Raw genomic sequence first — 70,894 nt, 5'->3', positions numbered from 1 at the left:
AACACGGTGGGTAGAAGCTCACCCTGTAGCACGAGCTACAGCACAGATGGTGATAAAAATTTTGTTAGAACACTTGATACCTCGATATGGAATAATCCAGTACATCAATTCTGATCAGGGCACACACTTCACTTCTGAAATAATAAAACTGTTATGTCAATTGTTAGGTATTCAATGGGAGTACCACACTCCGTGGCATCCACAAAGTTCGGGAAAGGTGGAAAGGATGAATCAAACAATAAAACAACAATTGGCTAAATTAATGATTGAAACTCAAATGCCTTGGACAAAGTGCTTACCTTTGGCACTTTTAAATATAAGAACAAAACCACACAGTGAAACTGGATTATCACCATATGAAATGTTATATGGTATGCCTTATTCCCGAGGAGTGCCCTTGGGAAATCATGTAATTGAAGATCATAATATTCAAAAATATATAATCACTATTGGAAAAAGATTAAAAGAGCTAAGAGAAATGGGAATGATAGCTCAAACACCACCTTTAGGGTTTGCAATTCACCAAATAAAACCGGGAGATAAAGTTTTGATAAAAACGTGGAAGGAAGAAACCTTATCTCCCCTCGGGGAAGGACCTTTTCTTGTTTTGTCAACCACAGAGACGGCTGTGAGAACTGCTGAAAAAGGATGGACGTATGCGTCGCGAGTGAAAGGTCCAGTGAAGGAGTGGAAAATAACATCAGAACCAGGAGAAACTAAGCTTACCTTCAGAAGAATTTAAAGGGACCTCCACCGAAGGAATATAAGCTAAGTTACTGTGGGAATTTCGTAACAGTAACTCCAATAAAGCTTAGCAGGAGGTCATATTTCTATAAGCCTATGGAGAGGAGGTGGCACTCCTGCCTGTTCATTGTTTAAATGACGTTGTTTGTTAGGGTTAAGTGTTCAGCGTGTTCAAAGTATATTAACATAATAGTTCAAGTTTTTTGGTGTGTTGTATAATATACCAATTAAAAATGAGCTAACCTTGTAACCCTGCAGGTGCTCAGAAAAAGACCACCCCTTCGAGATTAAGGAAGAGGGCAAGACCGGATAGGGAATCAGTGGTGCGGCTTAGAAGGTCTGCCAAGGGCTGCAACCCCTTCGGGCTGTGACTGTCGACCACTATGGCCCTTACCGGACCTCTTCTGATCCTATATGGGGTGAGTTTCTTGACTCAGGCTGCAGCAAACAATTGCAGTCAATGTGTGGTCACTACCAGAAGGGGACGGGTAAGCTCCCAAACCTTGGTATGTCATACTGTTTATGATTGCAAAACTCAGAAAATAGGAAGCTGCATTTATAACCTAACTCAATATGATTTATAAATCCAAAACAATGGGAAGACCAGGACGTAAAAATTGGACTGTTAATTTATGGACCTGGGGAAGATCCGGGAGTTGTTTTATACACAATAATTAAAGAAAAGACAAGGGAATCAATACAGCACAGATTACTATTCAACTCATTCTATCACGAAATGGAGACAGGAGTAAAATATGAAATTCCCACAATAGCTAAAAATCTATTTGTAAATCTTGCCGAGAATATTGCTAAATCATTAAATGTAACTAATTGTTATGTTTGCGGTGGGACAAATCAAGGTGAACGATGGCCATGGGGGGCCATGGAAAGCAACATAAGTAATTCCCAAATATGGACAACAGTGGAAAAGGGAAATAGGAAACAACAATGGGTACTTCAAACAAGTATAATTGGGAGGAGTTGCTGGCAAAATCTGAAGGATAACGGAAAACAAGTAGGTAACCTGGAGTGTGAGGGAGGTTACCTATGGAATAAAACTCAGAATAATTGGGATAAGTTGGGAAACCCACTGGAAATGAACGAATATACCAAATGGGTGGCCAGTTCCTGAAGGACATTATTGGATTTGTGGCAAATTAGCTTATACATTTTTGCCAAGGAATTGGGCAGGGTCCTGTGTATTAGGAACTATAAGAGCCATTTTTTTCCTGCTACCCATAAATTGGGGAGAACGGTTAGGAGTTCAGGTATATGCAGAAGCCAGTGAGTTAAGAAAAAGACACTATCAGCGGAGCTTGCAAATTGTAAATTGGAAAGATAATGAATGGCCACCTGAGAGAATCATTGCTTATTATGATCCAGCTACATGGGCAGAAGATGGATCCTGGGGCTACAGAACCCCAATATATATGCTTAATAGAATAATAAGATTACAAGCCGTAGTGGAAATAGTGGTAAATTAAACTGGAGATGCACTTGGATTAATTGCAAAACAAAATACTAAGATGATAACTGCTTTGTATCAAAATCGCTTAGCTCTAGATTATTTACTGGCATGAGAAGGAGGTGTTTGTGGAAAGTTTAACCTTAGTAATTGTCGTTTAGAGATCGACGACGAAGGAAACGCTGTAATTGAACTTGTAAAAGAAATGAAGAAAATTGCACATGTCCCAGTTCAAACTTGGAATGGAATCAATCTAGGACGGTTATGGGAAAACTTTATGGGTGGTAATTGGTTTTCTAAGATTGGGATAGTTATACTGGGGATATGTGGAGGATTATTAATAATTCCCTGCTTAATACCTTGTTTTACTAGACTAATACATTCAGTTGTACAAGGAATGCGGATATCCATAGTACCTGCTGATCCAGAACCGGGAAAGCAGAAGACCCATTCCTTGATGGTAATAAAAAAAAAAGAAGATCCAAAATTAATACCAATTCAGCAAGTGCTGACCCGAATGGAAACAGAAACACGAATCAATACCGTAAAAAAGAAGATGGGGAATTGTGATATATGTACATTTGATTCGTGTCAATATGGAGCAATGCTGGGGCAGCACAGTGAAGTGTGATCTTCTCTGTGCACGTGACCTTTAACCATTTTTTCCTCTCTCCTTGCATAGCCACAGGTTTTGGGGAAGCAGGACGGCACGTGTGTGCGTGGTTCCCATCTCTTAAAGGGGCCACCTGGTATTCTGGTGTGCTAGCCGCATGGTGCCGAGCAGGCAGAAGCCTGTAAAGTGCATGCGGGAATGTTGTTGCGAACCGTCTAGTTCTGAGCAGGAGAGGTCCGGTAGAGCGCATGTGTAGAGTTTTGGGGTCACCCTCAGGACGAGCCGAGGAAGACTACTGACTTCATCCCACGACCACCCAACCGAACTCGGGAAGACCCCAAGAAACAAAGGGAGCATGCGCAGGAGGGGATGTGCCTCATTTGCATGGACCTACCCCTTCATTAATATGTAATAGTCAGGAAATAAAAACCTGGGACCAGAAGTGCACAGGTGTGCGTGCGGGGGGGTGGTAATTGTGTGCGTATGGCACCCAGCGCTGTTTTGTTTTACCTTTTATTCTTTTAAGTTTGCAAAGTGCTGTTTGCTCGCCCTTATTCGTTTAATAAATTATAAAGTTTGGTTGAAATCCTGTTTTGGGACTCAATCATTCATAACACCACCCTCTGCAGGCACTGTGCTCCAGAAGAGCCTGGTGGGCAGCCCCTGGTGACCCAAGGGAGGTGGGCACCCTCCCTGCAGTGTGCTCTCTCTGCATGGCACTGGGGTGGGGACCGTCCACTCAAGAGTGGACAACCCCTTCCCTCCAGGGTGAGGAACAGCCCCACTCTTTGCTTTGCCCATACCAGACCTGGAAGATATCTTGCAGCTCCTCGCTCACTCTGGAGGCAGCAAGGCTGAGCACCACCCCCTCCAGCATGCAGTCCATGGCTAGCACAGTCTGCAAGGAAGACAAAGATTTGTAGCAGGGTTTCCCACTGTCCCTCTCACCCCAAGGAGACCGATGAGAAATCCCAGAGCCAAGAGAGGACTCTTGTGGTGCCTGGGAGAGAGCCAAGGGCCGACAATCTGCTGTGGTGCAGGCCTGTTGGACGGGGATGAAGGCAGGAGGTGGGAAAGCGAAGCCAAGCCCCTGTCCTGCCTTGGCTCTCTGGCCATATGGCAGCACGGGGTGGCCAGGGAGCAGCCCAGAGGGGCTGGGGGCTCCTGGAGCTCCCCCAGCCATTACTGCACTGTAGGGGACAACGCGGAAACGCAAAACGCTGTCTTCTGGAGGAAGCCAAAAGACCCTCCTGAAGCAGGCGTGTAAGAGGCTTTTCTCTTTGCCCTCCAGCACATTCTCCACTGAGCTGCAAAGAGAGAGAGGGGCCAGTGGGACACTGGTGCTGGGAGCAGTGCCTCGACGCTTCATGCAAGTGGACTAAGACCTCTGGGGGAGGGGTCACAGGAGGGGTGGGCAAGTACCTCAGTTCGCTGATGGCCCTCATGGCTTGCTCCAGCAGTACTGTGCGCCGTGTCTCCTTGGCCTCCTCTTCTATCAGCACCTGCAGAGCACAGCCGGGATGGCACCTGGCAGCTGCCAGCACCCAGGGCCACCAGACCCTCGCCCTGCCCACACGCTGTCCTCACAGGGAGCCGGTGCCGGGAGGCCTTGCCCCCTTCCCCAGAGCCTCCATGTGTCCCCTCACCTCCATATTCTCAGCCAGCTCGTATTCCTGGCAGAAGACATCCAAGCCCTGGGACAAGCCATGGTGCCTGGCGTTTTCGCACAGGATGCAGATTCTGTTAAGGAACGGTAACTTCTGGCCCTCCTCCTGGCAGCCGGCAGACAGAGACAAACAGGGAGCGTGAGAGGGAGAACATGCGGCCAGTGGGACCGGAGCACTGGAGGTGCCGGGCCGTGCGGGAGCCCTGGCAGAAGCAGCTCTGCCCAGGCAGCACCCCCAGCAGCAGAGCCTGTCAGCGGGCGCTGGCACCGCGCGGCTGAAATGGCGGCAATTACCCTTTGTGGGCTGCTGACAAAGGCCTGGATGAATTCCACGGTTTCCTGTTCCCTCTCGTACACTGGCAGCCACCAGGTACCGAAGAAAGCAGGAGCGCCGGGACGGCTCTAGAGACGGTCCAGTGGCAGGAGAGCAGAGGAAGGAGCTCTGCCCTCCACCCAGCCCCACACCCGCTCCCCCAGCTCCTTCTTCCCGCGTGCGTCAGGGCCGGAGGGTGCTCAGCAAGTGGCTGCAATGCTGGAGCCCGGTGCAGTGGGGAATTCCCTTGCAGACGGGCAGGAAAGGTGCCCATCCCACGGCACCACCGCCTCCTGCCAGCCCAGTTGCCTCTCGCTACCTGGCACCGGGGCACTCCCCGGGTGCCCCCAGGGCCACTTTGCCCTCGTGTCCCCATTGCTCTCGCCTATTTCCCAGAGCCTGTTTGACTGTTTTGAACAGCAGTGAAGCTGCTCCTTTTGTGCCCTTCAGCAATCCCTAGGGATTTCTAGGGCAGGCAGCAGAGGAGGGATGCTTTTCTGGTGCTTGCTGCCTTACTGCGCGCAGAAGCTCTCACTCGAGGTTTCACACTGTGCGACCGACTCTGGAGGGCGCGGAGGAGGAGGAGGACGCCTGCCCGAGGAGACAGCCGGCTGTGCTGCTGCAGCTGCGTGGAGAGCTGATCCTGGGGCGCTCTGCTGTTGGGGTTAGGGGTGGGGTTAGGGTTAGGATTAAGATTAGACTGTGCTGGCCCTGGTCCCTGAAGAAGCAGCCAAACACCGGGCAGGGCAGCGAGAGGAAGGAACACTTTGGATGGTGGCCCAGGAAGGAAACGGACATCCCGCCGGCTGGAAGCAGAGGCCACGGCACAGTGGGCCTGCCTGTGTCTCTTGGCCATTGATTAAAGACTGTGGAACTTCACGTGCTGTTTGAGCTCTTCTTCCCCATCCCGCCTCGCCCTGCTGTCCCCCGGCCTCCAAAGACCCCTGGCATGGCTGCACGTGCCCGCTGGAGCCGTGCTGTTTCCCAGGCTGTGGAGTGGCCGTGCGGCACTCGGGGAGCTCGGGAGGTCGGCAGCTCTTGACTTGTAACTGCTTGGGCACAGTTGTACCTGGGTGTGGGGGCCCTTCACATCACTTGCTTTCATTTCTCTTTTCTGTGGTTTTTCTGTGGCTTTTCTGTTTCTCTCATCTTCCACTTCTGCTGTGCTTATGAAAGCATTTTCATGTTGACTCACCAGCTCGCTCGCCTCTACTCCCCGTTTCCTCTTCCCCAGGGTTAATGCTCAGCACCGTGGCATCCCACCGTCTTTCCGTCAGTCGCTCTCGGTGATGGGCTCCGCTCCCCTCTCCCATTCCATGTCCTGACTCTGGGACAGTCTTGTAAAGAACAACAACGGCGGAGGGAAAACCATGGCTGGGTTCCATACTGGGGGACGCCTCCCACTGGATCAGGGCGCTCAAAGCCTCGTCCAGCCCTCGAGCACTGCCACGGCTGGGGCAGCCACAGCTGCTCCGAGGAGCTGCCGACTGGCTGAGGCAGAACGGAGCAAGACGCCCAGCTAGAAGAGACACTTCCAGGAAAGTCAAACTCTGTCGTGCCCAAAAGGAACGGCCCCTTCCCTCTCCACAAAACGTCCTTCTTCCTTCACGTTACTCGGGAGAGAATTGAACTTTATTCTCAGAAATGTAGGTCCTTCAAGGAAAGACGTAATCTCTCTTGGAGGATTCCAGAGGAGAGACAGTTTACAGAAATAAGAGGCTCCCCCGGTCTCTTACTGGTTTTGCTTCCCTGCAGCTTTAAGCTGAGACATCTGGTAGGCAGAAAGGTGAAAGGCCTTGTTAGCAAAACTGCTGGAGCCGGGAAAAAAATCCATCTACAAAAGGAGAAGAACAGGCACTTCTTCATGGCAGCACGGGGGGTGGCTCCGTCCATATGTGTCCCCCTCAGCATCAAAATCCATAGCTTTTTAGACACTCATTTTGTTGAATCATCATTACCAAAGTTCTTTTACATAACATAGCATATTATTTTTGCTCTTAAATTTGACCTTTATAGATAAGCTTATCAAAACTCTTACCCTGTAACAGTCATTGGTTAATTTTCCTTCACTCCACTGATTGGCACTCTTGGTATTTTAATCAAGATGGGAAGGAGTAAGGGGGTTTCCAAGCAGCATAGCTGGTATCCATGACAGTTCCCTTAGTTTCTGAAAACAAAACATAGAAAGATGCAGTAGCTGAGTGATGAGATATCCATGGTTTAAAAAAATACAGAGGAAAAACGCCAGACCCCTCTGACAGCCCCCAGACCCATCGTAAATATCCCCAGATCTTTTCAGACCCATTATACACCACCCCAGCCCTGTCCTAGAGCTCCCATATCCCCAGACCCATTCTACACCCCCCCCGGCCTATCCTAGAGCCTCCAGACCCCTCCTACAACCCTCAGACCCATCCTAGATACCCCCAGATCCCCCCACACCCATTCTACACTCCCCGGGCTTATCCTAGAGCCCTCAGACCCCTCTTACAGACTCCAGACCCACCCTAGAGACCCCAGATCCCCCCAGACCCATTCTCTACCCCGCCAGGCCTATCCTACAGCCCCCAGATTGCCCCAGACCAATTCTACACCAGATCAGCCATTGTCACTCAACAATGAAGAGGTTAAAACTTTTGTGTAGGAATTTCATGAGGGGTTTAGTAGGCTGTAGGTGATTTACACATACCTAAAGAAACTAACGAGATGAGCATCCTTGAAACTGTCGGGAGGGATTAGAAGGGAGACTCTTTATCCAGAACTGTCTGCCCTTGGAGGGAATATCCCAGAGAGCGGATAAACTTTGTTCTCATGTTTTTCTGAGCTGTGAACATGCACAGCAGTGATGTGGGGAAAAGGGAATTCCGGCTGAGTGAGATGGTGACCACCAACTCAGGGACCGCCTGCCCTAAACATACCCCAGACCCAAAAGAAAGGGGTGGAGGAAGAGAACTGAGCATGGGAAGGAATTTCCATGTAAAGCGAGAAAAAATGAACCAATTGTTGAAGAGAATAACAATGACTACGTAAACACGTTACGAACACGCGTGATGGCAGTGTGTAACTAAGTCTCTGTCCAGAAGCCAGGTGTGCGTGCCAGCAACAGGGATCTCCCGTGCACCCGGCACTGCAATAAAGAACGCCGCTTTCTACAACTCAAAAATGTCTGGGAAAGTTTGATTTCAATTGCATCGACTTTTCAGGTATCAGGCCCCCAGCCCGAACCCCCCGCCAGCCGCCGGGTGCACCCACCGGCGCCCGCACTCGCAGCGCCCCCGCCGCGCTCCCCCTCCCCTGCTCGCCATCTCGCTCGCAGCAAGCCCGCCCCCCCCCCCCGCCCGCGGACGGACGGCGGGAGCGACTTTAGGACCCGGCGGCACCCTGCCAGCTGCTTCCCGGGCCGGAGCGGGCGGTCCCGGCGCCGCGCTGCCCAGCCCTGGTGCCGAGTCGCTGCCCCGCCGCGCCCGGAGCCCCGCCCCGCTCTTCTCACTCACTCGCTCTCCCGCCCCACCGCGGCTGAGAAGCGAACGGACACGGGGGGGGCAGAGGCCGTGCATGGCGGGACAAGAGGGAAAATCCCACCAGCCCCAAACCCGAACCTTCTCCCACAGACCCCCGCCCCCCGCCTACCTCCGCGCCGGCCACTCCTCGCCGCCCGTCCCCGGGCCACCCGCCCTGCCCCGCTGCTGAGCGCGGGGCCGCCATGACGAGACCCGCCACCCGCTCCCCGCGGGAGGGGCTCTGGCGGCGGCGGGGGGCGCGCGCCTGCGCAGTGCGCGCGGCTGACAGACACCGCCCCCCCCGGGCCGGTGAGCGGGGTCGGACCCGCCGGCGCTGCGCGTGCGCGACGGCGGGCGGAGGGGGGCGGGTGCGTGTGTTTGAGCGCGCGTGTCGCGGAGCGGTGGGTGTGCGGCGGCGTCTGCGCCATCGCAGGTACCGACCGTGATGTGTTTATTTAAAACAAAAAGTCACATAAAATAGAGAGATGGCAAGGGGGAACGAAAAAGAGACAGGCACCGCCCCCAAACTCGACACCCCCCGCACCCGCCCGCCCCGCAGAACCGAAACCAAACGCCGGTGAGCGCCGGGACCCGGCCCGGGAATCTCCTGGCGGAGGGAAACCCGCGCCGGGCCCGCCGGTCGGAGCCGGGGGGTGTTGGGGGCGGGGGGGCAGGCGGGGCGCAGGGGCTGCCGGGGCTGTCACGCTGTTTGCATTGAAATGTTGTAAAGAAACGGAAATTTCATGAAAAATTAAAGATCGGTGGGGAAAAAATTTTCCTGTGCCTGAAATCCCCCAGCGCCACCCTCCTGTGCTCGGTCTCCTCTCTGCCGTGGCCCCCAGATCTCCTCACAGAATCTCAAACTCCCTCAAAGCTCCTCGTGGTGCTGCAATAGACGTTCAGAGACATCCCAAACCTCTCAGGGACCCCTAAAACCCCAAAGAAAACTTATAAAATCCCTCAGGGTGCGCCCAACACCCCTCGTAAGTCACCATTCTGCTGCAACAGACATTCAGACCCCCAAAATCTCTCAGGGGTCCCCCAAAACACCTCATAACTCCTTATTATGCTAATTAGATGTTCATGGACCAGCAAAACCCCTCAGGGAGCCCCCAGAAACCCTTCACAGGCTCTCAGACTCCCTCAAAACGCCTCATGATGCTACAATAGACATTGACAGACCCCCCCATACCCTTCAGGGAGCCCCCTAAACTCTTCACAGAGTCTGAAACTATCTCATAACACCTCAATATGCTTGAAGGGATGTTAATAGACCTGAAAAACCTCAAACTCCCTCACAGACTCTCAAACTCCCTGATAACTCCTCAGGATGCTGCAATAGATATTCAGACCCCCAAAACCTCTCAGGGAGCCCCCTAAACCTATAGGACAGATCTTAAAATCCCTCAGGCAGCCTCCAACACCTCCTATAGACTCTCAGACTCCCTCAAAACACCTCACAATGCTGCAATAGATGTTCAGAGACTCCCAAAACAGGCGACCAAGACGGGTCCCATCCCGAACTAATGATCCCAAAACAGATGATTCCAACACCACAATCCCAGCTGAGTGAGAGGCCCGAGAAAAGAGAGAGAGAGAAAGAGCACTCCGAGACTCCAAGAGTGAGAGCCTCAGAAGGGCAAAAACTTGTGGAATCATACACACAGTTACCGTTGGGGCCCAGCCTTGATGATTTAAGCCTGTGTTATTGAAGAAGCTGGAAAACACCGATAAAGAGGATAGAAAAGAAAAGGGAGTGTGAACAGCTGGTGCAGGGAGTGTGAGAAGCTGACATGGGGAGTATGGGAAGATGATATAGAGTGTGTGAGAAAATGATGTTTAGTTTAGCAGGTGGAAAATAGCTCCTTTTTAGGCATAGCAAATAGTAAAGTTAAAATAGGTGCGTGCGCTGTTGTTTGTAACCAATCACAGCTGGGTGAGGGGCGCGTGGACACATTGTGGCCAGAGTAATAATCTATAAAAGCTGCCTGTAAAATAATAATAAAGGTCACTCTGCTCTCACATCTATGAAGTCCGTGCATTTAGCCGCCACAAAAACTCTTCTTTCTGGTTAACCCTCCTCTTTATATTGGACATGATGATGCATGTTATGAAATACTTCATTGGCCAGTTTGGCCCTCAATCCAAAGTCTAAGTTCAGATCACAAGGGGAGTTGTGGGCCCCCTATCCTGGCCATGCTCCCCCTCATCCTGTTGTGCTCCTGCACACTGGCAAGAACACGGCAGCTGAAAAGTCCTTGAGACCTCAGCGCCAACCACAAACCAGTGCGCTGCCAGCGTTCTTCTCAGAGCAAGTCCCAGACTAAAACCAAACCACAGAGCTCTTCTGGCTGCTGAAAAGAAGAGCTGACTCTGTCCCAGCTGGAACCAGGGCACAGATGACACAGGCTGGATGGAAAACACAGGCGCATCTACCTGAGAACATCCAGACTAGGACCACCACCACTCTGCCTGTGTTGGTACACCCTCTGTGATCTTGCTTGACTCTCCTTTTGGATAGACTGAACAGACAGAGGCCTCCAGGACATCAGCCTACCCTGGTTATTTTTGCCCCCTGGCTCCCAGGTTTGTCAAGCCTGAGAAGAGACTGGGGGGGTTCAGGTGTTGCTGGCTGGGTCACCTGGGACTTCCCTGGCATTACTGATGTGGTTTCCTGGGCACTGCTGTCCCTGCCAGATCCCCCTCCCCAAAATGACCCCAACTCTTTCTTCAACCATCTGTGAAGAGTGACCACTTCTCGCATCAATGCCTCAGTCGGATCTGGCTGTTCCTTATGGCACTGTAACTTCTACCAGCTTCTCACTCTCTTTCCCATGCTCAGGCATTTCTCTCGTCGTGCTCAGTAGTTTCCTATGGTCTGTTCCATGAGCTCATCTGTACACCAGGCCTTCATCATCAGCTCATCTGCCTTAGTGAGTACCCCCATGTCTGCATGTCACATCATTTTTCCCATCCTCGTCCTGTCCTCCATGTGCCAGTCTGCCCCATCCCACGGTGGCTCTGAGCACCCTTCTCTCTGACCAGGCACTTTCAGCCCTTCAGAGTGACTCTTCCCCTTTGTGCCCCACCTGCAGCCTCATCCTGCAGGTGCCGGCCGTGGCAGTCCTTGCCTCACCCAGGAGACTGCACTCGACAGAAGTGTCGTTTGCTGTGAAAAGTGGCAACTTCATTTGAAGAACAAAGTCCTCTTCAGCATTTGTGTGCCCTCAGAGGAGAGTGGGCAGGACAGAGCAGCCCTTTGCCACTGAGGCTGCCTTTGGATCAGCAGGCATTGCCCAGAACAAGTGGTTGTGGTCGCCTGCAGCCTGCCGTGGATCCTCTTCATCCTGCTGCTCAAGCCTTTTTTCCCCTTAGGAACTGCAGGAGCTCCTGCAGCAGGTTAAAGAATTGCAGCAGCTTCTGACGTGGGAACGGACAGGGCCTAAACCTGCCCGATTGCGTTGGGATTGGCCGTGGCCTCTGCACGGCGGTTGTCGTGGGTCAGGCCGCTCTGGCAACCAAATCCTACACAGTCGCTCACTCAACCTCCCCCAGCCCCAGCGACGAGGGAGAGAATTAAAGGAGAAACGGGAAATCTGTGGCTGCTTTTCTGGCTGCTTTAGCGTTCCCGCAAAGGGTTGTCGTAACATACCCTCAGGGGTCTTTTCTGGACTGGTCTGCGGTTGTTGCAGCGTTCCCGCAAAGGGCTTGCCTGGACCATAAGACATCTGTGCACGCTTTCTCTTTCTGCTATTTCCCGGCCGGCCATTTGATTTGCAGTTTTTGGCGAGATGACCTATTCTCCCACAAATATAACATCTTTGTTTAGTTAGAGCAGTGGCTAATGTGGTCATCTCGTTTTCTACGGGCCCGACTTTGGCACATGCGATAACCATTTCTTCTAGAGAGGGGTCCCCCGGCAATACTTCAATAACTCTCCGGCAATCAGGGTTGGCATTATCCTTTGCCAGCTGTTTTGTCAACAGTGCCCATAGTTTATTGTCATATATTTGTTTTTCTATTGCCCCTTGTAATCTCTCTACAAATTGTAGAAAAGGCTCCTTAACCCCTTGTTTGATCGTGGAGTACTTCACCTTGGGCTCCGCCATTTCTGTTGTGTGCATGAGGGCCTGCATCCCTATTTGTTTGACCTGCTCAAGAATCTGGGGATGCCACTGCGCCTGGATTGCCGGGTTACTAAAGACGTGACCTGTCCCCATTAATACGTCTGTGCCTACAGCGTAGCACGGGTCACCCTGGGGCAATTGGATGTTCTCTAATGCCTGATGGTCGGCCAGCTGTCTCCAGACATTCATGAAAACGGAGCGCTGTACTGGCTGGAACATCACCTGAGCCAGATGTTGGAAGTCATACGGCACTAGTACTTCTAAGTTCAGTAGCCGTAATAACTGTGTTACTGCTGGAGAATTCGCTCTGTACTGTGCTACCGCTTTTTGCATATCTTGAATTACTTTCCAGGACCAGCCCAAGTGTTGGTTGGAACCCGGGAGGGCCAGTTCTATGGGGAATGCACCTGGCCCTCCTCCCATTTCTGTTGTAGTCAAATCTTTATTATTAACTGGTACCCCTAGAGCTTGGACCAGATCCCAGTCTCCACCCTCTACTGCTTCTATCCGAACCTCGTCCCAGAAACAAACTGAGTCACGAGACTGAACTGTTGCTGTAGGGGCTCCCAGGGGATCTGGTTCAACTAAACAGGCGGGTTTTGGTGACTTTTTCCTCGGTCGAGAAACTGGCGAGGGGAGCGGTAGCTCCCCAGCTGAGCTGTTACTCACCTCAGAGGTTTCTTTTATAATTTCTTTTACTGCAAGGGGGGTCATGGCCTGTTGCAGTATCTCCACTACAGTGGCTAACTGCTGGGATACGTCTCGCAGCATTGTCACGGCCTGGCGTACTAATAACGGCTGCATTGCTCGTAACTGTGCCATATATGTTGCTGGATATGAAGTTGCCGGGGGTGGGGCCATTAGATCAAGCGGCAGAGCCATAGGCGTGACACATCCTGAGGAGGAAGGGGGGGCTGCTGGGGCAAAGGGTGGGGGACGCTCCAATATCTCCTGCACGGTGGGGCAGAGTCCCTGCATGGTCCCCGCAACTTTGTTGATCTCCGTGAACAGCGAGGATACATCTAATTCGCTGTCCACACTGTCTGGGGCCAGTCCTCCCTCAGACAGTTCGTTGTTTCCTTCAAACCCTTCGCTCGCTGATGCATAATCTGTTAATTCATCTTCCTCCTCTTCTGCCAACCCCTTTTGAATTATATTATCCAGGGCCCCCCATGTACGCAGCAGGTCGATATCGGTTAAGTCCTTTTTCCCAAGGACTACTTCACAAAGTAGCTTATCCCCCAGCCTTTTCCAAAGTTCTAGGTTAAAGGTGAAGGTAAGGCCAACTAGGTCTTCGTGTCCCGCTGCCCAGTTAAGTAAATAATATAAGTCTTCATTACTTATAGTGGCCCCCGCAGCCATTCCCGCAGATTTAAGGAAAGTGAAGATCTGATTCTCCTTGACAAAATTCTGGCCCATTTTAACTCCCAACAGCTCACCTTGTTCCAGGTGTCTAGGTCGGTCTGCAGCTTCTGCCACTTCTCAAGCTTCGCTGGGCTCTGTATCTTGTGTTTACCGCACTTCACCCTGCGGTCCAGGCAGTTCACGTTTCAACAAATCACGTCGGGGTCACCAATTGTCGCAGGTTGCTGGTTGTCGCAGACCGCTGGTCTCACGTTCTTCAGGAATCACAACCCAGAAGGTTGTTGTGATTCCCCTCATATATCAGAAGGTCTTGTTTCACTCCAAAGGTCTATATCGCAATCAAAGGCTTCTAACAGAGAGCTTCAAGACTCCACTCTCCAGGGGCTCCTACCACTCCAGTCTCCAGGAGGGAACTGCCCCCCTCCCTGAGGGGAGTGCCCCACCTTTAACCATCCATGGGTCACGTGGTCTCCGACTGACCAACGTGACTCATAGCACCTGTCTTGATGAGGCACAGGTGCTTTCTATTTAGCCCATGTAGCAGCCAGAAATTCCCCCGACAGGAGCGTGGCCAGCAGGTCGAGGGAAGTGATTCTGCCCCTCTACTCAGCTCTCATGAGACCCCACCTGGAATACTGTGTTCAGCTCTGGAGTCCCCAACATAAGAAGGACATGGAGCTACTGGAACGAGTCCAGAGGAGGGCCAGGAAGAAGATCCGAGGGCTGGAGCACCTCTGCTATGAAGACAGGCTGAGAGAGTTGGGGCTGTTCAGCCTGCAGAAGAGAAGGCTCCGGGGTGATCTTATAGCAGCTTTCCAGTACCTAAACGGGGCCTACAGGAAAGCTGGAGAGGAACTTTTTACAAGGGTGTGTAGTGATAGGACAAGGGGCAATGGATTTAAACTGAAAGAGGGCAGATTTAGGTTAGATTTAAGAAAGAAATTCTTTACATTGAGGGTGGTGAGGTACTGGCACAGGTTGCCCAGAGAAGTTGTGGATGCCCCATCCCTGGAGGTGTTCATGGCCAGGTTGGATGAGGCTTTGGGCAATCTGGTGTAGTGGAGGATTTCCCTGCCCATGGCAGGGGGGTTGGAACTGGATGATCTTTGAGGTCCCTTCCAACACTAACGATTCTATGATTCTATGATTCTATATTGTAGTGGGAATCTGCTACAGACCACCCTATCAGGAGGGTGAGGCTGACAAACTATTTTTTAAACAACTGGGGGAAGTCTCGCACTCACTACCCCTTGTCCTTGTGGGTGACTTTAATCTACCGGATGTCTGCGGGAAGTATAACACGGCAGTTAGAAAACAGTCTAGGCGATTTCTGGAGTGTGTGGACACAACTTCCTATTGCAACTGGTCAGTGAACCGACTAGAGAAGGTGCTCCCCTAGACCTGCTGTTTGCGAACAGAGAAGGTCTCGTGGGAGATGTGATGGTTGGAGGACGCCTGGGGCATAGTGACCATGACATAATAGAATTCTCAATTCTAGGGGAAGTTAGGAGGGGGAGCACTAAAACAGCCAAGCTGGACTTTAGGAGAGCTGACTTTGGACTGTTTAGAAGTCTGGTCAGTAAAGTACGTGGGAGACAGCTCTCAAGGGTAAGGGGGCGCAGGAGGGCTGGTTACGCCTCAAAAAGGAAATTCTGGAGGCACAGGAGCGAGCTGTCCCTGTGTGCCAGAAATCGAGTCACCAGGGTAGAAAACTGGCTTGGATGACCAAGGAGATTTGGAAACACCTCAAAAGAAAAAGGGAAGTCTATAAGTCTTTGTCTTCCAAGGGCAGGCGTCCAGGGAGGACTACAGGGAGGAAGTTAGGACATATAGGTAGATAATCAGAGGGGCAAAAGCCCAACTGGAACTTAGACTAGCCTGCTCCGTAAAGGACAACAAAAAGTACTTCTATAAATACATTAATAACAAAAGGAGGGCTAAAGATCACCTCCAGCCCCTACTGGACACAGGGGCTACATTAGTCACTAGGGATGAGGACAAGGCTGAGGTCCTTAATGCCTTCTTTGCCTCAGTCTTTAATAATAAGGTTAGTAGTTGCCAGGTGAGCTGGCCTATGGTGTCTGAGGGCAGGGAGCAGATCGAAGCTCCTGTGATCCAAGAGGAACGGGTCAAGGATCTGCTTCACCAGCTGGATGCCCACAAGTCTATGGGGCCTGATGGTATCCACCCGAGAGTCCTGAGAGAGCTGGCGGATGTCATTGCCAAACCCCTGTCCATTATCTTTGGGCAGTCTTGACTCACTGGGGAAGTTCCGCTGGACTAGAGGCTGGTGGATGTTACCCCCATTTACAAAAAGGGGTGGAAGGAGGATCTGGGGAACTACAGGCCTGTCAGTCTGACCTTGGTGATGGGCAAAGTCATGGAACACGTTATCTTGAGTGCTATTAATGAACACATACAGGTTAACCAGGTGATCAGGCCCAGTCAACATGGGTTTATGAAAGACAGGTCTTGCCAATCAAACCTGATCACCTTCTATGATGGGGTGACGCGCCTGGTTGACGAGGGAAGGGCTGTGGATGTAGTTTTCCTTGACCTCAGAAAAGCCTTTGATACAGTCTCTCATAGTGTTCTGGTTGTAAAACTGGTAACTACTGGCCTGCATAGGCACACCCTCATTTGGGTTAAAAACTGACTGGATGGCCGGGCCCAAAGAGTGGTGGTAAATGGGGCTAAATCCGGCTGGAGGCCGGTCACCAGTGGGGTTCCCCAGGGCTCAGTGCTGGGTCCGGTTTTGTTTGACATCTTTATCAGTGGCCTGGATGAGGGGATTGAATGTACCCTCAGTAAGTTTGCGGACGACACCAAGTTGGGAGGCTATGTCGATCTGCTCGAGGGTAGGGAGGCCCTTCAGAGGGATTTGAACAGACTGGATCGTTGGGCTGAGGTCAATGGCATGAGCTTTAATAAGGCCAAGTGCAGAGTCCTTCACTTGGGGTGTAAAAACCCCAAGCATCGCTACAGGCTCGGGGAAGAGTGGCTGGAGAGCTGCCTGGCGGAGAAGGACCTGGGGGTGTTGGTTGACTACCGGCTTGATATGAGCGAGCAGTGTGCCCAGGTGGCCAAAAAGGCCAATGGGATATTGGTGTGTATCAAGAATAGAGTGACCAGCAGGAGCAGGGAAGTGATCCTGCCCCTGTACTCGGCACTGGTGAGGCCGCACCTGGAATATTGTGTCCAGTTTTGGGCCCCTCGCTTTAAGAGAGATATTGAGCTCCTGGAGCGGGTCCAAAGAAGGGTGACTATACTGGTCAAGGGGCTGGAAAATAAAACTTATGGGGAGTGGCTGAGGGAGTTGGGGCTGTTTAGCCTGGAGAAGAGGAGGCTGAGGGGAGACCAGATTACAGCCTACAAATACTTGAGAAGGGATGGTGGGGAGGTAGGGGAAGGACTCTTTACATTAGTGATGAGTGATAGAACAAGAGGAAATGGGTATAAGCTTAGTCAGGGGAGATTCAGGTTGGATGTTAGGAAGTATTTCTTCTCTGAAAGGGTTGTCAGCCACTGGAATAGGCTGCCCAGGGAGGTGGTTGAGTCCCCATCCCTGGATGTGTTTAAGAAAAGGGTGGATGAACTACTTAGGGATATGGTTTAATGGGAGATTAGGGACGGTTGGACTGGGTGATCTCTCTAAGGTCTTTTCCAACCTAGAAAATTTATGAAATCTATGAATTAACGGCAGCAACAGCACAAGGGAAAGGCTGGTGTCTTGGCCAAAACAGAAAAGGACAATGCTGTAATGGAGATGGCCACGCTGCTACCTCGGTGGTGTTCTTAACCGCCACGTGCAAAGGGTTTGTTGGGTTTGTAGAGGAGCGTAGGAACTTCATCCCCTTGTCCTCCGTGTGCTTACCCCTGCTTCCAGGGCATCTGCAGGTCCATGACCCTTGGGACCAGTGCATCGTTTCATGCTCATCCACTGAACCTGGTGTTGCCTGATGTACTTCTGCGTGTCAGATGGCTTTCCTGACTGCCGAGCAGCCCTGTTGGAGCATCCTCTGGATCCAGCAAGGAGAGAGTTTGGCTTTTGTGTGGGTAGAAAGGCTGAGGGACTAGATCAATGTGAAGGAGCTGCTGCAGCTCAGCTGGGGGCTGGTGCCACCTGCTGAAGAAGATGGCCATTTCTCCTCCTCGCTGCTGCTGTCCTCTTCTTTTCCTGTTTCCCTGAGTGGCTGATTTTTGCCATATTGACAAGTGCCAGAGAGTTGTATTGATTAATGGAAGTGTTTGCTCTCCCTGCAGAAAGGCAGAGAGGAAAAAGCATCTTCCTTTGATCGCTTCCTGCTTGTTCTGTGTCACTCCGTCTTCTCAGGGATCTTTTATTTGGCTACGAAGAATGACATCTTTCAGCATCACGGAGGCAACTGTGTATCGCAACTGTGTGATCAGAAGAAAACAGACCTCAGGTGTAATTTTTGTTTATCAGTGGCACCTTCTTCCACCTGACCACCATGCCGGGGCTGTTATGTGCTACTGCAGGGAGGCAAACGGTGGTTTTCTGGTGTCTTGTAACAAGGGAGGAGAGAGAAAAACCTTTCTTGGGATTTCCTCTTCTAGTGATGGTGCTCTGTTTCCTAATTTGGGGTCCTGTCTCCTCTGACCTGCTCCTGGACCTCCCTAATCTAGAGCCCTGTGCTCCTGATGGAGCAGCAGCGGTCGTACAGCCAGATGTGGTGTTGTCTTCAGAGAGCAGATCTCCTTCCATGTTCCCAGGGATGAACTGCCGTCAGATGCACCTGGAGCTGACATTGCAGAAGAGACCCAAGTTCTTTTTATTGGAAAAAAAATCAGTTACAGCTTTTTCTTCTTTTTCTTTATCTTCTCACTGGGATTCACTGGAGAAAAGTCAACTGCTTTTCGATATAAAGGCTCATGGTCAAACTCGGTGTAAGCAAGAGGAGAACACGCAGTTCCCGTTCCCGTACTTGCTTCTCTCCTCATTGGCGCAGGATTTGTTTCATTTACTAATTTCATTGCTTATTACCTGAAACTTTTGACAACCTTCCCTTCATTAAAGGAACAGCCGTATGGAGAGATGGCAAAACATGGAGATAAACTTCCCAACGGTGCCGAGGAAGGGATGCGGCTTTAGCGGGTCCGTCCCTTGTTCTGCCTGATGGGCAACTTTGTATTCCCCGGAGCGAATCGCGCAGGCTGCGGGGAGGGGAGGCTCTGAAGAGCGTGTCGGCATTGTCCGTAGCTCCCTCCGACTGCTCTCCCTGAAGTTGGAGCAGACTCGAATTGGCAAGAAGGTGGCTTTTAAATCCACTGTAAATGATGTTTATTGTTCCACCCCCAAGCATCTGAACAGTTAGCCAGCCTGGCAGTGTTTGCTCGGAGCGAGACACAGGCAGACCGCGCCGTGCCCTTCGAATGACATCTGCGATGTTGTTGAGAAACGAGCGTTCAATTAACTTGCCAGGGTGTGGGCAGCCCTGGGAATGTGGTCTCTGCCAAGGTGAGCAGAGCTTTTGAAGACAAGATGCACAGATTTAACTCTTTCTTTCCCAAAGCTCACCTTTAGACTTAAACCATTGCTTTGGGTTTTAAAGGCTGTTTAGCCAGTTCACCAGTACCAATTTGCTGATTTCCATCCAGTTTGAGGTCTGGTCTTGCTAGAGTTGGAGGGAACCATGCGTTGTAGCCGACCATACCTGGAAATTCATGGCATCGGTCATGAGCAAGGGTCATGGCCAGGAACTTCTAGTCTTGTGCTGGCAACTAGTTACATCAAAACCTGAGGAAGGTGGAGGGCCGTGTCCCTCCCTTCGGTCCGGGGCATGCGGCTCTTAAAGAGGAGCAGGGGTTTGGAGGAGACCTTGGAAAAGGTGCTTGAAACCTGGCTATAGGGAAGAAGGTTGTTTTTATCACAGCCGGGATCTTATATGAGTTCATGCCCTTTGAAAATTGCTGTATTTCAGTAATCAAAGTTATTCTGCTCATCGAGGGAAACTAAGCTTTTATTGTGCTGCACTGTTGGCCAACTGAATTAAAGAAGGGTAGAAGTCTTCAAGGCAGTTATGTTCCTACGAGCAAGAGTGACTCAGCAAAGTGTTTTTCCCAAAGGAGAAGCAGTTTGGTTATTAAACGTTGTGCTCGGCAGCAGCCAGCTGAGCCCTGCCTGTGTCCTGGCTGGTGTACCCTGAGGCACAGAGCGGTGGCACTGGGCTCCCCAGCCCAGAGGGGAGGGCAGGTGGGATCTGGAGGGGGTGAGCTGTGGACAAGGGGACGCAGATGGAGACGAGCTTCATTAGCTCACTCAGTGCTCTGCTATTAGCTGAACAGAGTGTGACAAATTGGGCTCTGTTGCCAGTGGCAGTGAGTGCCACTTGTTAATTTTTGTGGTGTTTTTTTTTTTAACTGGCTTTAGAGGTTCTGCCTCTTGATTTCATAAAACATCCCCTTGATGGTGCTCTGGGACAGAAGCTAAACCCAAGTGGTCCCCGTGCTTTTGCTGAGGAGATGCTGGTGCTGAGGTGCCAAGGAAGCTGGTGGGTGGTGGGAGCATCTGGCCGGCCTCTGGCTCTGATCCCACACCTCTTTCTGGGGCTCGGGTTGTGCTCGGGCTGTTTTCTGCCGCTGGCAGTTTGTGAGGATGAAGAGTAGCTTTGAAGTGAAGAAGGCAGGGTGCCCCACCTCGGGTCTGCTGACACACCTGGGACAGGGCTCTGTGCACAGCGGGTGTCGAATGGGCTTTAATTTCCCCTTTGTGTGCAGCCTCCGCGAGGCGCGATGGGTCACCCTGATGGTGTGAATGCCCTCTGGCTGGAGCTGGGGCTCGGTCTGTAATGTGTGTTTAGTGTTGAGTTGTGCTGCCTCTTTCACTCATGCAAGGCCAGAATGACCAGATGACCTGAATTAACTAGCTTGAAGTAGGAACAAAGTGTGGTGGCATCCTCAGTTAGGGTAACCATCCATCCATCTGTCTCTCGGATGCATGCTGGTGTTCTTTACAACCAAATTTTGACAGCTCTTATTCTCAATGGAAGTTTGTCCTGGGAGAAGCTATTGATCTCAGCATTGAACTTGATTTGAGTGATTGATCCCTACCCTTGTCTGGCACTCAGGGGCTCCGATGTCAGATAGTGCTCCTGCGGGGATGAAAACAGCCACTGGCTTTGTCTATCCAATGCATCGAGCTATTGCGTCATTTTTCAGAGCATGCAGGATAAGCAAGTAGCAGGGATGTTGCCAGAAGTTAGATCTTGGTCTCCAAAGTGATGGGGTTATTTTTAGCGTGGCTTCAAGAGATTTCTTGTCTCTGGGACACAGCCTGGATGGGTGTAGGCAGATGCCAACCTGGAAACCTGAGTGAATCTGGCTGGCAAAGCCTTTTGGTCCTGGCAGGTCTCCTGTTCAGTGCTGCCCCATGCTGCCCCTTGAACCCATACCCAACGCCAACTGGAGGAACGAGGACTCAATGCAAATCATGCTCCTCCGGAGCGAGCTGTTGGCCCGGCAGGGCATGGTGGGTCTGTGCTGGGTCACCCTGGGAAATTCGAAGCCTGGCTCCATCGAGACAACCTATCGTTATTCCTCAGTTACAGTTTCTTGGGTACAATTTCCTGCCCGGCTGGTTGCTGAGCTTTGATAAATGAGCTCTGTCAGATAGCAGACTCGCAAATTCACCTCACCTCTGGAGCAGAGCTATCAGGTCTCCTTTTCAAGTGAGCTCCCCTGTGTCAGCACGGATCAGAGGAAAAGTTGGACATTAATGTCAATGAAAACCTAACCTGCACCAGCTCGGTTCGGACATGTTGTGGCTGGGTGGCCCTTGGCTGATGGCAGCCAAGTGGGTGCCTCTGAGGTTGGTGATCAGCTACGCACGGGGTGCAGGGACAACAGAATAGAGTTGGTGGGATCCCATGTGGTGAGCGAGGTCGGTCTTCTCTTGTCTACCTGCCAGGGTTTCACCTCCACTGGCCTTGGAGGTGAAATTGCATTTGGTGCTGAGTTTTTGATGGTTTCAGGAGGTTCAGTAACTGTAGTCTCTCTGGGTAGGCAGGTGGAGCTCTGCCAACAAGTTGTGCTTTGTTATCTTCTGGTCTAGCTGGACACCCTGAGTTCAGCCTGGCTTTTGAGCACTGCTTCTCCGCAGCCAAAGAGCGTCAGGGGTGCAGAAAACAAAATGATAACTAGCCAGACCCCAAAGGGAACGTAAGAATATTTCCTAACGGAGTGTGAGGTCCCAAACCAGAAGAATGGAGAACAGACTGTAGGTGATAATGGATGTGGAAGATGTAGGAGTGAAAAAAGCTGAGCCCGGTCCTGCTGGAGAAGCCGTGCCCTGGTGTTTAGCCTTGGCCGACTACCTTCCTCCACCTCATTCTTATCTTGCTTTTTTTAAGACTTTCTCTTGCAGCTCTAGAGGACAAATTAAACAGAGCTGAGTTTATTAATTTTGTCAGTGCCTGGAATAATTGTGATGCCTTTGACATGTTCCATCCTGGGATGCAGGCCTGCAGGCCTGACCTGCTCTCCATGCAGATGTCACCTGCTGGGACATCTACACATGCTGCCAGGACCCTGAATGCTCAGCAAGTCATTGCTTCCTCAGCCTCCAGCTGGTCTTATCCTCATGGTTTGCAGAGGTTCTTTTGGGGAGTCATTTAAAATGATTCTGAAGTGCTGCTTGGTTTTCTGGTGCTCTTCTCCCTTGGGCTGGCTGGTGTCCTGTTAGAGCGCGGTGCTGCCAACTTGATGGATGGAAACTCGAGCTCACTTTTCTCCTCTGACTACCCTCACTGCTTTTTATGAGGCTACTGGAGACAATAAGGTTGTAAGAAACGACTGTATTTGCCCTGTCCCTGGAAGTGTTCAAGGCCAGGTTGGATGGGGCTTTGAGCAACCTGGTGTAGTGGAGGGTGTCCCTGCCCACGTCAGCGGGGTTGGAACTAGATCATAGAATCGCAGAATGGTTTGGGTTGGAAGGGACCTTCAAGATCATCCAGTTCCAACCCTCCTGTGGCCCATAGTGACGTCACGCATTGGCTTCCCCTGGCAATGACGGCTGCGCCCACACCAACCTGACGGGTCACTCTGCAGGAGGTGGCAGCGAAAGCCGGTAACCGGTAGCAGAGGGTGGCTGCAGCGGCTGCTGCAGGGCGCATAGGATGGCGGAGTGGCGGGAAGGGCAGCGGCACAGCGTGTCCTGCGGAAAGGGAAAGAAAAATGAACAAAAAGCCATTGTGCTACGCATCAAGCTGACTGGAGTGCCCGGCAGGCGTTGGAGCGCTGCCAGGCCCGCATGGTGAGGGGCGGGGGGTGCGGGTGGCCACTGGGCTCTGCCGGCTGGCACCGCGGTGCTGCGGGCGGTTCCATGTTTCAGTGCGCGCATCCCCCCTATTGCCGTGGGTACCTGCCGCAGCACCCGCGGCAGTGGGTGCGCAGGTGCCGGGGGCTGCTGGGCAGGGCTGGGCCCCGCTCGTGGGGCTCCGGGGGCACCGCTGTCGCGGCACAGGGCAGCCTGCAGAGGACAGGCGCACAGCACCCAGCGGGCGCTGGCGGTGGTTTGGCGTTCTGCGCGCTGTGACACTTGGTGAGCTTTCAGGAGCACTCCGGCGTGCCTCTGGGCTGGAATTACTGAGTTTGTCGTCGTTTCTGGGAGCGTTTGCGAGGGCGACCATGCTGTCACGGCAGGCGGGCAGTGGCGGGCATTCCTGCCTGGCTGCCGAAGAGTCGGAGCCGGTGTGTGGCCATGCCAGCGTTAAAAGTGACTCAGGTATTTGGTACTTGCAGTTGTAGCCACGTTCTGTGGTGCCGGCATCCCTACAGCTCATTTAGAGTCGTTAGTTCAGGACTAATGAGTTTGGTGCTCCGAGGAAAGGATGCCTTCCCGCAGCCGGTGGGATGCAGGTGGGACTCGGGTCTCGGATGGAGAAGCTTGACTTCTCGGGTATTTCGAACTGTAATTTGGAGATCCCGAAAGGCTGTGCACACCGTGTGGAAGTGCGATGTGGGATGTTGCAGTTTCAAATCAGATACTTTTTGCACGTTTGAATACATGACAAGTTGGAAATTGTGCTGGCTGTAATCAAACTGCTTTCTTTAGTGCAGGTAAATACATCTTGGAAGAGGTTTAATTATTTCTGATTTATGAAGCAACTTGGGTGCGTTATTTGCCTAGGTGTTTTTCTAAAGTAGGATTGATTTCCAGGTTAATGTAGTTTTGCATGAAAAATAAGTAATACATGCATAATCATCAGGATATTGCAGACTAAAGAGCTATTTGTGGTCATCTTGATCAAGAAAATAATTAAAATTCTTTTCCCTATTTCACTATTTATTCATCTCCCTAACTGTAAAAGAGACTTCAACTCTTCCTGCAGGTCTGCTTTCCGTAGTCTGGTCCTGCTGGAGTCTGAATGTGCCATTTAAACAGTGGCAAGTGGAAGAATAATGGAACATAAGAAGTTCAAGCTCTGTTATGCTAGCCTCTGGAATTTCTGGGTTTAAAAGGGTCATCTTTTAAACTATTAGACGAAATCAGACATTTTTAACTCTGGCACTGGCAGAAAAACCTCCTGTGGTACTATTGGGGAAGTAATCCTCAGAGCTGTCTTATTGCAGATGCTTTTTGGTTTGTTTTATTGTTATTTGACAAGAATATCCGCATCAGGGGGAGGAATGAGAGAGGGAGAAGAAACTTTCCCTTTCTGTTGTCTCCATTTTTGATAGGTGCATTTTTGGTCTGGTGCTGGAGGAGGAGAGGATTGATGGTCTGTCGCTGGTGATACCTTCCTTCTCTCCAACTTAATGCTCAGCTGCTTTGCCGACCCATTTCAGTTCTGACTGTGCAACTGAACAACTTGCAGTGAAGGCTTGAAGTCAGCCTTGCTGAGAGCTGGGGCAGGCAGCAAAGGGAATGCACGGAAGGTAACCTACAGCTCTGCTGCTGCCTCTGTTCACAGGGAGCATGTAGAGGTGAGAAATCAGGATAACCCTCCAATGACCTACTTATCCTATCACCTGTAGAACCTAGGAAGCCTGTAGTCAGGCTCTGTATGCTTAATTGGCTAACGTTCAAATTTAAACAGTCTGCATAAAGAACGTGGGAGCCATACGCTGTCTGTAGTGGTTTAATGGACTTTATCAGTGCAGGAAGTCTTTCCTTCCATATACTTTTTCTTCTTGCAAGGGAGACGTCTCTAATTCCTCAGCGGAAGCTGTGCTGATACAAACCCGGGCTCTGAATTGTCACACAACTTTTTGGGATCAGTGGGTGGCTGTAAGCCCCAAGGCAGGGAAGAGAACCTGCCGAAAAAGGAGGAGGGAATTGGGGAAACCCTTGGGCTGGCATTGCTAGAGAGCACCAGTGTCTTCTCCTAGCCTCCTCCTACGTGATACATAGCTCTTTTAAAATTACTGAAGCATATTAAAAACTTTATTAAACATCACAGTCTCTGATGTGCTGATACGAAGGTATCTTCTCCTCACTCTGAGTCAACGTGTCTGAAAAACAGTAGATAATTGGCTTTGTAGACAAGGGTGGTGCCTTGCAAGTCTGAGTTATTTGCAGCGTGCCGTGTGTGTGTGCAGATCTCGAGTCTTGTGAGCAGATGCAGACCCTGCCCAATGACTATTAACCAAAATAGCAGACCTGGAGAAGACAAGCCAGCCAGCTCTTGAGGTTTTGTCCACCAAATTAGAGATTTGACATCCGAATGTTGCACCTCCTCTAGCTAATTTTTTTTTTTTAACCGGTCTTGTGTAGGAGAGCTTATTCCTTATCTTAAATAAAATCTTCAGATGCAAATAAAGAGTAATTACGTAAGTGAAGTGTGCCTGGAGCTGTTTGCAGCTTGGTTTTCAGCTGAGTTGACACCTGCTTATTTCTACTCTTTAGCGAGGTGATGCGCACGTTGCTCCAACTTTTTTTGGCGCTAACAGTTCTTCCAGGATTGCTTCCTTGAATTAACTAGGCGAGGCTCTGGAGTTTGTCCCAGGCATGGGATTGTAGGGTTTTCGCATTTGCGCTGTTCCAGAAGTTTTGAGCTGAACTGACTGAAGAGTTGAGAACAGATTGGGAAGAGGGGTCAGCTCACGCGTTAGGTGAGAGGTGATGCTGGTCAGATCAGCATCAGAGGAACCATGTGTAGAAATTGATCTGGCTTAGTGGTGGTTCTTCAGGATGGAGGCGAGTCCACCTCTGATTGGCCAGGTGTCAGTCCTGGAGCCAGTTTCACTTCACATGTTCAGCAGTGGCCTGGAGAAGGTATTAAGATGTAAAAGCTTGGAGGTGATACCTGGATTTTCAGGTGATCAGAAAGTGGTGCTGAAGAGTTCTGGAAAGACCTTGCTGATCTGGATTTGTGGAAAAAAAAAAGTGGCATATGGTTTTACCATAGGTCAAGTAACATGTAGAGGAAAAATAAGCTCTGCATAACATGAAACTTGGAACGAGTGGTTGCAACTACAGAATGAGAGATCTTGGAGTTGTTATTTTAAGTCCTCAGAAATAATTTGTTCAGTGTGCATCCAGCCAGAAAAGCTAGCAAAGAGCTGGGCACCATCTGGGAGGGCGTTAAGGGTGATGGAGAGGGCCCCTTCGCTGCTGTGTAAAGTTTTGGGCACACACGTTTCGAGTCCTTTGTGCAATCTTGGTTTGTGCAATCCTGAGATGTGAGAGGAGAGCTGTCCTCAGCTCACTCTCTCCAGCTGTAGCAGCTGCCTTGCAAGGTGAGACCGTGGAGGCTGGGACTTTCCATTGGAGAGTGAAGGGTACGGTGCTGCAGCTCGAGGAATCACAGGTGATGTGACAGTGGAGATGATACTGCTCTATGTTGTGACATGGGGCAAGAGGGCTGCTGATGGAAGCAGCAGATGAAAGTAAAGCAGGTGGGTCTGTTCATCTGTTGGACGGTGGGTTTTCACACCGTGCTGTCATAGGAGGCTGGGGCCAGGCCGTATCGGTGAGTTCAGACGAGGACTGCACTGGTTTGTGGATGGTAAGTGTGTGAATGGATGCAGAACAGGGCTAATGGGGGATGTATGCTCCAAGACTCCTAGCAGGGGCAGGTGGTGGGGAAGTATGAGGGAAACGGGCATGGGAAAGTGTTGGGACTCCTGGGCTCCCGGAGAGAGCTGCTTCTCCAGAACTTCCTTGTGGAGGAGTTCCTCTCCGAGACTGGCCATAATATTCTCTCGGGTATGGACAATCCCTGTTTGGGCCTCAGAGCGCAAGGTTACCAACTAGATTACCTTTGTCCTTCAAGTTAACTCAATGGCCTTAAAAGGAAATATAGATTGATCGCCTGCCAAGATGCACGCCTCCTGGATGCCTCTCCGATGACCACAATGAGGAGACTAAAGGGATGAGCTTATTACCTGTGGTCTGCTAACGCTGCCCTATCATTATAACCCACGAGAGTGTGTTTACGTTAAGCAAGCCAATTGTAGAATGTAGTCGTGTCACGCCATATTCTGCTATATAACCTGTGTGTTGTTTGTAATAAACGAGCATGATTTCTAACCATATTGGTGTACGGTCATGACTTGGGTCTTGTCCACAGTAGGGATCCTGTTACACTTCCTGCTCTTTGCTGCGAGAAAAGAAATAAAGGAAAACTGGGTGATCCTGGGGGAAGCAGAGGGAAGAGGGGTTTGGAGAAGCTCTTCCTGCATCTTGCTGAAGCCTGAGGTCTGTGTGGTGGTTGCTCAGGAGCAGTCGACTCATTGGACGCAGAGGGTGACAGAAAATTTGGCTGGAGAGCCAAAGTCCCCTGCCGCAGCAATGTGCTGCTCCAGACCCCCTGCCAGCAGGTAGGTGAGACCGTTCTGCTTGATGCTTTGCTAAATTACGATTTTTTCTAATGGCATTTCCTCGCACTGAAGCAGGGGAGGTGGCTGGTTATGCCAGCACAGTTTCTCTGGCTCAGAAACCAGCTGGTGTCAAATTCTGTGAGCCACTGTGAGAGGGTGATGGCTGCTGCATGGTCCTCCACAATCGTTGCATCACCTGCCTGGCTCAGTGTTTTGTGAATTGCCTTTTGTGTGTTAATTTCTGTGTGGAGCATTAAACTTTATTCTGGAAAACCTCAGGCAGGAGTTAGGGTTCCTAACTGTGAGCTGGACTTTGCATATGTAACCCACCACATTGTTCTGATGAGTTTCCTTGTATGTGCTGGGTAAGTGGATAAGTACGTTAATAATGTCAAACGCGGCTCACTTCTAAAACTTTCTGGCTTTAAGTCGTAAGGTTTGTGGAGCAGACAAATGTGCAACAAGCCATTTCAGGGTTTAAGGTTGAACGTGTTGTTGGTGCTGCGTAACTTGAGATAGTGTATAAGCCTCCGATGGTGGAAAAACAAGCATTAAGTCATTTTTAAAGACCCCACTGCCGATTTCTGTGGGAACTCCAGCTCTCCAGTGGTATTATTTCTGCCTGAGACCCTCTCCGGGATTTGGCAGCGTTGGGTGATGCTCACAGGCCATGTTGAGCACCAGTGAGGCTGGGCTTTGTCCCACGCTCTGCCCCGTGCCCTCCGCAGGACACTTCCATCCTCGCAGGTCAGGAACAGGCTGCACTTGGTGCTGTGGGATTTAGATAGACAAGGTGCAGGAGACTTTATTATTTTTTGGCCATATTGTGTATTTCCCTTATCAGGTAACATAGCTGAAGAAGTGAGGATTTTTTGCGGGAGCTCAGAAGTTTTTTGGAGCCCCTTTGATTGCACTGGATCTCTTTTTTTCTTTATGACACGTGCTAGCTGAGGTTAATTATCTCAAGAGTGTAAGAGCAGGAGAGGGGTGGTATTCCCGGCCTTCCTGAGGGCAGCCGGGCTGACTGTGCTGCTGTGGTGGGAGGTTTGGTTTCCAGTGTTGCACGTGCTCCTGGCAGTACTGCTGCATGCATGGTGGTCCAGGTGAAGGGCGGGTCGTTGGTGTCAGTGGAGTAGAGACGGCGGCCTGAGAGTTTTCTTAACGTGGAAAGACATCGTTATCAAGACCTTTCGAGTAGGCAGGTTGCCTGTGTTGATGCATTATTTGAGCAGATACCCAGAACTGAAGTACATGTAATAATGGCATCATTGAATAGTCTTTTCAGAAACAAAGCCAATCCCAGTCTATAAGCGATCTGGACAGCAGGGCAGGGTTTGGGAGAGGGAAAGCATGCTGGTTTGAACCCCCACGTTCAGTGGTACTTCAGGCAGAGGAGGGTTGTTTTCCTTTTCTGTGCCAGCAGATACTTGTACAACTTTCAGCATTTTCTGACTTCCCGTGGTGCCCAGGTGTCCTGGCTGAGCGTGACGAAGCACCAGATCTTGGGCTCCTCGTTGCTGAGCAGAGGAAAAACTGGGTGCTGCGAGGAGCCCAGACCTGCTGCTGGAGCCCCGGCCACTGCTGCCTGGTGGGGTCTGCATTGTGGTATGGGTGTGAGGAGCCCTCCGGTTTGCTCTGGGTGCACCCACCTTTTCTCTCTGTGGAGAATTCCTCACGAAACATGGAGGCTTGTCATTTTGCTTCTCTTTTGGTTGTTTTCTTTCTCTTGTAGGACAGTGTTTCTTCTCAATCTTCAGTTCAGTTTCAGGGATCCCAAGGGGTTAGTATTTTGTAGTTTTGTTATATTGGAAAATAAATGCATTATAGATTAATCACTTCCACTTATTTAAAAAAAAATAATAATCCTGCAGACATTCTTAAGATCTGCTTAATGCCAGATATGTTTCATTGTATATTTACTGAAGAGTTGTAGCTAAAAGTGGAGGAGAATCATGCTTTAGATATGCTGCTTTTTTTATCTTGCTTTTGTCACCTTTTAGCTTAAATGTGAAAGCAACAGGAATAACTTGTAAGTCATTAACTGACAGCACAAATTTAATATTTTAAAATGGACTTTAAAGTCGTTGGTTTCAAGGTGTGAAGCAGACCTGCAGTTTTGAGGGATGGGGTTTTGTGTACAACAGACTACTGATGGTTCTTGAGCCTTTTCTGAAACTCCAATAAACCAGAATATTTCAAGCCTGTTGAAGGAAAATATGAGGAAATGTGGCTTCCTAAAGGCCACAGGTCCTGTTAAACAATTAGTAGTGCAAATTGGAGAACTAAAGCAGAAGGTAAAATTAAATGCAGGCTATGATCTCTGAGTAGAATGATTTAAGATTTTGAGTTTAACATTTGAACTGTAAGGGGTGGCTAAAGGCTCATTTTTACAGCCTGAAGTATGGATTGTGCCTTTTGTGCCTTTAGCCTTCAGTCAGATCCATTAACTGATCTGGTTTTCTGTGTAGCTGTGTGGTGCTCGTGTAAAGATAGCTGGGAAGGGATGGGAGAGGGATGGGTAAGGTGTTTCATAGAATCATAGAATGGTTAGGGCTGGAAGGGTCCTTCAAAGGTCATCTAGTCCAACCCCCCTGCAAGGAACAGGGACATCTCCAACTACATCAGGTTGCTCAGGGCCTCGTCCAACCTGGCCTTGAACGTCTCCAGGGATGGAGCATCCACCACCTCTCTGGACAACCTGTTCCAGTGTTCTACAACTCTCATGGTAAAAAATTTTTTCCTAATATCCAACCTGAATCTACCTCCCTCTATTTTAAAACCATTACCCCTTGTCCTATCACAACTGGCCCTCCTGAACAGCCTCTCCCCATCTTTCTTGTAGGCCCCCTTGAGGTACTGGAAGACCGCTATAAGGTCACCCCGGAGCCTCCTCTTCTCCAGGCTGAACAGCCCCAACTCTTTCAGCCTGTCATCATAGGCAAGGTGCTCCAGCCCTCTTATCTTCGTGGCCCTCCTCTGGACCCTCTCCAACTGGTCCATGTCCTTCTTATGTTGGGGACTCCAGAACTGGACGCAGTACTCCAAGTGAGGTCTCACGAGGGCAGAGTAGAGGGGGAGAATCACCTCCCTCGACCTGCTGGCCACGCTCCTCTTGATGCAGCCCAGGACGCGGTTGGCCTTCTGGGCCGCAAGAGCACATTGCCGGCTCATATTGAGCTTCTCGTCCACCAGTACTCCCAAGTCCTTCTCCTCAGGGCTGCTCTCGATCCAATCACCACCCAGTCTGTATTTATGCCTGGGATTGCCACGACCCAGATGTAGGACCTTGCATTTGGCCTGGTTAAACTTCATGAGGTTGGTACGGGCCCACCTCTCCAGCCTGTCAAGGTCCCTCTGGATGGCATCCCTCCCTTCCAGCGTGTCGACGGCACCACACAGCTTGGTGTCATCGGCGAACTTGCTGAGGGTGCACTCCATGCCACTGTCCACGTCACCGACAAAGATGTTGAAGAGGGCCGGGCCCAACACGGACCCCTGAGGGACGCCACTTGTGACCGGTCTCCACTTGGACATTGAGCCGTTGACCACTACTCTCTGAGTGCGGCCATTGAGCCAATTCCTTATCCACCGAGTGGTCCATCCATCAAACCCATGACTCTCTAATTTAGAGAGAAGAATGTCGTGCGGGACAGTGTCAAAAGCTTTGCACAAGTCCAGGTAGATGACATCCATTGGTCGACCCTTGTCCACCGATGCTGTCACCCCATCGTAAAAGGCCACCAAGTTGGTCAGGCACGATCTGCCTTTGGTGAAGCCATGTTGGCTGTCACCCACCACCTCCTTGCTCTCCAGGTGCCTTAGCATGGTTCCCAGGAGAATCTGCTCCATGACCTTGCCAGGCACAGAGGTGAGGCTGACTGGTCTGTAGTTGCCCGGGTCCTCCTTGTTCCCCTTTTTAAAAATGGGGGTTATGTTCCCTCTCTTCCAGTCATCGGGGACCTCACCAGACCGCCACGACTTCTCAAATACAATGGCCAGTGGCTTGGCAACTTCATCCGCCAGTTCCTTCAGGACCCGCGGATGGATCTCATCAGGTCCCATGGACTTGCGCACCTTCAAGTTCCTCAGATGTTCTCGAACCTGGTCTTCAAGTACAGTGGGCGGTGGTTCATCCTCACAGTCCCTGCTAGTTCTTTCCACAGCTGGAAAGAATGGTCTAGATGGTCACCTTCCGCTTCAGGATTTTTCAGTCATTTAGAACATCCTGTGATAATACTGTTAATAGCTACAGCTGCTTTAATATTGTTACTGACACTGCTGTACGTATGGGTTTGGCGCATGTTTAAGAGGGTATCTTCAATGCACAAAGTGTTATATCAATCAGGAAAATTACACAAGTAAAAGAATTTACTTGATTTAATAAAAAGGGAGGACTGATGGAGGGAATATAGGAATAGACATAAAATCACATAAGAGGGTATATATTAGTTATTGTTTAAATATTAAATACTAACAGGTTATTGTTTAAATATTAAATACTAACTGCTACATTAACTGCTGTATGAATTATTGCTTGCCTTTATTAAGTTGTGAAGTGCCGGTCCCTGCTGGCTGCCCAGGGAGGAGGCTGGTGAGAGAGATAAGACAAATGCCAGCAAGGTTGTAACTCATGACCCACACATCTGTAGGGAGGAAGGGAGACAAAAACTAGCCTATGTAGGAAAGATAAGGACTAAGAAGAACTAAGATTTGTCTTCAGACAGTGACAGGTAGGAGACAACCAGATGTCCACTCAAGGTCAGGTTAGGCTGGAACCGGTTTGGCTCTGCAAGCTCAGCCAAAATGGGAATTTTAGGGAACAGATGAAAAGTATACAGTGAGGAAGACCTCCAGCCTTCATCCTGAAGACCCCTGCCCAGGACCACCAGAAGGCGTGTCAAGGAGGAGCCTGAGGCGGGGGCTATGGAAATGATTTCCTGGGAGAGACTGACCTTTTGGGGGGGCGTTATGAGTACGTTTGTATAAATACAAGAAAACTACCACGGCAGGTGTGCGTCTTGGTGGAGCAGAGACTCCCGGCGCACCCAGCGCTGTTTGCTTGCTTTTATTCGCCTAATAAATTGTAAACTTTAATTGGAGTTCTGTTTGGGACTCACTCATTTATCACACATCCAACCCAAATCCGTGGGTTTTGTTGGGAAAACTCCCCCCGTAGAGGGGTGAAAGGCAGGAGGCAGGAACAGGGAGCCCCTGTGTGCCATGAAGCACACTTCTGTTGATACCCTCGTCTGCCTGGCTCTCCCCAGGGTGTGCAGCCCCTTGCTCCGAGCTTGCCAAAGTTCGTCTGACTAAGTCTTGACTTTTTTTTTGGTCACTTAAATGTGGAAGTTTATTTTCATTTGAGAAGATTTAGCAGTGTTCTCTGCATGCTTTTGTTTCCAAACAGATTGCAGTAAGAAAATTTTACCATTTAATCTTGAAGCCTCAGATTTCAAAAGCATGAAAATTTTAAGACTTCAGCTCTACAGAACGTCTGTTCTTCCACTTTGGTTTTTTATATCCTGTGCTAAGACCTTTTTTTTTTTTCTTTCTTTTCCCCCCTCAGTTCAAGAGGACTCAGTCCTTCCTTCCTGGGATTTCCTTTAGCATGTCCAAGCTAGCATCTTCATAAGTTTCAGTGTGTATATATGAATAGGTTTGGTACCCCCACTGTCCTGCACACCGCTGTGCTTATGGACACTTCTCTCTGGCCTCTGATGCTAAATCTAACTTTAGCAAAGCAATTGTTGGTTTGTGTTTTAGCCAGTGATGCTCTAGGAAAGGAGGACCTGTTCAGCCTGGAGAAGAGAAGGCTCTGGGGTGATCTCATTGCAGCCTTCCAGTACCTAAAGGGGGCCTACAGGAAAACTGGAGAGGGACTTTTTACAAGGGTGTGTAGTGATAGGACAAGGGGCAATGGATTTAAACTGAAAGAGGGGAGATTTAGATTGGATATAAGGAAGAAATTTTTCACACTGAGAGTGGTGAGGCACTGGAACAGGTTGCCCAGAGGAGTTGTAGATACCTCATCCCTATAAGTGTTCTGTGATTCTATGAAATGCCATCATTGTGCTTTTGCTGCAGTGATGTTGTTCATGAAGATGGCCTAGAAGAAAACTTTTTTTTTTTTTAAAATACCCAACACTTTATTTGCGGTTTTCTGCAAGACTAGCTCTCTGCGTCCATGTGGGACTGGCACAGTCAAATGCCCTGGCTGGCCTGAGGGAAGCAGCAGGAACCTGCTTGTGGAGCTCTGCTTCTCGCTGGCAGCTGCCCATTAGGTTGCTTCACTGCGTTTTAAGAGCACACCTCGTCGTATTAAACTGACATTGGTGATGTTAGAGTCTCTCCTAGTAGTTATGTCCTAAAAGGTCATATCAGTGATGGAGATTCAGGCACTTGAAAGCAGGAGGTCCCTTATCCCATCATCCACTACGTAACAAAGGTATAAAATCTGCCAGTGAGGGAAGATTCTGGAGATGGATTGAGTTTGTCTCTGAATTGTATGCAGACATAAGTGAAATTTTTTTCTTTATGTAAGTTTAAAGCAGAGGCAGAAAGAGCAAATTTCCTGCTGCAGCCATCAATTAAGAATGATCTGATCAGCCACTCCTGTCTTTTTAGCATGGATCTAGAAAAAAGGCTTTCTGCATCTCCATTAGCCTAGAGAGATGCATTTGATGTTAATGGTAAGACTTCCTGCATGCTTCTGTTAAAATAATGCAAATTCTGTAGGCTAAGCAAGCAATTACTCAGTTTCCGCAACTGGAGAATAACTCTTCTGCGGTGGCTTCTGACACCACCTTTTTTTCATGTCACCTGTGACAGAGTCAATCAGTGGATTCACTAAAGATAGGGGTTTTTAACATTTTTCTTAAACAAGGAAGAAGGAGGGTGATGGTGCAGGTGCTGAAGCACTGTGAGAAGGCAGCTGTGAAGTAAAGCAGAGAGAAAATGTGGAATGGAAGGGTTTGAAAAAAAAAAAAGTCAGTCACTACAGAACAGAAAATTTGGTCAAACCTGGTGGGGAAAACTGTGGGGTGTTCACCTGTCTGTGCCTTAGGTGCGTCTTAGCTCAGGCTTTTCCTCTTCACTGTCTGCGTTCTCCTGATGCTCTTTCCTGCCCGTGCAAGAGAAGCACATGTGGGTGGTACTGACAGCATCGCAAGGATGCTGGGGCTTTTAGGTGTGAGTCGGTGTTATTTACCACTTTGTAAATCCCGGTCCATCACGTCTTGCCTGTGTCATCTTGCGAAGCAGACAAGTGATACTCTTCGAGTGTTTATCAGTAGTAGGCTTAGCTAGAAGGTAGCAGCTCAGACGGGTATTAAGGCCTGAGCTGGGTGTTGGCTGAAACGGGGTCGCTTGCCTGAAGGCTGCTGAGCGGCCAGGAGGCGGCAGGAAGAGCAGTGAGGGCTGCAGTGTTGGGTGGGATGTACGGGGGGGCTGGCACAAGGCTCAGCACGGCTGCCCCTGTGGATGTGTCTGCTGGTGGTGGAGAGAGTATTTTGCCTGACGGGCTTCTCACGGAAATGGGGAAGGAAGTATGTGCAAGGACAAATGTGTTTGGGCATGTGAGGAGAAAACTGATGCCCTACCTGTATGGCTAGTGCCTATTATGGGAAGTATGTAGGCTGCGGAGTTGCCAGCTCAGCCCGGTTAGTTAACGTGTTTGAAGTTGGGCAATGTTAGGGGAAAGATGCTGGTTCTTTTCATTAGGATGGTGCCTAAACGTGGGGGAGAGGTCATTGTGGACTGTGTTCCTCCTGTACACTTGCTTTCAAGGTGGCCTCTTCCCTCGTCTGGACATGAGGGAGGTGAGCCTTTGGGTGAGGTATGCAAAAATGCGGCTTCTCTCCAGAGCTTCCTCATCTTCTCTCATTGTCCAGTTCAGTTGGCCAAAAATCGTTGAACTGCCTATTGAACTTTTCAGAACTGCATAATACAAACCTAGAGTGTAAAAACAGGACTGTTTAGCCAAAACAGGAGGCTTATTTGCAAAAATTGCTGAGTTTATAAACTACTGTAGTGTTATTTTGTCCTGCAAGATAGAAAAAGAAATGGCAAATATGTCAACAGCAGGAAAATTTGATCTTAAGAGTGTGAGAGGACGGTACTTTTTGCAAACCTAGGTGTTGTCAGCAAGTTTATCGGTTCAAGTCTTGCTTTCTCTAGGTTGCTGAACACGTGTCAGTATCCCAGGAATACTTTCTAGACTGCGAATTGCTGAGCAAGACCCCCATGCTTTAAAAGCATACCTCTGCAAGATAAGCTTGCCTGGTTTGTCAGGGGATGAGGTCATTTTTGCAAAGAAGCAAGGAGGGAGCCTTGAAATCTCTTCAGGCTAAAGCTGGTGGGTGGCGTTTGGTAGAGGACAGTGCAGCGGGTCTGGGGTCTGCACTGCGTGGCTGGTCGCTGAAGCATTGGGCTTGTCTGGAGAGGTGGTGTGCGACATGGTGGTGAAAGGGGACAAATACAGCAGAAACCTCTGGTGAGCCGGAAAGCAGATGAAGAGCAGCAGCTCCTGCGTGCAAGTCTCACGTCATCATCCTGCAGTTCATCCTGCTCTTTGCTGTTGCTGTAGCCATGTTGGTGCACCCCAATATTGCCGAAGTGTGATACCGTGGGCTCGTGTTGGCTGGATGTTCGACTGTAACCTGCAGATCATTTTCTGTACAGCTGCTTCGCTGCATTGGGCTGTTATTTCAAATGAGGTACCTTGCACAGCCTCTTTTGAAGGGTATTATATGCCTATTTTCAGACCTCCATTCCAGTTTTTCCAGACTGCTGTGAATTTTAACTCCATTCTCATGCATTTTGTTCCTGCCAGCTTTGTATTATCTGCAGATTCAATAATTATTCAATTTTACTCCACTTCATAAATGTTTGGGCTTTCGCTTTTGAACTGTAATAAGGTTCCAGTACCTAAAGGGGCCTTCAAGAAAGCTGAAGAACAACTTTTGATGAGGGCATGTAGTGACAGGACAAGGGGCAGTGGCTTTAAACTGAGAGGAGATATAGATTAGATATAAGGAAAAAATTTTTTACAATGAGGGTGGTGAGGCACTGGACCAAGTTGCCCAGAGAAGTTGTGGCTGCCCCATCCCTGGAGGTGTTCATGGCCAGGATGGATGGGGCTTTGGGCAAACGTGGTGTAGTGGAGGGTGTCCCTGCCCATGGCAGGGGGCTGGAACTAGATGATCTTTGAGGTCTCTTCCAACCCAAACCATCCTGTGATTCGATGATTCATATCCAGTCACTGTCCCAAGCTGTTGAGAAGCTCTGCCAGTACTGCTGATCAAAACATAAGCGGTAATGGAGTTGTTTCGTAGTAGCACTTTGTGCAAATGACATGGACATTTATGAAGACTGGCCAATCTCACAAGCAAAATATTGAGAGAAAGATTTCTAAGAGACTGTCGAATATTGCTTTTACATATCTTTCTTTGTCAGTTGTATGTAATATTCCAATAAAAATTCAAGCGAATTTCAGAAAAATAGCTTTTTAGATTTACTGCCAGCAAATTTTACTTTCAGAATAAAGTAGTTGGATGGCAGTAGTTATTTTTGTCCTTCAGTATCATTTTGTATAGCACCACATTGAAAAATGTGCTTATGCCATTAAACCCTTTAGTGATTTATCATGTTTACATTTTTAAGCTCCAGCAGAATGCAGCACATTCTGTAGTAAATGTTAGTTAAACCAAGAAAATCAAGTTCTGTTATATCTGACTAAACTTAAAAAAATTATTTAAATTTCACATTTATGCAAATAATTGCATCTAGAGCCGAGTAAGAGAGAAAGGCTTTTAGCACCTGTTGAAGTTAAAATTCATCTTTTATAGTTTAACAAGCTTTACTCTCGTAATTTGGCTGTTGCTGTTTTTTTCATTCTTGGAGCTGACTCCCGTATGTACTTCATTAGGACCGAATAAATCACAGAGTCGGGGTGAATTGCTCTCATTGGTTTTGTTAGCTGAGCTTCAGCCCGTGTGATTACACTCAGGCACTTGCAGTGAAGGTTAAGCACGTGCATATTAATTCCACTGAACAGGAAAGGATGGCTTGCTGCTGGAACGCTTTGCTGAGTTGGAGGCTGAGCGACTGTAGCTTTTCCAGGGCAGTTCCCACTGTGACAGACACGTAGCCAGCGCCGCTTTCAGAGGCAGAATTGTGCCAAACCTGCCTTTTTAGTGACGACTGAAATAATATATAAACTGTCAAAACACAATTTCCCATTCAAAATTATGATCCTAGTTAATCGCAAGCCGAGGAGCGTAGATCAAAGTTTTTACACAAACTGTTTTTTTCCTTTTAGGTTGTTCGAACTCCCGAAGCTGATCAGCCAAACAAAGTGCATACATTTAAATTCCACGCATCGAATGTTGGCAAAGATAATCCTCGGAGAAGTGTTGACTGTGTCCAGAAAAAGGACTCAAGGTATGTTTTACCTAATGTTTTCTTTCATGACAGATTTAAGTAGATTCTGTGGCTTTGAGCCTATAGCAAAAACCTTGAACAGAAGCGTGCTCCTAGTGATGAGCTGCAGTAGAAAATTAATTCCTAGCAATAGTGTGATTTCTCGCTGTCGTGGTTTTAGGCTGATCCAGCAACTAAAACTCACACAGTCTCTCCTTCTCCAATAAAGTAGAGAGGAGAGAGAAAAAAAAAAACCAAAAGGACTGAGGGTTGAGGCAAGAACAGAGGGAGCACCCACCAACCATGGTCCTGGGCAAAACAGGCAGCGCTTTTCTCAAAGCAAAACAGTTTATTAATGATTACTTAGAAGGACAAAGGGAAATAAAAACCGATTACTTGAGAGGACAGAAAGAAACAAAACCAGATCTTAAAACCGACACCTTCCCCCCCCCACCTTCCTTTTCCTCCCGGCTCTACCTCCTCCCCCCAGCAGCACAGGGGGCAGGGACTGGGGGAGTGCAGGTCAGTTCATTCCGTGCTGTTACTGCTGCTTCTTTCTTAAAGGAGAAGGAGTCCTTACACCCTTTGCCCCTGCTCCAATGGATCCCCTACCCACGAGGAAAAATCCACAAATTTCTCCAACGTGAGTCCAGCCCACTGGAAACAATCCTTCCCCACAGATTGCTCCGGTGTGGGCTATACCACAGTCTCGGGTACTTAGGGAGCTGTAGCCACTCGCTCCGGCGTGGGTCGTCACGCAGACTCCAGATGCCTTTCTGCCTTGCCGTGCCCCCAACACGACCATCCTCGGGCTCAGGCATCTTCTCCCCACGGGCTGCGAGTGGGTCGCTGCTCCACCGAGGCCGTCCTGGTTGCAGGGGGGCAGCCTGCTATCTCACCATCAGCCGCAGGGGAAACTCGGCTCCGGCACACCTCCTCCCGCTCCATCCTCACTGACCTGCTGTCGATGCAGCTGTTTCTCTCAGATCTCAGTCCTCTCCAGGTGAACTCAGCCCAGTGGGCACCCTGGGAGTGGGGTGCCCCCGAGTTCCCCAGCTGGCTCCGCCGCCGCCATTCTCCGTGGGCGGCGCCGGCCCGACGCAGGCAGCCGCCCGGCCGGGAGCCAGGGAGCGGGGGCAGTGCCCTCCTCCCTTCTCTGGTCGATCCTGGGCGAAGCACCTTTTCCGGTTCCCTTGTCCTGACTTAAATAGGGCAATTCTGTGGAAAGAACTAGCAGGGACTGTGAGGATGAACCACCGCCCACTGTACTTGAAGACCAGGTTCGAGAACATCTGAGGAACTTGAAGGTGCACAAGTCCATGGGACCTGATGAGATCCATCCGCGGGTCCTGAAGGAACTGGCGGATGAAGTTGCCAAGCCACTGGCTATTGTATTCGAGAAGTCGTGGCGGTCTGGCGAGGTCCCCGATGACTGGAAGAGAGGGAACATAACCCCCATTTTTAAAAAGGGGAACAAGGAGGACCCGGGCAACTACAGACCGGTCAGCCTCACCTCTGTGCCTGGCAAGGTCATGGAGCAGATTCTCCTGGGAACCATGCTAAGGCACCTGGAGAGCAAGGAGGTGGTGGGTGACAGCCAACATGGCTTCACCAAAGGCAGATCGTGCCTGACCAACTTGGTGGCCTTTTACGATGGGGTGACAACATCGGTGGACAAGGGTCGACCAACGGATGTCATCTACTTGGACTTGTGCAAAGCTTTTGACACTGTCCCGCACGACATTCTTCTCTCTAAACTAGAGAGTCATGGGTTTGATGGATGGACCACTCGGTGGATAAGGAATTGGCTCAATGGCCGCACTCAGAGAGTAGTGGTCAACGGCTCAATGTCCAAGTGGAGACCGGTCACGAGTGGCGTCCCTCAGGGGTCCGTGTTGGGCCCGGCCCTCTTCAACATCTTTGTCGGTGACGTGGACAGTGGCATGGAGTGCACCCTCAGCAAGTTCGCCGATGACACCAAGCTGTGTGGTGCCGTCGACACGCTGGAAGGGAGGGATGCCATCCAGAGGGACCTCGACAGGCTGGAGAGGTGGGCCCGTACCAACCTCATGAAGTTTAACCAGGCCAAATGCAAGGTCCTACATCTGGGTCGTGGCAATCCCAGGCATAAATACAGACTGGGTGGTGAATGGATCGACAGCAGCCCTGAGGAGAAGGACTTGGGAGTACTGGTGGACGAGAAGCTCAATATGAGCCGGCAATGTGCTCTTGCGGCCCAGAAGGCCAACCGCGTCCTGGGCTGCATCAAGAGGAGCGTGGCCAGCAGGTCGAGGGAGGTGATTCTCCCCCTCTACTCTGCCCTCGTGAGACCTCACTTGGAGTACTGCGTCCAGTTCTGGAGTCCCCAACATAAGAAGGACATGGACCAGTTGGAGAGGGTCCAGAGGAGGGCCACGAAGATGATAAGAGGGCTGGAGCACCTTTCCTATGAGGACAGGCTGAAAGAGTTGGGGCTGTTCAGCCTGGAGAAGAGGAGGCTCCGGGGTGACCTTATAGCGGTCTTCCAGTACCTCAAGGGGGCCTACAGGAAAGATGGGGAGAGGCTGTTCAGGAGGGCCAGTTATGATAGGACAAGGGGTAACGGTTTTAAAATAGAGGGAGGTAGGTTCAGGTTGGATATTAGGAAAAAATTTTTTACCATGAGAGTGGTAGAACACTGGAACAGGTTGCCCAGAGAGGTGGTGGATGCTCCATCCCTGGAGACGTTCAAGGCCAGGTTGGACAAGGCCCTGAGCAACCTGATCTAGTTGGAGATATCCCTGTTCCTTGCAGGGGGGTTGGACTAGATGACCTTTGAAGGTCCCTTCCAGCCCTAACCATTCTATGATTCTATGATTCTAATATTTTGGCTTTTCCCTAGGAAGGGCTACTGTTTTGGAAGGAATTAATGCCATTTGGAACGCTTGGTTCTTTGCTACTTTCTTTGCTGTTCTGTCAGCTAAATTATTTCCAACAATTTCTTTTGTGTTTCCAATTTGGTGTGCTTTACAGTGCATGATTGCTACTTGTTCTGGTTTCTGAACTGCATGCAGCAATTGTAAAATTTCATTTTGATGCTTAATGTTTGATCCTTGAGAGGACAATAATCCTCTTTCTTTCCACAGAACCCCATGGACATGCACTACTCCAAAGGCGTACTTGGAGTCAGTCCAAATGTTCACTTTCTTCTTTTCACTTAATTCTAGGGCTCGAATCAAAGCAATAAGTTCTGCTTTTTGGGCGGATGTGGTGCTTGCCAATGCTCTGGCTTCTATAACTGTGGTGTCTGTCGTTACCGCATATCCAGCGTATCGGACCCCTTGCTCCATAAAGCTGCTGCCATCTGTATACAATTCCCAGTCTGGTTGTTCCAGTGGTACATCTTTCAAATCTTCACAACTGGAATAAACGTACTCGATAGTAGCCAAACAGTCATGTTCCAGTTGTCCTTCTTCCTGTGTGGAGCTTAAAAACACTGCAGGATTTACCAGGTTAGTTGTTCTTAGAATCACATCATCCTGTTCGGTTAGTACCACTTGGTGTTTTATCATCGGCTTGGGGATAACCAATGACCCCCCTTTTGTTCTAAAACAGTTATCACCATGTGTGGGACATAGACCGTTATTGTCTTTCCCAAAGTCAATTTGGGAGCTTCCTGCATCAGCAGCACTGTTGCTGCCACCGCTCGCAGGCAACTTGGCCATCCTTTACTCACTGTGTCCAGTTGTTTGGAGAAGTATCCGACAGGTTGCTTCCAGCTGCCCATCTTCTGGGTCAACACTCCCAATGCTAGGTGTTGCCTCTCATGAACAAACAACTGAAAGTTCTTAGTTAAGTCTGGAAGTCCTAAAGCAGGTGCTGACATCAAAGCACGTTTTAATTCAATAAAAGCATTTCGTTGATCTGGTCCCCACACAAAAGGAGAAATCTTCTGGGCTTCATACAAAGGTTTAGCAATCAGCCCGTAATTCATAATCCAAAGACGACACCACCCGGCCATTCCCGAAAATGCTCTGAGTTCATGAATATTTTCTGGTTCAGGTATATTGCAAACAGCTTCTTTTCGACTTTTTCCCAACTGTCGCTGCCCTTTAGAAATTTCAAAGCCCAGATATATCACAGTCTGGCAAGCTATTTGGGCCTTTTTCTTAGATACTTTGTACCCATTTAGTCCCAGAAAGTTCAAAAGGTCTATTGTTACCTGGATACAGGTTGACTTTTCCTCTGTAGCAATCAGTATATCATCCACATATTGTAGCAGTAGGTGTCCAGGTCTTGGTTTTTCTGGTTTCCGTATCTCAAGTTCTCTCGCCAACTGATTTCCAAAGATTGTCGGACTGTTTTTAAATCCTTGGGGCAGCCTTGTCCACGTTAACTGCATCTTTCGTCCAGTCTGTGGATTCTCCCACTCAAAAGCAAACAGTTTTCTACTTTCCTTTTCCAAGGGTATACAAAAGAAAGCATCTTTTAAATCAAGCACTGCAAACCACTGATAGGTCTCTTTTAACGAGGTTAGTAATGTATACGGGTTTGCTACTACTGGGTAAATATCTTTGACTATTTGATTTACTGGTCTTAAATCCTGTACCAGCCGGTATTCTCCGGATGGTCTTCTGATTGGTAAGATAGGAGTATTGTATTCGGATTCACATTCCTCTAAAATCTTATATTTTAAGAATTTGTCAATTAATTTCTTCAATTCCTGTCTGATTTCTGGTTTAATTGGATATTGTTTCAATTTGACTGCTTTTGCTCCTTCTTTTAATTCTACTTTAACAGGCTCTGCCAGTTTTGATTTGCCAGGGATATCTGTTTCCCATACTGTGGGAATCACGGCCAAATCTACATCCGAAGGAATTTCTTTTCCCTTGGTTGTTTCTTGGATCATCAGAATTTCACTTGTTTTTGATTCTGGTATTTTTAAGAGAATCTCTCCTTCTTCAAAACTGATCTGAGCATTTAATTTAGACAATAAATCTCTTCTCATTAAGGGTACCGGACATTCAGGTACATACAAAAATTCATGAGTGATTACCTTTTTCCCAAATTTTAAGTCCAGGGGTTTTAGGAATGGTCTGCTTTCCTCTTTCCCAGTGGTCCCTATAATATTTGCCATTTTTGTTCCAATTTTTCCTTTACAGGTGTTTAATACCGAAAACATTGCTCCAGTGTCCACTAAAAATTTAACTTCTTTTTCTCCCAGCTTAATTACAACCAGAGGCTCAGCTGGGTTCCCCTCCAGTCCCCTTCAGTCATCTAGCATCATGATTTTAGCCATTTCTTGCTGAGCATTTCCCTTTCTGGGGCAGTCTCTTTTCCAATGTCCCTCTTCCTTGCACAAAGCACACTGATTTATTCCTAGGGGAGTGTTAAAATTCCTGCCACCACCATTCACAAATCCTCCTCTTCCACCAAATCCTGAACCTCTTCCTCTGCCTCGTCCTCTATTCACTGTTCCTGTCACGACTGCTAGTAGCCTGTTTTCTCGAGATTTTCTTTCCTCCTGTTCTCTATTGTTATACACCTTCCAGGCTGCTTCCATCATCTTATTCAAACTCCTAGAGTCTTCTCCCTCTAATTTCTGAAGTTTCTTTCTTATGTCTTCTGCTGATTGTCCCATAAAAATCAAAGCAAATTGTATTTGTGCTGCCTCAGTTTCTACCTTTAAATCAGTATATTTTCTCGCAGCTTCCTTCAGTCTCTCCAGAAACACTGAGGGAGATTCATTTTTATCCTGCCTTACTTCATATAATTTAGACCAATTCAAAGATTTAGGCATAGCATGTTTAATTCCATACAAAATCCATTTTTGATACCGTCTCAATCTCTGTCTGTGCTCCACATTATTTGGATCCCACTGCGGATCCCCAGATGGAAAATTCTGTTCCAAAGTTCCAGTCATATTTTCATTCAGAACTGCCGCTTCAGCCTGTGCTTTACCTGCTTTCAACATCATTTGCTTTTCTGTATCATCCAATAAATTATCTAGGACCACCTGCAAATCACTCCAGTCTGGGTCCTGCGTTCTAATTAGAGTATCCACCACTCTTCCTACTCTTTCCGGATCTTCTCTATAAAGTCCGGCTGCCTGTTTCCAAGCCATCAAATCGGTAACTGAAAAAGGCACCTTTACATACACCGGCCCATCGTTGCCAACTCCCTGCCGCAGGGGAGCTGTTGTGTGTGTCTGCTGTCGAGTTCTCCGAGAAACAGGGGTATGAATTACAACCTCAGAGGGACCCTCCTCAGCATCCTCAATACCACTGCTTTCTGTTCCTGATATTCTCGACCCCGATTTCTTTCTCTCCTAGGAGGAGATATATCTAATTCTGGTCCCTCATCAACTTCAGGAATAATCCTCTTTTTCAAAAAATCCTTCCCGATTTCACACACTGACCAACACTTTTTCTCCTTTTTATTCCCTGTAGCAACAGCCAATATCAAACCATTTCCATTTGCTAGTTTACACTCTTTCTGCCAATCTTTTCTTTGCCTCAAATAGAAAAACAAATCTACATAAGGTATTTCATCCCATTTCTCTTCCCTTCTACAAAACAGCATTAACTGAAAAATAGTATTATAATTCAAAGTACCATTCACAGGCCATACTTCTTGATCTTCTAACGTGTATAACGGCCACCAATGATTACAATATTCAATCATTTTGTTCTTTCGAAAATCATCTCCTATATCTCCCCAATGTGCTAATAAGCGTCCTAATGGAGAAGTTTTCGGGATTTTGTCATTTGCAGCCAAATTACTCATACTTTTACTTTTAAACAAATGAGTTAACTTAGATGCCATGATATAACTGTTAATACAATATATAATCACTCAAATCTGTCGCTCTTTTTCTTCGACTGCACCCCTTATGGGATAGCAGATCCACAAATCCGGACCCCGCACTCACTTCGTGCTTAACTGCACGTCTCTCTCTCACGGTCACACTCGCACAGTTCTGTAATTTATTACCTTGAGCACAAGTATGTAACACAATAAACACAAACTCGGCATCTTAGTACTCGGTCAAGATAAACGGTTCCACAATATAGCACACAAGAAAACTTCTAACTTACGTTAGAGGCACAACTTATAGAACACTATAGCTGGCATATAGGTTCCAAGTCTCCGCTATGTCCAACCCTGCAATAGCTTTCGCTTATGGCTTACGGCAGACGCCCAGGCTTCCGCTCCATGAGGATCCTCTGCCCAACCCTGTGTAGCTTTCACTGCGACTGACAGGCAGGCTACAGCAAGGGGACTCGAACCCACTCGCAGTGGGACTCGAACCCACTTTCCAGAGGCGGGACTTGAACCCCCTCTATGTGGTGGGACTTGAACCCACTCACAACAGTGGGACTCAAACCCACTCATTTGAAACAAAAGAAAGAAGTGTCTTACCCAAAATCCAGGGGACGTCACGAAGAACCTTATGGATCGGGGATTGATGGGTGTCCCCGAGAAATCCTCGGTGCCGGCTGGAACCGATCAGGTCCCTGACTCCTCCGGTCTCCTTCAGCGAGGTCCCATCTGGGTCGCCAAAACTGTTACTGAAAATCCGGAATAAGAAACTTATCAACACCAATGGGATGTAGATAAGCAGACACTTCTTTATTGTGGCGCCGGGTGCACGGGGGATATCTCCTCCTAACGTGCGCCCCTTGCACCGAAATCAAACTTCTTATATAGAGCTGACGTGCATATCCATTAGGTAATCATACATAAACATATAAATTCCCGAAAATCATTAGCATATTCTCCTCCCATTTCCGATTCTGCGCAATAAAAGTTAGAATCATCTAGAAATGAGTCTGGGGTGTAATATGGGTAGGTGGTCTGTGAGTTGGTGGTCGCGATCTCCCCCTGCCGGAATTACCTTTTGCGTAAGTTCACGGTTTCTGGCAGGTATCCATAGACCATTACGAAACCGTTATGGTTGGCTTTCTTCATCTTCATTAATCTAGACCTTGATAGCTACATGCATTCTTCTAGTTCTATGTAGGTATCATAAATCAGTTTACAAATCAACTTGTGCTTTGTACTACATGTTCTTACTAACTGATTCTGACCTATCCCTTTGGTCCTGGTACAGGGCTGTACAGGGAGTTTCACAGCAGCATGTGTTTACTATACGAGCATACTTTTCATTAAAAAGATTTCTTATAATTCTATATTATTAAAATCAACTACTAATTATAAACTATTGATTAAATTTTAATTACCAAAAATTCTAAGTATCAGCAACAAAAGGGTCTTCCATTTTCAACCATGTCCCTGCCAAAATCTCATCTCAGAAAGTCTAAACCAGGCTCTATCTCAGAATAGATTTTGACTCTTGCTGCTCCTCCACCTGCTGTACGCCTCGACAGCTTTTTTGTCCATTTGTTTCCCCCAACAGGTAGATTGAGAGAGGAGGCTAATTCACCTGCACTCATGTGCACTTCCATCTTCCCATCCTGCTCTCCTCTCTTGCAAACATCTTCTTCTTCATTACAGAACAGTATCTTTAATCACACCTTTCTTTTTCTGACCTTTCTCTGCTTCCAGTACATTTACTGTTACGTGTCGAGGGAAACCCTTGCGTGTGCAATGTTCTCTCCTAGAGCACTTTTCCATTCCTCTCCTTTCCTCCCTCCTGTCTTTTCCCACCAGCTTGCTCTTGGCACATGCCTCATTCGAGCAAATGTTTCCCCTGCTGAAATTCAAAAGGTGTCAATTTTCCTCTTTACAGTGGAACAAAATTGCTGACATTTTTCAGCTTTTCACTTCTCGGCTTCCTTGGGAAATCTCAACACGATCACAGTTTTTTCAAGTAAAGGTGAAGACCTTCAAGAGCAGTTACTCCGAATGTGCTGCAGTTCTCCAAAGAAAGCAGAGAGCCACGTTGTTTTAAAACAACCTGAGCAGAATTGCATTATGCTTAGCAGGAGCCTGAAGTGGCACCTAAAGGCCTCCCACTGCTTCTGCTAAACCAGTCTGCTTCCACTGCTGTTTCAAAACACCTTTCCTGGAGAAGATCCAAGCCCTGTGCCTTGCCAGGAGCTGCACAGAGGCAGCTGAACAGGCTGCGAGCGGTAGCGATGCCCTACCAGAACCCCAGGTTACCCAAGGAGCCACCAGGACGTGGTGCATGCTTAAGGTCAAGCATGAGAGTAGGTAAGAACTGTACAGCCCTCGACATTCCCACCAATCCAGGGCTTTCAAGAGGAAGGATGCTGACTAGAAAAGCTCCTTCGGGTTAGATACCACCAACGCATGGCCAAAATCGGGGAGAATCCCCAGAAGGGAAGGTTTCCACTATCTTGCAAAATAAAGGTGGTGGGACATTTTATTTTGGATGTGCTGTGCTGCAGCAGGTAACTTGCTGTACTGTATACCATGGGAATTACACTGCTCTTCTCTTCCAGCACAGTGTTAAGCCTCCACGTCCCAGCACTCACCTTGTTGTTGTTCCTCAGAGTCGGTGGCACTTTGTAGACCTTGAAGGGGACGTAGCTCTGAAACACCACCTCTGACAGGAAAGGCTGAAACAAGCTCTGTTCCAGGTCAACTGCTGAGAACTGGAGATACAAGACAGAGAAGCGACCGGTTCAACTACTGGGAGAAAGGTTCATGAACAAGAACCCAACACTGATCTCCAGCAAAGTACAGTCTCTTGGTGAGCACATCTGCCCAGCTCACTCTATGGAAACAGAAGTGACCCCACCTGTGTTCTGAGCGGATCAAAAGTTTCTGGATCACCTTTAGCGGGCTCAAGCTAAGAATCTCTTTCAGTAGGTGTTTCTCCAAGAGATTTCCTTCTCAAAAACACAAGGCAGTGCTTACCTCCAGCAGAGCCTTGTGCTAATGTGGACATGCAGCTCCACAGCACTTACTGAAAGAGCCATGAGCACTCATGGAGCAAGCGAAACCCCAGAACTTACATGAGACTCCATGACAAACAGTTTGGGGATGATCCTTACTCTGAGACAGAGATATCAAGTCCTACACATCCCCAAATATCTTTTTTGATATAGAGCCTAGAAACCAGTAAGAAGAGAACATTACCAGAGGAGGTAAGGCCAAAAAGAAAGTAACCCAGTAGTTAGCAAAAAGACAAATGGGGTGAATGCTGGATGGTGATGAGGTTCAGCTCTTTTATCAGCATTACTGGGCAACTTGAGTAAGACTGGACTTGGTATCTCCTTTTTCCATGGTCTTTAAACAGGTGCTTTATTGTATTCTGCTATTGCTGGTTTATTCAAGACATGCAAAAGCATGTCCAAAAGCATACACAAACAGCAAACGTTTACAGAGCAGAGGCATTATTTTGAGAAAATTCCTCCCTGCTTCGCCTCCCCTCTTCCAGCTGCAGTGTTCCCACTCTAAAGGCACAGGCAGGTCTCCTGTTTCTCCACTGAAATCGCGGCCACGCAGCAGCTTGTATCTGTGCACAGACAGCTATCTGTGCACCCCTCTGATGCGCTCCCAGCCTCCTGGGCTGTCCAGGGCAATCCTTCACCACTTCGTTAAAGGTCTCTTGCTGGCAATTTTCGGCTCAGCCATCTACCTTGGTAATCTGCCTGTTTGGACTGTGTGTTACACAGAGCAGTCCTGTAAGAAAAGCAGCTTTAAACGCACATCTAAGTAAGCACTGATCCAGATAAAGCACATCCAAGTCCACCTGCCCGGGGTGGTTCCCCTGTGTACTTGGCAAGATCCCACAGCCTGCAAACCTAACACCCCTCTAAGGGTCACACATGTCATTCCAACCCAAAGCATTAATGCAACTGGGTTTGTTAAATCTTGAATAATTACTGTACTGCCTACAGCCTTCAAAGGCCGATGGTGCCACCGCTGAGGGAGCCATGAACCCAAGCGTTTGACAGTGACTGCAGCAATGCAAGAGAGGAGGTGGCCATTCCAGAGGGAGGATGGAAAACGGCAAGCTCATGCCCTCGTGTCCTGCCCCAGCCTTCCCCCTTTATCATGCTTCAGCAATAACAGCTTAACTCCAGAAAACCCCATCGAACTCAGCAGAGGTTATTTAAATTGGCTTGGTGCAGATCAGGAGTTCAACATCTCACTGGGGAAAAAGGTTTTAGCTTTCTCCCAGCAGAAGGAACCCCACCATCACCAGCAGTCTGAAAGGACAAGAGGATCTACTCCTTGAGGTAATTAGATAAGCTGAAGGCAAGCCTGTCACAAGCACATCCCCTCTTCAAATGTCACAAACAGCAAGGAAAAGGGCAGGAAAAGGCTACCTTCTGACGGGAGCTGTCATTCATGCCCAGGAGCTGGGCAATCTGGGGTAGCTTCATGTCCCGAGTGCTGGCCAGCCTCTGCTTGGTGGGAAGAGACATCTCCTTCAGGAAGACAGAGGGAGTCAGCTGAAATGCAAAACACCAACAAGAGCTGCAGAAACGCCTTTGTTCAGAAAGGCTTTTCTTGTTCAAGTGCCACTGGTGAATAACTTGTGATCACAGTCACTGGGATAGTCCTGGAAGTCCCGTAAGTTACCTGCTGAAATACTCAACATCAGTAAATTAACGATACAGAGCAGAACACACATGCTATAGCCAAGTGGCTCTGTCCCATTAGCTTCTCCTTCATGATATGATGTGACATGTTTGGGGACTTCTGCTCTTCGGGCATTTGTTTCCTCTTTAGTTTTGCTGGATTGAGCCAGTGACTCCTGAAGGGAGCGGGGAGGAGTTATCAGAAATCCCCCAACTCCATCCTTGCAGTCCCCAGCCTCTTGACCGCTTCCCAAAACCATTTTGAATTTTTTGGACGCACAGTCACACTACATTCTGGAAGTGTCCAAGGATGGTTGTGGGCCAGCTGTGTTACGGTTGCCGGCGTCTGACCACCGCCACAGTTTCCTGCAGTGTAGTAAGTGAGCCCGCAGTAACACTGCTGGCATTGTCGGGCCTCACGGATGAGGAAGGCTGGCAGGGCACAGGCGCCGGGCCAGCGGGCGGTGTAGCGGCAGAGGCTGTGGACGGTTGCGGAGCTACGCACAGAAATGCAGCTTTGGGGGCTGCGGCTTGCGGCGGCATCACTGTCCGTGCAGGCACCGCCGCCGGGGCTGCCGGCACTGCACTCGAGACCGCATCCGGGGCCGCTGCCGTGCCGGTTGGCACAGCCAGCCCAGGTCGCCCCGGCGCAGGTCCAGCAGCGGTAGCCCGCCGCAACACCTCCATCAGCACCGCTAGTTGCTGTAATATTTCTCGCAAAAGTGCCGTCTGCTGGTGTGCCAAGAAATCCGCCATCGGCAGCTGCACTGTCTGTGCCTGTGCCAGGAAATGCCCGGATGCTGGTGCATGCGCCGGATAGCCAAGCGCTACGGGCGCCAGTATGAGATACAAAGGTGCTGGAGCCGACGCCGCCATGATATCTCCTGCCCCTCCCGGCTGCGGTAGCACCCCGGCTGCTGTGCCTGACTGCAGCAATGGCGGAGCTGTAGGAAGGACAGATCTCGCTGCAGTAACTGAAGCAGCCGGCTGTACGGGCGGCCGTAGTGCGGAGGAGGAGAGGGGGGCCGCTGGGGCGGAGGGTGGGGGACGTTCCAACGCTTTGCTTTGTCCGGTTAGTTTTGCTAACTGTTCCACTGGAGGGGATATTTCGTCATCACAAAATCACTTGGAGAAGGATACTTAGGCGGAACATAATCCCGCGGGGAGGGATAGGACCCCCGCACAGTCCCCACGAGTCTCTCAGTCCCTGAGGGCAGCGGAGACGCGGCGGGTACGCTGCCCATGCTGTCCGGGGTCAGCCCTCCCTCAGATAACTCATCATCCCCTTCAGAACCTTCACCCTCAGATTCGTCAGAGCCCGGTAATTCTTTCCCTTCTCTTCCTGCTGTCCACTTCTGCATTATATCATATAGGGTCCCCCATGTACGTAGCAGGTCGGTTACGTTCTTATGTCCAAACACGGTCTCATGAATTAACTTATCCCCTAACAATTCCCAAGCTTCTGGGCTAAAGGCAGCATTAGGATCAGCTACAAGCTCATGTTCTGCTGCCCAATTTAGCAATTCACAGAGAGCTTTGTCACTTATGTCAGCTCCCGTGATTGTTATCATATTTTAGAAGGCAGAAAATATCGTGCTTTCTTTCGCAGAGCTTTGCCCCATCTTTTCAGTCTAGAGTTCCATCCCTGGAGCCCCGGGGGGTGTGCACGTACCTTCTAAATTCAGTTGCGGTTGTATCACATCAGGGTCACCAAATGTCGCTGTCATACCGAGGACGGAGAGAAGAATGACACAGAATTCAGGTCCAGGGGAAAATGCCAATGCCAACCTTTAATTAATTACAAATCCGTATATATAACATGGTTCACAACGATGGCCAAGGCTATTGGCCGCTTGACCATCCACCTCCCAGAGTGATTGGCTAAATGCTACGACACTCATTTCAAAACAATTCAATAGAATCTGGTTTGTGAGGTGAACTGAAATACAATGATTAAAAAAAAAAAAACAACTTAGTGGTGACTTAAAGCCATTTGTTCCCCGAATGAAAAGTGTGTATGTTAACACAAACAAGAAATCTGTGAGGCTGCTTTACATTGAATTTATGGATGTTGTTCTATCTTTGTACATGTTCATCAGTTCCACAGTATGGAGAGTCTGTCAAGTAAAAAAAAAAGAGAATTCTTGTTTACATACTGTATATTTAGAACTTTTTGTGATTTACTGTGGAAAAATAACAGGAATTGAGGGGAATGGGAGAATATTGTCCCCCAAAGTTCAGCTTACATCTTAAACAATGAGAGAGCAGCTTTGAAGTGATACACAGTTGCTATTTCCAGGAACCGAGTGCGTGGAAATGGATGTGTGAATGGGTAAGGCCTGCATCTGGCCTGATGGAACCTGCAATATCCCTGAAATGGGGAGGAGAGTGGCACAGAAGCACCACGGCTTGTCCCTGTTATCAGAGACAAAGAGGAAGATAACAGCACCACTGCTGTCAAGAAAAACAGATTGCAGTCGCCTCCTCAACCACAAAGGTGGGATCATGCCCTGAAGCTGAACTTTGCTCATTGTAATATGTATGACTAGAGTCACTCAAAGCTCCACCTAAAAGTAAAGAAATAGTATAAAATGGCTAAGGAAAAGAGGGATGTTAGGGGTGAAGACTTCCATCGAAATGTCTGGGATCAGTTGACAGGCTGGACCTCTCTTCCCCCCCACAATTGGGATGCCTATTGGATGAGAGCTCTGTGTTTTGCGCATTTACTTACTAACATTTTGCTAGCGATTTAGTGTTATCACTGATCAGTTGTAGTTTATATTGTTCTAAATCAAATCTGTTTTTGCAGTCAGTCCCTATCACCGGCTGTCTTTGAATCTGTATCCTGTCATGAGCATCAGTATTAAAATTTGTTGTTTTAATATAAGTTTCTGGAAACTTTAATGTAAGGGAGGATGACCCATTGTGCTGCCAGCGAGGTGCCTGAACAGGTCAGGTAAGCACCCTCCAACTTAGCAGGCTGCCCAGGGTAGGCAGGCGGGTCGGATACAAAGGTCTTGTCTTTCTTGGGAAACTGGTAGACTGGTCGAATTGCTCCTGACTTTTATTGAACTGACCTCTATTGGTCAGATACTGTGTTATTCCGTGACATTTCCGTATATGCATTTCTCAGAATAAGTATATTTTTGTTCTTTCTTGTCAACCTGAAGGTATGTACTAGTCTCAGATCTTATATTCATGTATCCATTCTAAAAGTAACCAAATTACTCACCACTTACAGATCAGGATGCATTCCACGCTTAAATACATGGCTGGGTTTTTTTTGCTTTGACTTTTAAATCCTGGGAGGTTGTAAGAAAATATAAATACAATTGATGCAGATCAGTGCCTGGAAAGAAACTTTTCTTAAATGGAGAAAATAGAAAGATAAAGAATTACTCATTAGGGAAATACTTGGTGCTTTCTAGAAACATGCAGGAAAAGCTTCATCTGCTTTCTCTCATATCATGTCAAAATGAGAAAGATGGAATTTCTATTCAGAAACTTTGATTTTTTGTGGTATGCATCTAGAAATAAGTTCAACCAAGGATGATGTGGCTGTAGAAGAGTCTGTGCTGCTGAAAACAGACATGTCGAGTGTGGCAGGCACTTGTGTGGCATATGGACGTGCCAGTTCCAAAGGGGTTCACTCTTGGATTAGCCAGTTACTTCTTTTCAGTACCTTGAAAGAAGTTCTTTGTGTACATAAGAATTTTTTGTGTGCAAGTAAGTGTCCTGGTTTTAGCTGGGACAGAGTTAGTTCTTTCTTTTTAGCAGCTAGAAGAGCTCCATGTTTTGGTTTTACTCAGAGGCTCACTCTGAGAAGAATGTTGATAGCAAGCTGATGTTTATAGTTGACCAAGGACTTTTCAGTGTGCCGGAGGGCAGAAGCACAGCAGGATAAGGGGGGAGCATAGCTGGGACAAGGGGGACACGATTTCCCTTGTGATTTGTGGTGGAACTGAAGATTGAGGGCCAAACTGGCCAATTAGTATTCCATATCATGCAGCATCATGTCCAGTATAAAAGTGAGGGGCAGCCGGACAGAAGGGCTTTTGCGCTTTGGCTCTTTCGCTGCTTTTGCTCTTTTGCGCTTGCTGCGCTTTTGCTCTATTGCCTTTTTTTCCCCTCTCTCTCCCAGTACTCCCACTCTCGGAGTACTCTCTCTCTCTCCTCCTCTCTATTTCGGGGCCTCGCGTTCGTCCGGGATTGCAGCTTCGGGACAAGACGGGCTTCGCATACGAGGAGGTGGTGAGCATCTACCCTGTGTATTAAATCATCTGTATTAAATTGTTCTTATCTCAACCCACGGGTTTCCCGTTTCTCCTTTAATTCTCTCCCTCATCCCTGGGGGTGGGGGAGGATGAGTGACCGGCTGTGTGGGGTTCAGTTGCTGGAGCGGCCTAGCCCATGACAGTAAGCTAAGTTTTTGATTGAACTGATCATTTTAACAGTAAACCTCACTTTATGGACTCTTAAAGTATTCTTTGTTCTCACTGAATTTCCTTTGTAAACAGAAAAAAAAAAGTAACTTTTTTATTTAAAAAAAAAGAAAAAGAAGAAAATGGTCGAATTAATACAAGGAAAGGTGCCATAATACTGTGATAAATGATTTAGCTCCAAACAGGATTTCAATTAAAGTTTGAAATTTATTAAATCAATAGAGGCAAGCAAACAGTGCTGGGTGCACCGGGAGTCTCTGCTCCACCAAGACGCACACCGTACAGTTCCTGTTTCTGGTTTGAATTCCTTTTACTCATACATATTCTTAATTATTTCTGAAAAAAGGTGGTCCTATTACAATGAGTTCCAAGAAGTCATTTCCATAGTCTCCACCCCTAACCCCCCCCCCCCCAGCAGCACGGGCGCAGTGTCTCCTGGTGGTCGTGAGCAGGGGCCTCAGGGATAAAGGCTATATGTCTTCCTCGCGATGACCTTTTCACCTCCCCGAAAACCAGTGAAGTCATCATGACTGTTCTTTGCAGAGTCATCAGGACCGTCCCTGTTCTTTATCTTGGCTCCTGCTTATCTTACACAAGGGTTGTGCAACTTACAGATATATGGCTTGAGCTGAGCTGACTTAAAAGTGGTTAAGCAAGATTAAGCGCGTACAGGCTCCTCTTGTCTAACACTTTGCAATTGGCACCAAAACAAAAACGTTAGGCGGCTTTTGCAAGAAGCGAGAACTATATACGTACCATCCTGCTTCCTCTAGGGCTGCGGTTATACAAGAACAAACAGAACGGTTAAAGGTTACATATACAGAGAAGGTCATATTTCACTATGCGGCCCTAACACTGTTTTATATTGACACGAACCAGGTGAACACATTTCACAATTCCCGCTTTCTTCTTTTATGGCATTGATTCGTGTTTTTGTTTCAAATCGTTTCAACACTTGCCGAATTGGTATTAGTTCTGGATCTTCCTTTGTGTTTATTACCATCAGGAAATGAGTCTTTTCTTTTCCTTGTTCTGGATCAACAGGTACTGCAGATATTTGCATTCCTTGTATAACCGAATGTATTAGTCTAGTAACACAAGGTATCAAACATGGAATTATTAACAATCTTCTAAATATTCCTAATACAACTATTCTAATTTTAGTAAACCAGTCCCCACTGAAAAAGCTTCCCCAAGACCCTAATCCTCCTAAATTGATTCCGTTCCAGGTTTGGACTGGGACATGTGCTGTTTTTTTTCATTTTTCTTATGAGTTCATTTATAGATTTTCCTTCATCATCAATTTTTAAACAACAATTACTAAGAATAAATTTTCTAAAAACATCTCCTTCTTGTGCTAGTAAATAATCCAAAGCTAAGCGATTTTGATATAAAGCACTTCTCATCTTGGTGTTTTGTTTTGCAATGAATCCAAGTGCATCTCCGGTTTTATTCACAACTATTTCCACTATAGCTTGTAATCTTATTATTCTATTAAGCATATATATTGGGTTAGGTTATGAATGCAGCTTCCTACTCTCTGACTCTTACAGTCATAGATAGTATGATAGACCAAGGTTTGGGAGCTTACTCGTCCCCTTCTGGTAGTGACCACACGTTGACTGCAGTTGTTTGCCACAGTCAGGGTCAAGAAACTCACCCCAAGTAGGACTAAAAGAGGTCCGGTAAGGACGATAGTGGTCGGCGGTCACAGCCGGAAGGTGTTGCAGCCCTTGGCAGACCTTTCAAGCCGCACCAGTGGTTCCCTATCCAGTCTTGCCCTCTTTTTTTAATTTCAAGGGGTGTTGGTTTTTTTTTTCTGAGTGCTCGTGGAGTTGCAAGGTTAGCTCTTTCCAATTCATAGAATCATAGAATCATAGAATCGTTAGGGCTGGAAGGGACCTTCAAAGGTCATCTAGTCCAACCCCCCTGCAAGGAACAGGGATATCTCCAACTAGATCAGGTTGCTCAGGGCCTCATCCAACCTGGCCTTGAACGTCTCCAGGGATGGAGCATCCACCACCTCTCTGGGCAACCTGTTCCAGTGTTCTACAACTCTCATGCTAAAAAATTTTTTCCTAATATCCAACCTGAATCTACCTCCCTCTATTTTAAAACCATTACCCCTTGTCCTATCACAACTGGCCCTCCTGAACAGCCCCTCCCCATCTTTCTTGTAGGCCCCCTTGAGGTACTGGAAGACCGCTATAAGGTCACCCCGGAGCCTCCTCTTCTCCAGGCTGAACAGCCCCAACTCTTTCAGCCTGTCCTCATAGGAAAGGTGCTCCAGCCCTCTTATCATCTTCGTGGCCCTCCTCTGGACCCTCTCCAACTGGTCCATGTCCTTCTTATGTTGGGGACTCCAGAACTGGACGCAATACTCCAGGTGAGGTCTCACGAGGGCAGAGTAGAGGGGGAGAATCACCTCCCTCGACCTGCTGGCCACGCTCCTCTTGATGCAGCCCAGGACGCGGTTGGCCTTCTGGGCCGCAAGAGCACATTGCCAGCTCATATTGAGCTTCTCGTCCACCAGTACTCCCAAGTCCTTCTCCTCAGGGCTGCTCACGATCCATTCTCCGCCCAGTCTGTATTTGTGCCTGGGATTGCCATGACCCAGATGTAGGACCTTGCACTTGGCCTGGTTAAACTTCATGAGGTTGGTACGGGCCCACCTCTCCAGCCTGTCGAGGTCCCTCTGGATGGCATCTCTCCCTTCCAGCGTGTCAACGGCACCACACAGCTTGGTGTCATCGGCGAACTTGCTGAGGGTGCACTCCATGCCACTGTCCACGTCACCGACAAAGATGTTGAAGAGGGCCGGGCCCAACACGGACCCCTGAGGGACGCCACTCGTGACCGGTCTCCACATGGACATCGAGCCGTTGACCACTACTCTCTGAGTACGGCCATTGAGCCAATTCCTTATCCACCGAGTGGTCCATCCATCAAACCCATGCCTCTCTAGTTTAGAGAGAAGAATGTCGTGCGGGACAGTGTCAAAAGCTTTGCACAAGTCCAGGTAGATGACATCCGTTGGTCGACCCTTGTCCACCGATGTTGTCACCCCATCATAAAAGGCCACCAAGTTGGTCAGGCACGATCTGCCTTTGGTGAAGCCATGTTGGCTGTCACCCACCACCTCCTTGCTCTCCATGTGCCTTAGCATGGTTCCCAGGAGAATCTGCTCCATGACCTTGCCAGGCACAGAGGTGAGGCTGATCGGCCTGTAGTTGCCCGGGTCCTCCTTGTTCCCCTTTGGTATGTTATATCTAAAATTTTCTGTTTATGTTGACTATAATAAAATTTAACCTACGGGAAATAATATAAGGGGGTGGTAGCTTTACAGCAAATATACCAAAAATCTAAATTGTTATGTAGATATCTTTCTTTAGAGCATTTAGCTCTGACAAACAAACAACACCGTTTACACAATGGACAGGAATTAGTGTCAGCTTCCCCCCCACCCTGCCCAGGGGCTTGTACCAATATAACCTCCCGCCAATACTAAACGTTCTTTGGTTTTTTTTTTTGTTTTTATTATTATTATTTTTATTTTCTTATTTATTTATTCTGCATAATTTTATAGGAGTTGTCATTATAAAATTCCCACAGTAACTTAGCTTATATTTCTCCGGTGGAGGTCTCTTTAAGTTCGTTGGATGGTTAGCTTAGTTCCTCCCAGTTCAGATATTATTTTCCACTTCTTTACTGGACTTTTTACTCGCGATGTGTGTCCATCCTTTTCAGCAGTTCTTACAGCTGTTTCTGTGGTTAATAAAACAAGAAAAGATCCTTCCCAGAGGGGAGATAGGGTTTTCTCTTTCTTTTATCAAAACCCTGGCTCCCGGTTTTAACTAATGAATTGCAAATAGCTGTCATTTTAATTTCTCTTAACTCTTTTAATTTCCTCAATTACATTATTTCCCAAGGGCATTGTGGGAGATGAGTGAGGACACCTGACACGATCAATGTGATCAAAGAAGTGAACCTTTATTTGCACACATTCAGCGTGCTTTATAGCTTTCTAAATGAGACTTGGCAATCTGTGATTGGCTATGATACAAACAATAGCCCAACCCTTAGTATGATTGGTTGAATCCTGAAAGCAATGTCGTCATGGTGTCAAATTCCCTTTCTGCATCCAGGCACGTGCTCTCAGGAAAGGCTGGATTGTTCACGTCTGTTGATTCACCTATCACCTGCACGTGATCGAGGAGCCGACAAGGAGGGGTGCTATGCTTGACCTTGTGCTCACCAACAGAGAGGGACTGGTGGGCAATGTGAAACTTAAGGACAGCCTTGGCTGCAGTGACCACGACACGGTGGAGTTCAAGATCCACAGGGCAGCAAGGAAACTATACAGCAAGCTCTGTACCCTAGACTTCAAGAGGGCAGACTTCAGCCTCTTCAAGGACCTGATGGGCAAAGTGCCGTGGGAGGCGGCCCTGGAGGGACGAGGGGCCCAGGAAAGTTGGTCCACATTCAAGGAGCACCTCCTCCAAGCTCAGCAGAGGTGCATCCCAATGAAGAACAAGTCAGGCAAAAAGACCAGGAAGCCCACGTGGATGAGCAAGGAGCTCCTGGACCAACTGAAAATGAAGAGGTTAGCCTATAGAGGGTGGAAGTGGAGACAGATAGCCTGGGAGGAATACAGAGAAGCTGTACGAGTGACCAGGGATCAGGTGAGCAAGGCTAAAGCCCTGAAGGAATTGAATTTGGCAAGGGATATAAAAAGCAATTAGAAAAGCTTCTATAGGTATGTAGGGGACAAAAGGAAGTTCAAGGAGAATGTAGGCCCCCTCCAGAAGGATACTGGTGCTCTGGTTACCCGGGACATAGAAAAGGCTGAGTTACTCAATGACTTTTTTGCCTCAGTCTTCACTGATAAAGCCTCTTGTCTTACCACCCAAGCTGTGGAAAGAACTAGCAGGGACTGTGAGGATGAACCACCGCCCACTGTACTTGAAGAGCAGGTTCGGGAACATCTGAGGAACTTGAAGGTGCACAAGTCCATGGGACCTGATGAGATCCATCCGCGGGTCCTGAAGGAACTGGCGGATGAAGTTGCCAAGCGACTGGCCATTGTATTCGAGAAGTCGTGGCGGTCTGGCGAGGTCCCCAACGACTGGAAGAGAGGGAACATAACCCCCATATTTAAAAAGGGGAACAAGGAGGACCCGGGCAACTACAGGCCGGTCAGCCTCACCTCTGTGCCTGGCAAGGTCCTGGAGCAGATTCTCCTGGGAACCATGCTAAGGCACATGGAGAGCAAGGAGGTGGTGGGTGACAGTCAACATGGCTTCACCAAAGGCAGATCGTGCCTGACCAACTTGGTGGCCTTTTATGATGGGGTGACAGCATCGGTGGACAAGGGTCGACCAACGGATATCATCTACCTGGACTTGTGCAAAGCTTTTGACACTGTCCCGCACGACATTCTTCTCTCTAAACTAGAGAGGCATGGGTTTGATGGATGGACCACTCGGTGGATAAGGAGTTGGCTCAATGGCCGCACTCAGAGAGTAGTGGTCAACGGCTCGATGTCCAAGTGGAGACCGGTCACGAGTGGCGTCCCTCAGGGGTCCGTGTTGGGCCCGGCCCTCTTCAACATTGTCGTGGGTTAGGCCGATACGGCAACTAAACCCACGCAGCTCTCCCAGTCCAGTAAAATGGAGAGGAGAGAAAAATGTAATAAAGGAGCTCAGGATCGAGACAGGAACAGAGGAGCACCCACCAATCACGGTCCCGGGTAAAAGAGGCTGTTTTCTTAAAGCAAAACTATTTATTAACAGCTACCTACAAAAGAGAAAAGCACACAAAAACGGTTACTTGGGAGGATAACAAGAAAACAAGGCCAGGTCTTAAAAAAACAACACCACCCCTCCCCCCCTTTGCCTCTTCTTCCCGACTCTACCTCCTCCCCCCAGCGGCGCAGGGGGGCACAGAATGGGGGAGTGCAGGTCAGTCCATTCCAAGTTGTTACTGCCGCTTCTCTTAAAGGAAAAGGAGTCCTTACACCATTGTCCCTTGCTCCAGTGGATCCCCTACTCACGGCGAAAGCGTGAATCCTGCCCGCTGGGGGGGCAAATCCTTACCCCATTGGATTTGCCCAAGTGCGGGCTTTACCAGTCCTGGACTTTTAAGGAGCTGTAGCCACTCGCTCTGGCGTGGGTCATCATACAAACTTTAAATGCGCTCCGGCGTGGGTCGTCATGTCGACCTTAAATGCGTCTCCATAGGGACTTTAAATGCATAAATGCGTAAATGCGAAATGCGTAAATGCGTCTCTTTCTGGGGAGGTGAAAAAGTCATCACGAGGAAGACATACAGCCTTCATCCCTGAGACCCCTACTCACGACCACCAGGAGACACTGGGTTTGATGGATGGACCACTCGGTGGATAAGGAGTTGGCTCAATGGCCGCACTCAGAGAGTAGTGGTCAACGGCTTGATGTCCAAGTGGAGACCGGTCACGAGTGGCGTCCCTCAGGGGTCTGTGTTGGGCCCGGCCCTCTTCAACATCTTTGTCGGTGACGTGGACAGTGGCATGGAGTGCACCCTCAGCAAGTTCGCCGATGACACCAAGCTGTGTGGTGCCGTCGACACGCTGGAAGGGAGGGATGCCATCCAGAGGGACCTCGACAGGCTGGAGAGGTGGGCTCGTGTCAACCTCATGAAGTTCAACCAGGCCAAATGCAAGGTCCTACATCTGGGTCGTGGCAATCCCAGGCACAAATACAGACTGGGCGGAGAATGGATCGAGAGCAGCCCTGAGGAGAAGGACTTGGGAGTACTGATGGACGAGAAGCTCAATATGAGCCGGCAATGTGCTCTTGCGGCCCAGAAGGCCAACCGCATCCTGGGCTGCATCAAGAGGAGTGTGGCCAGCAGGTCGAGAGAGGTGATTTTCCCCCTCTACTCCGCCCTCGTGAGACCTCACCTGGAGTACTACGTCCAGTTCTGGAGCCCCCAACATAAGAAGGACATGGACCGGTTGGAGAGGGTCCAGAGGAGGGCCACGAAGATGATAAGAGGGCTGGAGCACCTTTCCTATGAGGACAGGCTGAAAGAGTTGGGGCTGTTCAGCCTGGAGAAGAGGAGGCTCCGGGGTGACCTTACAGCGGTCTTCCAGTACCTCAAGGGGGCCTACAAGAAAGATGGGGCGAGGCTGTTCAGGAGGGCCTGTTGTGATAGGACAAGGGGTAATGGTTTTAAAATACAGGGAGATAGATTCAGATTGGATATTAGGAAAAAATTTTTTACCATGAGAGTTGTAGAACACTGGAACAGGTTGCCCAGAGAGGTGGTGGATGCTCCCTCCTCATCTTCCCTGACTCCTTTTGATCCCTCCTTCTCCGCATTTTCCATGTTAATACATCCCCCCTCACATTCCCTGACTCCTCCCTCTCTCTACCCGTCTCCTCCCAAACAAGGGACCTACCTCGCTTATTTTTGCCCCCTTGCTCCCAGGTTTGTCCAGCCTGGGAACAGACTGGGGGGTTCAAGTGCTGGTAGCCAAGCCACCTGGGACTTCCCTGGCATTACTGATGCGGTTTCCTAGGCACTGCTGTCCCTGCCACATTCCTCTCCCCTAAATGACCCCAACTCTTCCTTCAACCACCTGGGAAGTGTGACCACCTCTCGCATCAATGCCCCTTAACTCTCCGTTGGATCTGGCTGTTCCTTATGGCACTGTAACTCCTGCCAGCTTCTCACTCTCTTTCCTATGCCCAGCAATTTCTCTTGTCGTGCTCGAGAGTTTCCCACGGTCTGTTCCGTGAGCTCAGCCCGGCCCTAATCATCAGCTTGTCTCCCTTAGTGCGTACCCCCAAGCTTGTCTGCTTTCACATGTTTTTTTCCCATCCTCTTCCTAGTCTCAGTGTGCCAGCCTTCTCCATCTCACCGTGGCTCTGAGCACCCTCCTATCTCACCGGGCGCTTTCAGCCCTTTGGAGTGACTCTTGCCCTTTGTGCCCCACCTGCAGCCTCATCCTGCAGGTGCCGGCCGTGGCAGTCCTTGCCTCCCCCAGGAGACTGAACTGGACAGAAGTGAGGTTTGCTGTGAGAAGCGGCAACTTTATTTCAAGAAGAAAGTCCCCTTCAGCATTTGTGTGCCTCAGAGGGGAGTGGGCAGGACAGAGCAGGGCTTTGCCACCGAGGCTGACTTTGGATAGGCAAGAAGCACGTGGCGGTGGTACCCTGAAACCTGCGGTGGATCCTCCTCATCCTGCTGCTCATTTTTCTCCCCGTATGAACTGCAGGAGCTGCTGCAGTAGGTTAAAAAATTGCACGTAAAATGAGCAGGGCCTCTGCATAGGGGTGGAGGTGAAGACTGGCTGTGGCGTTGGAGTAGCTGTTACTGCTGGGTGCAGTGCCATCTGTCCCAGGATCCAGTCATAAAAGTGCTGGGTAGAGGTGTAGACTCCGGGCCGTCTGGCTCTTGCACAGCCTCTCCCCCAGCTGGTCACGCCAACGAGCCAGAAGTGGTCGGCACTCCGGTCTTTGCAGATGAGAGGACCACCGCTGTCACCCTGCAGCAGAGGAGAGAGGAGTGAGGTGGTGGTGGTGGTGGCCACCATCAGCACTAGGGTTGGCTGTCTTCTCTCCCCAGCACCTGCCAGTGCTGCATTCAGTGTCCAGAAAGGCTCTGCTCGGGTGCTGGAGCCTACGGAACCTTGTCTGGGAGGGGGTGGTGGGTCTGTAAGGTAGGGCTGTCTGCCCTCCCTGCACGGCGATCCGGGATGTGTGGAAGAGGGATGTTCCAGGATTGGGTTCTGGAACTGTGGACTGCCCCGAGCAGCACCGGGCTTTCTGGGACAAGGGGGGAGCACTGGGCAAGGACCTGCAGCTGGAGAAGGGGAGGTGAGCCCCAGAGCCGTGAGGACCCCGTGGTGGGAGGGTGACTTGCCAGGCAGAGCACGTGCCGGGGTACGTGTGGGCTGGGACAGGGCTGCCGGTGCTGCTGCTGGGGCTTGGCTTGTGGCACGCTCCTACCTGGCAGGTGTCGATGCCGCCCTTCGCGTAGCCAGCACACAGGTTGTGGCTGTGGATGGCCCCTCTGTACCACTGGCTGCTGTTACAGAGCTTGGCATCGATGAGGCCGACCTTGGCTTCTTGCAGGACATCAGTTGATCCTCCAGCTGTGAGCACAGAAAGGAATTAGCACCCAGCAGCTCGTTGCCAGTTCTCCCCTGTCCCGGTGAACCCTTTCCCCAGGGACTGGCTTTGCATCCCGAAGGCACTGTCCCGGGTTTTCTCTTGCTTTGGGGAATGGCTCAGGCCCATCTCTCCAGAGGCGTACGTTCCCCGAGTCTGCCTCTGGCTTTCACCTTTGTGGTCAGGAAGCCCAACCCGTCTGCCCAGCGTGTCAAGCTTGCGCTCAGGACACGAGCGCTTTTGGGGAACTCACATCTCGCAGTCGTGGCTCCCCAACCACTGACATAGCAGGTGTTCAGCTGGGAGACCCTCAGCGAGGCATCGGGTACGCAGGCGAGCTGGACGTAGTAGCCGCACTGCACGGGCTGGTCCAGCTCCAGCAGCGCGATGTCGTTGCCCTCCGTGACGTTGCTGTAGTCTTCGTGCACCAGCAGCCGCTTGATGTGGCGCACTTGGGTCTCGGGGCCTGGCTGAGTCAAGCGGGTGGCCCCGACCACCACGCGCCACATTGTGATGTGCCTGGAAGGCGGATGGAGAGAGAGGTCAGAGGGAGCGGGGCCACGTGCTGCAGCAGCCCAGCAGTTCCCTGTCTTCTGCTTCCCGCGGGAGAGAGGAAAGCAGCGCACAGAGGCTGCGACTGCCCTCACACGCCTGAGGCACAAGGGCTGTGGAGCTGGAGGCATCTAGGAAGCCATGGCAAGAGCCCAGCCTTCTCCTGAGCCATGTCTCAGCCGGGCTCAGGAGTGCCCAGGCACTGAGTGCACCGCAAGGAAAGGGGATGGGAGGAGCACGTGGTGCTGCGGACAGGGCACCTGCTCTACTGTGGTGGGGCTACGCCTGTTCCCTGGTCCTCCTTACCTGGCCTCGATGAAGCAGTGGGCTGCCGTGAGGACCCACTGTGAGCTGATGAGGGACCCTCCGCATATGTGCCCCGTGCCAATTTTTGAAGGGTCCTGGATGCTGACAATCCAGGGCCAAGCCCCTGCCTGGGCATCTCTGCCACCCACCACACGCGACGTGCCGGAGCGATAGTCCATGGGCCGGAGCCCGCAGGTCGTTCTGTAACAGAAGCTTGTTACTGCCCTGCTCCGCGGCTTGCTGCTGCTCAGGCTGAAGGTCAGCCGTCTCCCTCCCCACCAGGCGTTGCAGGGACAGCTGGAACCCCGTGGGATGTGCGTCCGTCCGCCCCTGTTCCTGCTTTAGCCCCGCAGAGTAGCTGTGCCAGCGGCCTGGGTGCAGGCCGAGGCTCCCAGGCGGGGCTCGGCAAGCCGTGGCGTGGCCATGGGGGACATGCGGGCCCCCTCCAGTGAGCCCCAGAAGGGTTGCCCAAGCTCCCTGCCAGAGCCTCGGGCCACTTACCCGCAGGTGTCCCACGCGCCATGTGCGGGCCAGCACAGGGCCAGCAGGACGAGGACGAGGAGCAGTTTCATGCTGCCAGCACCACGTGTCAGCTACAAGAACTGATGGCAAGTCACCACCAGCGCAGCAGCCGACGTAGTGCCTGCCATGCTCACCTTGCCCAGGGTGCCCTTGGCCCGCAGGCTGTGATGTCATAGAGCCGCTGGTTCCGTCGATTCCACAGGAGCAGAGGGCTCCTGGGGGGAGGGGCAGGAAGGCAACATGAGGGTTCCAAGCAGGATGGGAGGCCGAAGGTGGGATCAGACACCCCATGAACGTGCTGTGCTCGCGACTCTCGGGAGTGACGTGTGTGTGTGTATAGCCACGAGAAAGGAGAACAGGAGGCTCTCCTGGCCCTGCAGTGCCGTGCCGAGCTTGGGTCCCTGCGGTCTGCCAAGGTCAGGTCTTCTCCTTCCCAGCACGCGCAGAGCAGGCAGGTCAGGATGGTCACAGCCAAGAGCAGACGAGCCATGGGCAGTCGAGCGGAGCCCCAGCTAAGGGGCGCGGGGCACTCTATTTTCTGCATGGAGCTCTCCATGCCCATGGCTCCCATGTGCAGTTGGGTGCCAATACCCCACAGGGCACCCAGTGCTGCCCCACACCCTAACACCTGCCCAGCACCGCAGCTGACGTGGGGTTCAGTAGCTGTTTCTCTCCACAGGTGCCACTCTGAAGCTTCAGGAACCCAACATGAGCACCAGAAGCTGCCCCGTGTGTCCGGACAGCCGTCCTGCTCACCCCAGCACCTTGCACAGATAGACCAGACACCAGCAGCCACTGCCTGACCATTCATTGCTGAGTAACAGCACAGCAATAAATTCAGAGCAGTAGCACAATTGTCCATGTCGTAACACCAGCAAGCTCAGGAATTCACCAATTCTGGGCTGAACTTTGTATCAGGGCACAAAGGGACAAGGACGCCTGCGGTGTCAGCAAGCAGGAAGCTGTGTGTGAGACCCATGCACGATCAAAAGGAGGGTTTGGGCCATAAAAAGGAGGGTTTGGACAGTCCAGATGCAGTTTGGATCCCTGAAACAACTGGCTGGATCCTAAAAATGCCACTTTGGAGCCTGCAAATGAGGCTTCGGAAACTAAAAATGCAGCTTTGGTCTCTAAAAATGAGTCTTTGCAAACTACAGCTGAGCCTCTGGACCATTAAATGAGACTTTAGAGCTTAAAATGAGGTTTTCTGCCAGAAATGTGAGGGTTTAGACCCTAAAAATGAACGTGTTTGTCCTTAAAAATAGGCTATGAGTAATAGAAGACAGATTTGGACCCTATAAATAAGGTTTAGATGCTAACAGTGAGGCTTTGGACCTTCCAAATCCAACTTTGGGCCTTAAAATTAATGCTCTGGGCTCTTAAAATGAGTCTTCACACTTTAAAAGGGGGATTTGGAACTTGTAAATGAGCGTTTGTTCCCTGAAAATGAGGCTTCGGGCCCTAAAAGAGGGGTTTGGACCATAGAAATGAGAGTTTGGACTCAAAAAAGGAAACCGCGGGCTCTAAAAAAAGGCTATGGGTAATAAAAGAACTGTTTGGACCCTAAAAATGAGGATTTTAGCCCTAAACGTGAGGCTTTAGGCACTAAAAAGTGTGGGCACAGTGCTACAAATGATGCTTTGGACCCTGAAAATGAGGGAAACCTATTGGTTCCTCCACGGCCCCAAAGAACTGAATCTTTGGACCCAAACATGGGGCTCTGGGCACTACAATTGAGGCTCAGAGCTGCAACAAAGGGGTTTGGGCCTTAGGAAGAGGCCTTGGGACCTGGAAATGGATCTTTGGAAATGAAATTGAGGCTTTGGACCCTGAAGTCAGGTGAAGTTCGGTCTGTACCTTCCAGTGATGCTTCGGTAACAAAAAGTACGGCTTTGCACCCAAAAATGGGTCTTTGACGGCTCAAAACAAGGCTGTAAGCCCTCCGAATTTCAGCTCAAAGTGAGGTTTTCGTTCTGGAAAATGAGGCTTTGGAAACCAAAAGAGAGGGTTTGAGCCCAAAAATGAGCCTTTGGAACCTATAAATCGTGCTTTGACCTCTACAGCCATTGGGGCTCTGGACCCTCAACATCAGACATGGCGCCTGAAAAATGATGCTCTGAGCCCTTCAGAGGAGTCTGTGAAGCTCAAAAGCAGCGCTTCGAACTTACAAATGAGGGTTTGACCCTAAAAAGGAGGGTTAGACCCCTAAAAAGGATGTTTTCAACCCTAGAATCAAAGCTGTGGACTCAAAAATGGGGCTTTGAGCCCCTAAAGTGGGTTTGGACCATAAAAACAAGGCTTTGGAGCATCAAAAGAGGCTTTGATCCCTAAAAGTGCAGTTTTGGGACATAAAAAGGTGGGTTTGGCCCCCTAAAATGAGGGTTTGGATCCTAAGATGAGTGTTTGGAGCTTAAAAATGAGGCTTTGGGCCTTAAAACGAGCATTCAGTCCATAAAAGGAGGGGCTGGCTCCTAAAAATGAGACTTTGGGCCCCAAAAAAGACAATTTGCCACAGCAATCAGTTTTGCGCCCTAAAGCTGAGACTTTGGATGCTAGAAAGCAAGAGCTGCAGCCTAAAGGTCCAGGACATTAAATCCCTAAAAATGAGATCCCTGCTCCTGCTCCCGCAGCACCCCCGGCCCTGGTGCCCCGGTGCTGCCGTCGTCCCTTGACACTGAGGAGCTTCAGCCCCACAATGCTGTGACCACCCCCCTGCCATGACACACGTGTTCTTCCTCACCAGGCTCCTGCCGCTGTGCTGCGTCCATCTGTCTGTGCACAGCCGTCGGCAGCATCAGCTGCGGGTGCGACTGGTCACTGGCTGCACCACCTTCTACCTCCAGCTCCTGGCGTCGCCTCCACACCGTCATCGTCTCTTCACCTGCTGGATCCAGCTCCTCTTCCTCCTCTGGGGTGATGGGGGACCCCCGGGACGCCCCTGGCGACAGGGCGAAGCTGTGAGAGGTGGTGCCCTCACCTCAGCGGGGTCAGGACCCCCCTTTTACCTCAATCCAAGAGCTCCCTCCCCCCAAATTTACCTCAGCCTAGGACCCCCCTGCTTAAAAGTTACCTCAGCACTTTGCCTCTCTGTGAAATATGTTCATTTGATTCGTGTCAATATGGGACAATGGATGTGCAAATAGGTGGCAAGGAGTAGGGTGTGCTGATTCAAGATAAGTGATTGTCTTAGTTTAAGATCTCTGTGAAATGCAAAAACATAAACCTGCAAAATGCCTCATGATGCTACTAACCAGGAGCCCCAATTGTGAAATGTGTTCACCTGATACACGGCAATATAAAACAATGTTAGGGCCGCAAGGTGAAATATGACCTTCTCTGTATATGTAACCTTTAACCATTCTGTTCGTTCTTGTATAACCGCAGCCCTAGAGAAAGCAGAATGGTCAAAACCCACCTAACGTTTTGGTTGTTTTTTTTTTTTTTTTTCTCTTCTTCTTTTGCTTTACTGCCAGTTGCAAGGTGTTAGACAAGAAGGGCCTGGGGGCCTGTACGCGCTTAATCTCTAATCTCGCTTAACCACTTTTGAGTTAGCTTGCTTAAGTCATGTATCTGTAAGTTGCATAACCCTTGTGTAAGATAAGCAGGAGCCAAGATGAAGAACAAGGACGATCCCGATGACTTCGCAGGGCACAGTCATGATGACTTGGCTAGTTTTCTGGGGAGGTGAAAAAGTCATCACGAGGAAGACATACAGCCTTCATCCCTGAGACCCCTACTCATGACCACCAGGAGACACTGCGCACGCGCAACTGGGGGGGGGTTAGGGGTGGAGACTATGGAGATGACTTCTCTGAGCCCATTGTAATAAGACCACCTTTTCTCGGAAATAATTAAGAATATGTATTAGTAAAAGGAATTCAAACCAGAAATAAGAACTATATGGTGTGCGTCTTGGTGGAGCAGAGACTCCCGGCGCACCCAGCGCTGTTTGCTTGCTTTTATTCGCCCAATAAATTGTAAACTTTAATTGGAGTTCTGTTTGGGACTCACTCATTTATCACACTCTCCAAATTACCTCAGCAGTGCCAGATCCTCCCCATTTACCTCCACCCAAGACCCCTCCCCCCTCAATTCACCTCAGCTTTGGACCCCAAATCACCTCAGGGGGGTCAGACCCTCCCCCTTTACCTCAGATTTGACCTCTCTCAATTCACCCCAGCCCAGACCCCCCCATAAATCACCTCAGCGGGGTCAGGGTCCCCCTTAATTAACCTCAGCCCAAGACCCCCCCATTTACCTCATCCCAGGACCCCCCCCTTAAAGTTCCTTCAGCTTTGCCCCCTCAGCGCAGTCAGACCCCCCCTTTTACCTCAGCTTTGCCCCCCACAAGTCACCTAAGACCAGCTTCCCCCATAAATCATCCCAGCGGTGCCAGGCTCCCCCCCATTTACCTCAGCTTTGACCCTCCACCCCCCAAATCACCCCAGCCCAGGACCTCCCTAATTTACCTCAAAGAGGTCAGCCCCCCTCCTCCCCCGCCTCCCTCAACTCACCTCAGCTTTGCCCCCCCAAATCACCTCAGCGGGGTCAGACCCGCCCCCTTTTACCTCAGCTTTGCCCCCCCAAATCACCCCAGCCCAGGACCGCCCCCCTTCAGTTTACCGCAGCTCTGCCCCCCCCCCCCATTACCTTCCCCCGCGCCGCGATCCAGGAATCAGCCCGGCCCTCCCCCCCGCCCTTATTTCCTCTCCCGCTTCCTCCCATCCCCCCCGCCGCAATTCCCTTCTCTGGTACCTGCGGCGGGGTCGTGCAGGGGGGAGGGCGCAGGTCCGGGCGGGGGCGGGAGCGGGACCGGGAGCGGGACCGGGAGCGGGACCGGGAGCGGGACCGGGAGCGGGACCGGGACCGGCGCTGGCAGCTCCGCGGGCTCCGGCCGCTGCTCGAACAAAGGAGCAGCGCCACGCGCCCGGCGCGTCCCCGGCCCCGCCCCCCGCCGTGATGCAACGCGCCTCCCCCGCCCCGGCACGAGGCGGGACACGCCCCTCGGGGTGGCTCCGCCCCATCCCCACGGGAACGCTCCGCCCACGGCGGCGGCAAAGGGAGCGCGATGGGGGTGGGGCAGGACTGGGACTGGGATTGGGATTGGGATGGGACTGGAATGGGGATGGGATGGAACAGGATTGGATAGGACTGGGACTGGGACGGGACTAAGATTGGGAATGGGATTGGGAGTGGAATGGGACTGGGACAGGACTGGGGATGGGACTGGGGATGGGACTGGGATTGGGATGGGAATGGGATGAGAATGGAACTGCGAATGAGACTGGGATGAGAATGAGAATGGGATTGGGATGGGACTGGGAATAGGATTGAGATGGGACTGGGATTGGGAATGGGACTGGGACAGGGCTGGGGCTGGGATGGGAATGAGACTGGGATAGGGAATGGGAGTGGGGATGGGGCTGGGATTGGGCTGGGAATGAGACTGGGAGTGGGACTGGGGCTGGGATTGGGACTGGGATTGGGCTGGGGCTGGGAATGAGACTGGGATTGGGAATGGGAGTGGGGATGGGACTGCGATTGGGGCTGGGATTGGGATTGGGCTGGGGCTGGGAATGAGACTGGGATTGGGAATGGGAGTGAGGCTGGGATTGGGATGGGGCTGGGGCTGGAGCTGGGAATGAGACTGGGATTGGGAATGGGAGTGGGGCTGGAGCTGGGAATGAGACTGGGATAGGGAATGGGAGTGGGGATGGGGCTGGGATTGGGACTGGGATTGGGCTTGGAATGAGACTGGGATTGGGAGTGGGGCTGGGATTGGGACTGGGATTGGGCTGGGGCTGAGAATGAGACTGGGATTGGGAATGGGAGTGGGGCTGGGGCTGGGATTGGGATTGGGATTGGGATTGGGCTGGGGCTGGGGCTGGGAATGAGACTGGGATAGGGAATGGGAGTGGGGATGGGACTGGGATTGTGATGGGGCTGGGGCTGGGAATGAGACTGGGATTGGAGTGGGGCTGGGGCTGGGATTGGGACTGGGATTGGGCTGGGGCTGGGAATGAGACTGGGATTGGGAATGGGAGTGGGGCTGGGGCTGGGATTGGGACTGGGATTGGTCTGGAAATGAGACTGGGATTGGGAATGGGAGTGGGGATGGGACTGCGATTGGGGCTGGGATTGGGCTGGGACTGGGGGGGTCAGCGGGACAACACAGGCTGCTGGCCCCTCCCCGGCCATCTCCCCCGTGCCTGCCCCACGACCACAGCCAATAACAGAACCCCCGACCCCGTGCCAGCCAATGAGAACCACAACAGCTCAACCGCGGGGGGGGCGGGGGCGTGGCTCCACCCAGCCCCGCCCCGGGGGCGGCGCGGGGCAGCACATGCGCTCAGCGTGAAACACCCCCCAGGGGGCGGGGCCACGTGCCCGGTAAAGCCCCTCCCTTTTTTCCCCATCCTGCATCT

The 70,894-nt window shown here is 49.9% G+C and overlaps 1 protein-coding gene across 1 annotated transcript; it reads right to left on the bottom strand.

Annotated features, from left to right (window-relative positions):
• Positions 1–11,655: 11,655 nt before the first annotated feature.
• LOC147527060 (acrosin-like) lies at positions 11,656–69,287 on the bottom strand. Its single transcript, XM_086626368.1, has 7 exons — positions 69,225–69,287; positions 64,449–67,407; positions 63,948–64,148; positions 63,343–63,608; positions 62,928–63,073; positions 62,241–62,464; positions 11,656–11,779 (listed from the first exon to the last, which is right to left on the bottom strand). Exons 2-7 carry the CDS (start codon positions 64,517–64,519, stop codon positions 11,656–11,658), a joined length of 1,032 nt encoding a protein of 343 aa, XP_086482494.1. The 5' UTR covers positions 64,520–67,407; positions 69,225–69,287.
• Positions 69,288–70,894: the final 1,607 nt, after the last annotated feature.

Source organism: Tauraco erythrolophus, chromosome 25, assembly GCF_009769465.1.
Source record: "Tauraco erythrolophus isolate bTauEry1 chromosome 25, bTauEry1.pri, whole genome shotgun sequence".
Classification (NCBI taxonomy): Eukaryota; Metazoa; Chordata; class Aves; order Musophagiformes; family Musophagidae; genus Tauraco; species Tauraco erythrolophus.
Note: the sequence above shows the minus strand (reverse complement) of the source record. Positions and strands in the feature narration are given on the sequence as shown.

Coding starts and splice junctions, on each gene's coding strand:
- LOC147527060 (XM_086626368.1), bottom strand. CDS start 64,519: ATGAAACTGCTCCTCGTCCTCGTCCTGCTGGCCCTGTGCTGGCCCGCA. Junction 64,149..64,448: donor GGCGCGTGGGACACCTGCGG/GTAAGTGGCCCG, acceptor CTTCTGTTACAG/AACGACCTGCGGGCTCCGGC. Junction 63,074..63,342: donor GGGAGCCACGACTGCGAGAT/GTGAGTTCCCCA, acceptor CTGTGCTCACAG/CTGGAGGATCAACTGATGTC.